Source organism: Orbicella franksi, chromosome 8 (assembly GCF_964199315.1).
Source record: "Orbicella franksi chromosome 8, jaOrbFran1.1, whole genome shotgun sequence".
Classification (NCBI taxonomy): Eukaryota; Metazoa; Cnidaria; class Anthozoa; order Scleractinia; family Merulinidae; genus Orbicella; species Orbicella franksi.
The window spans coordinates 394224-466312 of NC_138152.1; the positions used below are offsets into that span (position 1 = coordinate 394224).

Genomic DNA, 72089 nt, shown 5'->3' on the forward strand with positions numbered 1-72089 from the left:
TTCATGCATTGTAAGTGATGTTTATAAGTTAGTAAAAGTATTAGAAAAAAACTGCTGAATCCTACAATCCTGTTCATCAGTTTTTGGGACACTTGAGAAAATGCTAAATGGTGACACATTACTTTGAAGTGAGAAGTCATTATTGAATTTTTGGAGCCTTTTTCTCCCCAAAGCAATGCTAGAATAGTGAATCTACTTTAGCTGGATCAACATCAACATTGTGTTGGGGATGAGGGGAAAAAGGTGAACAGAAGGACACATGTAGGTATCTTCACAGAGTGGGTTGTTCAACAAAAGTGCGAAAGATTATTTCAAAAGTAAACATTTTGGCGGTATATTCTTTCATACTTTTATCAATATGCAGTGTACTTACAAACAAATCGGATTAATAGGTCCCGCAAAGTCCAATTAAAAGTTTGGTCAGAAATATTTTAGGTTAGGATACCCTTCCCAGTTTTACATAAGCATGTTCTACATTAGAAGGTCGAAAAATCAGCGCCTGCTTGCAATTTATTACTTTATAGGCCCATCATATTCAACTGAGGTAAATGCAACTCTGTATTTTTGTCACTGCCATAATTGGGAGCACAACATCACACATGCTGTTATTTCGTGAGGAGAGTGTGCCTATCCCTCTCAGATACGCGGTAAGTAACAGGAAATCGTTTTTATTAGTCAATTTTGTGTCAGGCTAAGATGTGTATTAGTGTCTTAATTCACAGATGAACAAAAAGATTTGTGCGAAGGTTAGATCCATTGGGAGGAGTGTAAAAGTGTCCTTGATTTATTTGAGAATAATAAACCCCAGGGAGGGATGGAATTTCGATTGAATTTTACAAAAGGTGTTGGCTCATGATTGAAGAATCTTTCATTAACTGTATTAATGAATGTTTCCAAAAAGGTGAGTCAGTGGGTTCTCAGAAGCAGTAACTCTTATTGAAAAAAGGCAGATTGTCTCTTTCTAGAAATTGGTGGCCAATTTAATTGTTAAATGTAGATATTAAAATGTCTCAAGTTATCGTCACTAAAATTAAGAATGTTTTACCCACTATTGTTCATCACAATCAAACTGGGTTTGTCAATGATTGCTACATTGACGAGACAGTAAGATCTGTTTTTGATCTAATGGATTTTACACTTTAAAAAATCATTTCTGGGCTACTGATTCTTCATTGACTTGCACAAGGCCTTTCATAGCCTGGAATGGAACTTTCTCTTCTCCTGCCTAAGAGTTTTAAATTTTGGCCCAGAGTTTATCGGCTGAGTAAAAATTTGCTATAAGAATATTCAAAGTTCCGTTATAAATAACGGTTTTGCGTCGGAATTTTTGTCCTTGGAATGTGGGGTCAAGTAAGGGGACCCATTATCTCCCTATCTCTTTGTACTAGCAGTGGAAGTTATGGCAATAATGTGCGGCAGAATACGAGTATTAGAGGCATCTCTATTGATGGACGAGAATCCAAACTGCTCCTGTGTGCAGACGATACAACAGCAACCCTTGCTGACCTAAGCTCAGCCTGAGCTTTTTTCGACATGTTCAATACTTTCAAACTGGTTTCAGGTTTAGCAATTAACTGCAGTAAAACAGAAAGTATGCGGATCGGATCTTGTAGAAATAACAACTCTAAACCCTTCGGTATTAAATGGTCTCACGAACCTATCAAGGCTTAAGGTGCATACTATTCATACAATCAAGTTCTTCTTCAAGGGAAAAACTTCATTGAGAATTTGGACAAGATTAAAAAAATTCCTGAACCTGTGCTCCTGTAGAGACGTATCACTTTACAGCAAGGTGACTGTCATCAAATCTCTAGTTATACCAAAATTCATTTACATATGCTCTCTCATCCCCGTTGCAGATGAATTTGTTTAAGAGTTATTTTGACTAGTTTACAAATTTCTGTAAAATGGAACAGGTAAGGCAACTCATCTTTCGTCAATTAACGATTACACTAAAGGTGCTTCATAAATGATTGACCTAGATTGCATGATTAAAGCTTTGTGCTTAGCCTGGCTACAAAGGATATGATTATAATGTTACAGAAGATTCTTGGAAATGGTATCTCTCTCTCACCTTTTCACAAAGTTTGGAGGTCTTTCCTGTTTAACTGTAATTACGGTGTTAATGACCTCTAAGTTCCTTCACTATTCTATTCTCAACTTTTCAAATAATGGTCAGAGTTTTGTGAAGACTTTGCTTCTCCAAAAGACTAGAATACAAAGACTACTTATTCTTTTGCATAATATATATATGTATACAGGATACAAGGTAAGTGGTCTCTCGAGCCAACAGTGCATCTCTGCCCCCCAGGAGGTTCACAAATGGATTTACAGGCCAAGACTTGGTCAAATGAAATTAATTAATGAAGGTATGTAAGCTATCACTTTAGGTCCGTCAATGGTTCAACTCCTGAAGGTTAACTATTTTGTAAAAAGAAACATTTTAAAACAAAATTTAGTCCTGAGTAAATTTTAAGAGATGCCCCACAAACTTTGTAAAGGACATGTTAAGACAACATTTGGTACGTCCATATCAGCATGTTAAGCAAGTGTCAAATTTCAAGCCTCATGGCTACCGCTGAACGCCCTGTGGCTGAATTTCGAAGTTTTGCAAATTTTAAGAAGGGAAAAGAAAATCGACCCTTTTTGATGTCTTTTCCAAAAAAAGTTCTCCAAATGGGCTCTTATGGCCGAATAAGAAAAAAATTCATCATTTTGCTTCTGTCGGCCAATTCTCAATATTTTCAGATTTACGCTCTTAAACTTTTAAGGACAACATCGATGAGATTTTAATAGCTGTGTATTCCTAATGTTTTTTGTTAATTTGTTTTCAGCTTCTGGTAATCAGATAATGCGAATTAGGTTTTAGCATTTTCTATTTTATCTTTTCACTATTTAACTTTTATCTTGACTTTTTTGTTAGAGGACCTCCTGGAAACCAATTTTAAGTGATGGGAGCATATTCTTAAAAGATTTTTAAGTATTACTATACCACTATTAACTTGAAAAAACTGGGAATATAATGCCTTCATTTAGTTATCTTTTGCTCTGCCAAGTGTTCCATTAGTCGATGAGCAGTAAAAATAACAGCAATAATGGCAAAAATAATAACAATAGTCATTTCTGTGCTTTGTGTATCCATGACTTAAAACCAGTGCTCGCCCCTGCCCAAAATCCCTGTTAGATGCCCTTTTCCACTTTCCCATCTTCTCGCTATCTCCACCTAAGATAACACTTGGAAAAGATTACTTTCAATTGTTTGAGCTACATACTTCCTTTTCTTCCTGCTTGCCCTTTCTGTGCAGCTTCACACGTCTAATCTGAAGTTAATAGATTCCATTAGATTGTTGTTTTACTTATTCAGTCCCATATTACTTGGACCTTAAAACTTTTTAGCTAACTTAAACTAAAACAATGTTTCATAAAGAAATTCATAGTAACCCCATTGTCTTAAATAGAGATCAGAATTTTGAGGTCAACAAAATATATCAACATGACGTTGTAATGGAAAGTTCATGAGGTGAAAGATGTTTGCGCAGTGCTGCAATATTGTAAAATATCCCACCTTGTGACTTATTGTTCAGTTGATTCACAGGCCTTTTAGGAGCGTGTATAAAACAAATCAAAGTAGCTGAGAGCCACTGAAATAATTATTGGAAAATAAATTATGAAAGGGTGTTTTTGGCACTTGAGCCTGCTGTACGTAGGTATATAATTAATACTTTTACCATTTGGTGTCTAATGTACAAGTAGCGCAGTGTGATAGGCGCTTACTCGCCAAGCGAGAGACCAGTGAATTCTGGTGGTTCCATATGATTATTTTATTCCTTTTCTTCTTCACTTTTGTTTTTTTTCTGTCAAGAAACCATTTACTGAAAGGTAGTGTATGTTTTTCCGTTTCTTGTGTAAAAAAAATCATCCGGAGCCTTTAATCATTGATTTCTATTGATTGCTTTCGAACTCACAATATCACGTAGGTTTGTGATGGAAAAACCACAAAGACTTTCCTTGAATTGAATTGCCAAGGAAGAACCATACCTATTTTCCTTACTATGAAAAAATTGTTACACCTTCCACCTGCATCTCTCAAAAATAACTAAACATGCTGCAAGCAGCTGCAAAACGGCCTTAGACTGCTGATGTTCGAAACCCGGGAAGACTACTATATAAAAGGTCAGGGATGCTCATTGTCTCGGGTACAAATCAAGGATTCTGGTCTCCCTTAGGGTGTTAATGACAAAACGCCACCATTTTTAGCTGTCAAAGTATCCTTCAGGGTGCATTCGAAAGTATAATAATGAAAGAAACGCTCTCATTTAATTGCTGTTTTCAGGCTTGATTTTGGGGAGGCCACTTTGCAAGCCTGCAAGTCCAAGCCTCGAGCAGCGAGCCGCAAGTCTCTTTGCAAGCCTCAAAAGACTCTTGCCAAAAAATCCAAAAACGGGCATAATGTCACATGGTATTTATTACGTGCAGGGTGCTCCATTATGCCAATACGCGAGGAGAATGGAATGACATTTTCCGATCAAATCGGGCCAACCAAGAGGAATCAGACTCTTTACCATTTTTTATTCCTTTTCCAAAATCCCTACATAAGTGAAGAGAAGTGGGACAGTGAACTGGTTTGTCAAAAACGCAATGGCAAATTTCAGTGGGACCAGTCTGACCGAAACAAGTGGACCACCTCCAGAGGTGATCCCAAATATTACGGTCAGGAGAAACCAAAATGGACTTTTCCATTTGACTTCTGATTAAATTTTCAGGAATGCTTGGCATAATGGAAAACACCCGTGGTCTTCATGTGTTGGTGTACTGTAGCATGCAAGTGAGGTGATGGAAAGTTTTTCTCTCTTTTCTTTTATTTCTACCAGTTAAGCAGATATTGTAAGAAGGACGTTTTTCCCATCTTGCTTTTTGGTAGCTGCCAGCAAGGTAAATGGAAGTATTGTGACAGCGTGACATTTCATAAGTTGACAGCTAGGATCACGAGATTTGTAAACATTGTAATCGGAGACACGAGTGATTGTGAAATAGGTTTCTATTGAGAGAACACAGAAAATAAGACATGTTGTAACACTGGGAGAGAATTAAACAAGGAATTGTTGAGTACAAGTGAGTTGTGAGTGTGTGAGTTAAGGTGTACCCCACAAGTTTGGTACAGAGGTAAACTTTTGCTTAATCTTTAATTAGTTTGCAAGGAGTTGTGATTTTTTTCAGCATAGTAAACTGTACTGACTTTCACTGGGCTGAGTAAATGGGTTTTATCCCCAAACTTTTGAATTGCTTGAAATAAGCAGTCGTCCAGTTCTTCGATTTTCTAGGAGTACCATTAAAAAAAACAATGAGGAGCCTGGTTTCCCAAGAGACAAAACAATGGACAACTGAGAGCCAAAAAAGTAGTACATTATGCATCTTTCATGGAGGTGCTTCTTGATACATCATCTTGATAATTACCTAAACTTCACCACACTTGAATGTTTCCCTGTTTATATTTGGATATTAGTCAATTTTAAATAATCAACATTTTGATACAAAACTTTGCAAGGGAAACTGAAAATCTAATTCATGTCTGAAACTATGAACTGACCTTCAAAATCTGCTTCGATACAGACAGAAAACTACTTGTGTGGAGTTTCACGCATCAAAGAAAATCGAAAACTTTTTGTTTCTTCTGTCAAGTGTAGCATATAGTGAGTAAAACATTAATGTTAAATTAAAAAATCAAAAACAAAAAAATGCAGTTGCTCCCAAAAATAGGCTTGCGGCTTGCAACTTCCGGCTTGCGGCTTGTGTCTCTGGCTCACAGACTCGCACATTAAGAGTCGCTGACTCAAAATATCGAGAATCGCTGGCCAGATTCGAAAAATCGAAAACCCTGAAACTTTGCCTCAAGAACGCTTTCAGGGAACTATCTTTGAAAATATTATTCCGATTTTCTAAGAATTTAATGTCTTCAAGAAATTCACAAAAAACGAAAATACACCTTTTTACCTCATTAAATATGCAAAAAATATCGGGAAAATTGACAAAGTTCTCGGTATTCGCAATGAAACAATTTAAAATTCTAGAACACATGATAAACTTAGCATAAGAGCTTCATCTTTCTTCTATCCAACAATAGGAAGTTTTAATTTTTTCAAGTATTTCGAAGGGTTCTCTCGACTGTCAAAGAATTGCCTTTTCAAGCTCCTATGGAAACAGAAAAAGTTGCATATTTTTATGAGCTTAAAACGAAATTAATATTGAGATAAACCTTTGGCCTTCTTCTATCGATATTTGAAATAAAAAATCTGGGCAGTCTGAATGCACGCTAGCAAACGCAAAAGATTTTTAAGGCAGGTGATAACTTATTTGCATAATTTACGAAAACAAAATGTCTATTTATAGAATGACTACTCGGCATATTTCTAACAGTGGTACTCCAGGTACGTTTCGATGGACTAATTCTGGGACTAATTTGTCATTTGTATTGTTTTCTTCGATTAGTTAACCTTAGTAGTTCCAAATAATAAAGAAATAAGGAAAATTTATGGTCAAGTGACACTCAAACCGCATTTTGAGTCGTCAATATAATTAACACCAGTAAACATGTACGCTTACGTGTTCAACAATCATTTCAATTTCAAGATTCTTCCAGAAAGTGTTACCTCGTTGTTTTATAGTTGAAATCCAACTTCAAAAGCTATTCACAGCTTATACAGGCTTGATTTCCATGGCTCTCTCGAGCTCGGTCTACAGTATAAGATACTGGCACAGATAAAACACAAAAATAGCCATTGAACTTGTAAACAATGTCACGCAACTTAAACTGTAGTTCAATTTCCAAGCGACAAAAGCAGCTAAGTGGGATTATTGATCACAACAGCATTTATTGTTTGGTTTTACAGAAGCTCCATTTTACATTGCCACCAAAACACTACTCTTTTTTAAAGAACAACACAATCATTCCTTTCAATAACTCTGATGATACTGAGGCACGTGCATGTAAGGCGTCATTCCCGCAAGCATTTTAATTAAAGCACGGGACTTCATTGTTTATAGCTTCCTGTGTTATAATGGCGTTTTGCAGTTTTGCGTCTCTTGTTGGTGGAACGTGTGGTCCAAGTCCAGAAAACCCAAATGTAGTTCACTTTGTTGATTCAAAAAATTGTGATCGTGATGTGAAAGCACAATTAAAATTTTGTAACATTTTGACGGAAGTTGAAAGCATCAATAGCGAAAGAAAACTTTTACTAGCCCGTGCAGGTAAGTAGAAGTGTGGCATTTCTTTTTAATGAAGGAGCAACAGTGGTTTCTTGTATCATGAAATTGATACATGCAAACTCACCAATCTGTATATCTAGGGATATTCATCGCCCAAGAAGGCCAGCAGCACATGACCGTCTGTCCAAAGCACAGGGATGCCTATGGTATTCGCTGGTGAACCGGGAAGACAAAATGCTGCGTCCCAACAGAAGTTGCGGGCCATAAGACAACGTCTTATAGAGGAGATCGCAGGATGGACAGCAAACAGACCGGCCTGTTTGTTCCAGCTGGATCACGTTAGTAAAACCTATTCATGTCCATTTCTTTAATTTTCTGTTAATCTTAGTTTCTATCAAGATTAAAATCAAGACAAATACTTAAATGTATTTTAAAAGACTAGTCTCCTTTCGAAATAATCGCAGACTAATCGAGTGTTTATGCGCTGGAAAGACCAACACCAACCCATATATTTCTAGTCCATAATGTGCTATGCGTGACACATGACGTGTGAATTGGGAAGCAGGAAGCGTGGAAAAAGCTAGCGAACCGGCGAACGTTTTGTTATTGGGAAAAGCTGGGAAGGGGAACAGAGAAGAGATAAAAATGATTTATAAATGAATCCATGAATAGCACATGTATTTTTGTAATGGATGCTATGTGTTATGCTCACATTCCGGCTGAATTTAGTAAGAGTGGTGCATTGGGACAGGGAAGAGTAGGCTCTCTGTTGATATCTCAAATAAACATAGGATGTATTGGTGTTTTATGTATGTTTGGCCTATATTGAAACAAATAGACTAAATCACTATTTATTACATGTAATAAATATGCCCAAATATTTAATTTGAATTTCTATTTATTCCATTCAGCCATCTGCAAGAGATGTAGAGAACATATTGGAAAAACAATAGCTTCACGAGAAAAATCATCTGAGTCAAGCGCCTCTCCCCTGGTTAATCAACAGTATCCTGCCTCACAGGTGTTGGTAGAACCACCCACAGAGGTAGTAGAATTACTCACAGAACCCGCAGAATTGCCACTGGTATGGTAGTGTTATGTTAGCCTATGTTTATGGACGTTTTGTAAATCATTCTTTCTATTTGAACACTGTATTCAATCGGCATATGTACTTTTTCAATAGGAAAAAGAGGAAAGTAGTACCGAGGTTATAGCTGACCATGTGAAACGCCTTTCGATTGACGAGAGCTACGTCTTGGCTTCCTCCAAAACGACAAGCACGGCCTCCTTGCTTGGTGGAGAAGTGGTTCTTGGCAGTGGCAGTATGCCACTGAGACTACTTAATGCTTTCCTTGAAGAGGGGAGTGTCAAAACAATTAACCAGCCACAACTGGAGTGGAATAAGTGCGCTGACAGAACAAAGAGAAGATACGTTCAACACACCGCAGATATTCTTGTGGCAGTCTTAAAGGTTGTGTCACCAGAAAATGCAGGATACCTTTGGTCGGCTCTTCAGGCATCAAAGGCTGTAAATGACGAGCTTGGCATGGAGGGAATATTACATCCATCCCAGCGTATGTACCTTGAAGCAATAGCAGAAACGTACAAGAATGCCAGCAGCTGGGACACGCGGTGGCAAATTCTATCTGTTATGACTGGTACTGCAAGTTTGGCTTCTATCCGAGAGTACATTCCTAGTCTATCGCAGTACAGGTATACAGAGGCAAACCTACACTGCCTTCAACACAGTATAGGAACACCGTGCCAAACAACCTGCAGTGAGGCTTCAAGTAGACGAGACGCAGCTTGACCATTTTCTGCAATTCATTGCAAGTCAACATATTGTCCAAGACTTATCTTTTGGCAAGAAGTGTCTACGCTTATAAAACAGCAACGTGCTGGAAGTGCCAAATGTCATTCGAGCTCTTATACCGGAACGAACAACCTCCCAATACAAGCAGTATTGTCAAGAGGTCGGCTTGTAGCACAACGGTCAGAAAGAGCCTCCAAAGCCTGGATTACATTGCAGCTGATGGCGCTTCAGCTTTTGATGATCTGGCCAATTTGTTACAGCAATATTTGCACTTGGTTACCGTTGCGACTTTAGAAAGGTGGCAGAGGACTCTGAAGAATGGAAAACTCTACCTAAAGGGAGACTTCAAGGTAAATAAAGCTTTAAGTGATCAAAAGGTATAGCATAGCACTGTGCCCTTGTTAACAAAATGACGGCTGCTTCTTAGTGTTTTCGAAGTGTCTGTGAAGAGGATTTAGATAAAGTTTTGACAGTCCCCGATTATGGCTCCTGTCATAATCTAATTGTTTAATAGTAAATTCGTTCTTTATAATTGTTTCGATCATTTTCACATTTATTACTTATTTTAATTTACTTTGCTGGTCACTGATGTAATGTTAGAGGTTAATTTCTAAAATAAATAAAAATACATTTCTTTACAGGTGCATGTAACTGATGAATCTTCCATACCTGATCACTGTATGGTATACGCACTGAGTGACCCTCATGACAGCTCGTTTAGAGGGAAATGCCACCACATCCATGAGGAGAATTGCTTAGGATGTGACGACCTGACTTCTGAAATCTATGAATTTGTTGAGCAGGCTTCCTTTCTATTGAAAGATGACAGGGACGAGGCCGTATACCTTACACAGCACAGCAAAGATATGATTCAAGCGTGGAGGGCACCCCAGCTCCACACAGTGCGACAAGATCAATCCAGATTAGAAATCCTTTAAAAGCTGAACACCGAATCAGTCTTTACACCTTTTGCTGTTCATTTACAGAAAATATCCATTCATTTGAGTCCAAATTTGTTTCATTATGGTCAATATACGCTCATTAACACCAATATGACCTTCATTTGCACGTAAGGAATGTTCAAGAATAGCACTTGCATACATATTAACATTCAAAATCATCAAACGATAAACAATATCTTCCTTTGACATTCATTGGCTGTAAATGTACTTTTATTTTTGTCGAAATAAAATTCATTGTCACGAAACAACAATCATTTACACTTTTCGACATTTCTTTTTCAACAAAAGACTTTCAATAACACAATTTGCATGTGCAGTCACAATCAATTGCATTATTATACAACCATATCCATGAAGGTGACAATCTTAAGTGAGGCGAGACAAGCTGTGATATGTGATTGCCCAGACTTTTTTTTCGTATTATTATAGTAGAAACGATACACTTCTGCACAGTAGTAGTCTTGACTCTACATCGGACATACCAAGATGTATTTGAAGTCCGTAAAGTTACGCAATTTTTGCCATTTTGCTAAGTGCCTGATATAGCAATAATTCAACAGTTGAAGGAACCCTTCAAAATGCGTGAAAAAATTAAGACTTCCTATTGTTAGATAGAAGAAAGGTGAAGCTCTTATGCTAAGTTTATCGCGTGTTCTAGAATTGTAAATTGTTTCAATGCGAATACCGAGAACTTTGTCAATTTTCTCGATGTTTTTGAATATTTAATGAGGTAAGAAGGTGTTTTTTCGTTTTTCCGAATTTCTTGAAGACGTTAAATTCTTAGAAAATCGAAATAAGATTTTCGAAAATAGTTCCCTGAAAGTGTTCTTGAGGCAAAGTTTCAGGGTTTTCGATTTTTTGAACTTAGCCAGTGATTCTCGATATTAAGAGTCAGTGGCTCTTAATTACACTACTTGATTTCTGCTGATCTCTTGAGTACACAAGTCAGGTCTACACGTTTGCAAGGGATCCTTTCTCAAACAGTTGCTAGTAATCAAACCTCTTCCATTTTAAGTGGTATCTTTTAGGGGTATAATAAAACTCAAACAAGGTCCACATTAGTCTCCCTTAGGAGTTAAATTCAAATTTTTTGACAAGCATCCCTTGCCTTTTCATATGGGAGCTCCACCCGGGTTTGCAAATGTCCAATGGGAAGTGAAGGAGTGAAGGAGTGATGGAGTGAAATCGTTCCACCACTACAACTTGGAAAATAACAATATTTTCCAAGTTAAAAAGTACAAATCAGGAGTGAGATACTGAACATAAACTGATCAAAAATATTGCACCTCTGATATGATAATGATATCTCATATTATATTTTCTCAACTGTGAATGAGGCAAGTGAACAGAATAATCAAACTCATAAACTGGGAGATATTACTATGAGGTACCACTATTCTTTCGGAGACTTAAATTAAGGGAGAATCCTATGAGAAACAGTATAATTATTATTATTGAAAGGAAAATAAGCTACGCAAAAAAGGGTAAAATCTGTATTATACATGAATAATCATTACTTTTAGCTCTCACCTCTTCACTGGGCGATGCAGTAGCTAAAAAAAAGAATAAATGGAAAACCCTATCACAATTTATTCTTTACAAAGAATATCCTTTTTAGAAGAGACAGAATAACAATAATACTTTCACTGTAACTTAATGTAACCAGAATGCTATAACCAGAGAACTAAACAGTTTTCATATCAGGATTTGAAAGCCTATCACGCTCATTTGAAATGTTTCTTACAGTTTAAGTGGTATGTGTGCCTGAGAAATAGCTTACGCAGTAGTGAAATTAAAACCTGAAAAAAAGATTCAGGCCTGACAGGGATTTGAACCCATGACCTTAGAGACACTGGTGCAAAGATCATGGCTTTGAATCCCGTTAGGGCCTGATTTTTTTTTCAGGGTTTAATTTTCACAACTGCTTAAGTTGTGTGTATAATATGATGATCAATCATATCCTCATATCTTTCTCTGGAGTTCAAATATATGGTCTTTCCTATATTCACTTGTACCAACAGATGTATGTTTGTATGTATGTAACATTGGGGAACATTTAAAGAGACATGAGGTCAAGGTAATTAGAACAAGAACACTGTCTTTAACTTGCATAGAATGCTGTCTAAAGGTGAAAGTAGAACATTTTGAGACTAATATTAATGTGGCTCCCTATAGTTTTTTGACCGTGCGTGAACTGATTTTGAGAAACACGTTCTCAAAACTCTACACGAGATCACGCAGTAAAATGTGGACAAACATGGTGTCCACATTTTCAAAATTTGTTTGTCACAAAAGTTGTGTGAATCTCCTTTAGTTTCAAAATGTTTTTCAACCAAATAGTAGACCATGCCCTTCTGTACTTGATTTAAAGAAGAAAAGTACGAGGTATGTAGGAGTTTCAACCAAAAAAACTGATTTGGTCGATCATCATGATCATCGCACTGGGCAAAACAAATATATTACCACACGTATTTGCAGTCCTTGGTGTTGCTTGTGGAGCAGACACAAATTGCCAAGATATGAGGGAAGAGGATTCCGCTAAATCTGGAATGAGCCAGGATGTTACTCCCCGACAAGCTAATTATAAGTGGTGTAAAGAGCTTGTGGAGCACGAATATGCACTTTGGAAATATGAAACAACAACAAAAAAAACAAGGTCGAATTTTAGCAGCCATCATTGCTCATTTAAAAGATGCTACCTGTCAATAGGGTAAGAATTCCTTCTTCTAAATTTTCCTCTCTAAAAATGTGTCATAATATTGCAAAAAGTAGCTTTAGGTAGGACATATGAGCTAAACATGATTCTTCTCCCACTTGCATGAGCAAAAATTAATGATACCAGTGGGTCATTGATACGTACGTGTGCGTGGTCATCTCGAAATTTTATGACATGCAAAGAAGCCAAGAAAAGCAAAGCTTCTTTTTCTCATGTTTCCTTTGGTGAAATTTTGCAAATGTTTGTGTACTTCATGATATAAATGTAGATGCCTACTTCACAATATCATTTTTTGACAAAATTTTATCTAGAGATTTCTCTTTTTTAATCAAAAATAGGAAGATTAAGGATTTTTACGAACCTACCAGATAAACTTTTCATTTTTTCAAATTAAACTATTGTCCCAAATCGTTTTCACAAGACTGCTGAGTTTAAAGATATTTTACCAAGGCTAATCCTAGAAAGAGAAGCAAATAGGTGGAAAATAGCACAAAAATGGTTATCCTTACGATTGGTTGTTGCCATGGCAACAGTCTGCAATACACTCATATCAATGAAAAAGAAACCGGAAGTGTGTTGCTAATCTTCACTGCAAATGCCAGGGGCTTAAACCCAAACGTGAAACAAGTAGTTCATTTTCAGCTCTTTATCCTTCTTCAGGTGAAGATACTGTTAATACTGTAGGGAGCCCACCTTAATATTATATTAATATTAACTCTCACAGTGCCTCTCTGCTCCCAGGTGTACAAATGGGTGCCGGCAAATTTAATGCTGGGGGTAACCCTGCAATGGACTGGCATCCCATCCTGGGGGGAATAGAAATAATTATTCCCAGTCGCTTCATGCTAAGAAAACCGGGATAAGCTCTGGCCTGGTGGGCCACTTGGCCCGTATGCAGATTTAACCGTTTTTTACAATAATAAAAATACTCAATTTATAGAGCACTAGTTCTATCACTATCCAATACCGCTTTACAATTGTCCTCCTAAGGGTGGACGAATTGTGACATTTTTAAATATTGCTACTAAGCTAGGCAATGCTAAACAGTTAGGCAAATGAACATGACAGACATTTGATGAATGAAGTTCACATGTGTTTCACTTTTTATTTCTTTCCTTTGTAGCTCTAAAAATCAGACAAAAGATTTGTTCCCAGTTTCTCCCAGGTTCAGCTCATTTCATTAAGCTGTCTACATCTTATATTGCTGATTAAGTATGGTCACTTTTTGCCCAAGAACTTAATGAATTATCCCTACACAATAAGAATTAGTTATATTCCAGGTACAACTATCATAAAATGTACAGCCAGCCATGCAGGTCATTAGAAGATAAAAGTTTCTGATCACAACTTTTTAGAGAACTCAACTTAAATGTTTGTCAATAGCTTGTTTAATATTTAATAGAAATTTAGACCACAAGTGCAAGACAGCATTAACGAGGTTAGCCGCAAAACACACTACCAAAAGCGATTATGCGTTAAAATCATAAAATTTTAACTCTTAGGCGCAAAAAAAAGATAAAGTGTATTAAAAAGCTGGCACCAAAATTAAAGGCTCAAGATCTCTTGTCAGGAGACTGACATGTATGAAGCATATTTATAAGGAATGATGCAGGCTTCAAGTGAATGGGAGTGAAATTAAATTTCTTCTAATGCAGACTATATATAAAAGCAAACTTATCAAAGCTGATGTATTTGAACTGTGGAGATATATGTCAAGACATGATTAATCATTGCAGTTATATACACAGCTTAACAGCTCCACAGCTGCTTTTGTTGTGTATATAACTGCGATGATTAATCAGGTGTTCAAAAATATTCTATGTTAAATAATTTTATCAGAATTACACTAGTTTAGAAACTCACCGCCTTCCACTTCATCCACCTCTTTGTCCACTCCAACCTCATCTACAAGATAGATAACTCCATGTAAGTACAAACGAAAAAGGAAGAACCCTGTCTTTAATTTGTATTGTAAGGAACACCTTTTACAGGTGCTCAAGCAAACTTATGAAAGATCAGCCTCACAGCTGCTTTTGTTGTGTATATAACTGCGATGATTAATCAGGTGTTCAAAAATATTGTATGTTAAATATCAGGATTACACTAGTTTAGAAACTCACAGCATTCCTCTTTAACCACCTCTTTGTCCACTCCAACCTCATCTACAAGATAGATAACTCCATGTAAGTACAAATGAAAAAGGAAGAACCCTGTCTTTAATTTGTATTGTAAGGAACACCTTTTACAGGTGTACAGCAAACTTATGAAAGATCAGCCTCACAGCTGCTTTTGTTGTGTATATAACTGCGACGATTAATCAGGTGTTCAAAAATATTCTATGTTAAATATCAGGATTACGCTGGTTTAGAAACTCACAGCATTCCCCTTCAAACACCTCTTTGTCCACTCCAATCTCATCTACAAGGTAGATAACTCCATATAAGTACAAACGAAAAAGGAAGAACCCTGTCTTTAATTTGTATTGTAAGGAACACCTCTTACAGGTGCACAAGCAAACTTATGAAAGATCAGCCTCAAAGCTGCTTTTGTTGTGTATATAACTGCGATGATTAATCAGGTTTTCAAAAATATTGTATGTTAAATATCAGGATTACGCTAGTTTAGAAACTCACAGCATTCCTCTTTAACCACCTCTTTGTCCACTCCAACCTCATCTACAAGATAGATAACTCCATGTAAGTACAAACGAAAAAGGAAGAATCCTGTCTTATTTGTATTGTAAGGAACACCTTTTACCAGTGTAAGCAGCACAATGTTTGAGTTTTATTACAGATGAGTATAATTTCCAGAGGTAAATTCAATAATGAAATATTCCGACTGGTAGAAAAGCTTGGCTTATTACACTTCCATTATATTCATCGTGCTAGGTAGTGAACATGACATATCTAAACATTGCTACTAAGCTATGCCATTTTTAACACCTAGGGAAGTCATCATGGCTGACAAATGATAAATAAGGTTCCCATATGGTTTCTTTTTACAAGTATTTCTTTATTTTGTAGCTTTGAAAATTAGACTGAAAGAATAATATCGTGCCAAGTTAGTCCCAGGCTCAGTGAACATTGCTGAACATTCAAAAAGGCAAAGTCAAGGTAAATATTTACGTGCGTTTGCCTCGCCTTTGGGCAAAAATAGTTAAGTAGTAATACTTCAGTTACATGATCCTCAGGCTGGTAATGATAGTGTCAAAATATCTACAAAAATACTTTTCTTGCCCAAGTAGCTGTGATTTCCCTACCGATTTTGTTTCAGATAGCATTGATATATTCTAGCCCTCAGAGTCAGCCCAGATCAGCTATTATTTGGAGCAAAGTCAATTTCAACTTTTCTGTTTCTTTAGTGGTAAATATTGCATATGCAATGGCTGGATAAAAAATCACAGATCAACACAACGCTGGAAACTATGGTGATTTGAAAATAACAGGAACATCACATATGTAATGAATGACATTCCCTTCATTTGATTATCGCAGAATGTATTCCTTCTTGTTATTAAATAGCCTGTTTTGCATTGACTACAAGTATTTTTTTGCTTACTCGCCGTTGCAGTCATTTATCAAAAGCAAGCAGATTTCTTAAAGCGCTACTGTGACCAAAAATCAATTCTACTTTTTCTTTGTATTTCAAAACTATGTAGCTGAACCACTAATTGACTGAAGTTTTAAGCCTTCATTTCAAAAAGACACCTGTTTATTTTGACTGAAATTTTCCTAATTAATGGTCTGCCATTACTAACTTTAAAATCTTGAGAGAGCTGGATCAAGGATAAGATGACATCAAAGACTCACTAGTTTAAAAATGCAATATGTGTGCACGTGCCTAAATTAATATGCAGCACAGGAGTTTTGAACTTTCAGACTTTTAAACTTGTGTTTTGCATGTACAAGAAGCTGCGTTTACACCCTACAATTTTAAGCTAGTGAGTCTTTGACGTCATCTTATCCTCGATCCAACCCTCTGAGGTCCAATTGGTCAGTCTTGAATGTGAATATAGATACATACATACGTTTATTCCACATCCCCAAGGGGCTTTTCAGTGAAATATGTAACAAAACAACAATAAAATACAATAAAATTAATTCTATGTGAATAAAATTTTAAATGCACTTAAAAATTCAAATCAATAGAAGCGAAAGAATTAGAAGATTTAAAGTATTCCATACTAGATAAATTCAGTTACCTATCCATTAAGTCTTTTCCTCATCAAGGTCTTAAAATGAGCTAACGATTGACTTAAATTAATATTTTGAGGCAGAGCGTTCCAGAGAGATACCATACGATAGTAAAAACTTCTTTTGGCCAGTTGTGGTTTTAAATAACGGAATATTTAACAGCTCTGAGTTTCTAGTTTTGCGTGTTGCTGTTGACGAACACTTAATAAACTGATCAGATAGATACCCCAGAGCAAGACCATTCATGCATTTAAATGCCCTAATTGCATTGCGATGATACATATGTTGTTTCACGGGGAGCCAGTTGAGTGGGAGAATGGGAGTAACATGATCGTATTCCTTTGACCCACTTCTACAGGCAAAATTCTGAACAACTTGGAGTTTTGCAATGTTAGATTGAGAAGTATTGCTCCAGACTGCAGAGCAATAAAAATGTTTACTGAAAACTATTGTGTTGATAATAAATTAAAGTGCAGTTGTCAAAACAATGTTTAACACAGTTTATCCGGCCTAGTCGCGACATACAAGAAGCAACAGTTGCAGTGACATGATCGTCAAAAGTTAAACTTGTATCCAATATGACACCAAGGTCTCTGGCAGCCTCCACTGGAGCAAGCTGTTTTCCAAGGAACAAAAGCTTGAAGTTGCGAGTCTTAGTGACTCCAAGTTTACTACCACAAACTAGGAACTTTGTCTTGTCAGGGTTTAACAGTAACTGGTTATCAAAACACCAGTTACGTATTCTTATAAGGTCTTGATTTATTTCTGCTACTATGCATGATTGGTCTTGAAGCCGGAAAGACAGCAAGAGCGTAGTGTCATCCACGTAGCACTGGACAGAACAATGTTGCGGAACTAACGGCAAATCATTCATGTAAATACTAAAGAGTAGTGGTCCTAATATACTCCCCTGAGGCACTCCACTGGCCACTTGCAGGTGTTCCCATGGAGCTGTTCCAATCGTGACAACCTGATAGCAAGCGGTTAGATAACTACGAAACCACTGCAAAGCTAAAGGCAAGGCACCGACTTCTTGCAGCTTAACAAGAAGCAAGTTGTGATCTATACTGTCAAAGGCGTTGCTCATGTCAAGCAGAATTACTGCCGTCAAGTGCTTTTCATCAATCGCACTTAATATCATTTCGGTGGTCTGAATCACAGAGATTTCGGCGGAGTGTTTCTCTTTGTTACCACTTTGTTTGGTAGATAAGTGGCCTTTAGAAGTTAGGTATTCCATAAGCTGATTGTGAGCCCCCCTCTCTCGCACACTAAAAGGCTTGAAGAGGATAGTAAATCTATTTACTCATGAAAGTCAAGCCAATCACGAACCTCTACTAAATCAGGGTCCAGCAAAAGTTTATCCAGGGAGACACTTATTGCCTGCCAGGCCAAAGAGGCTGCTCTAAAAGAGAAACTCAAGTTCTCACCAGTCATCGCAGAACAAGAAAGTAAGTTAGAGCAGTTAAGGATACAAAAAGGAACTTGAAGAAATCGCAGCCCAAGAAGCTGTATACAAAAAGGCGATCGACGAAGAGAATCAACTAGATGACGAACAACCACCTTTGCTGCCCACTACTCTGCACGATCCTATTGGTGCCTTTCTGAACTACCACGAGGAAGCTGGGTTGACCTCCACCCCAGAGGCCTGCATCTTAACATCTTCTACCCAAGTAACGCCAGCAACAAACAATGTATCGGTCACATCTTTGTCACCTCCTTCAATTCACATGCTACACCCTCAACCAGAGCCTCCAACCTCACACAGCGCACCGCCCCAAGCACCACTGGTACCGTCAGTTCAAGAACCCAGGAGAACCTTGTGTCCATTTTCACCTGTTTACACTACCACCAGCTTCAGCATTGGAGGTCAGCGCCCCCCGATTATTCCAGCAATCTCCACTGCACAGTCAGAGTACCATCCTTCTACACCAAGGGGCTTCTGTGGAAACCCTCCAGCCTTCTTTCTGCCACCTGTAACCCCGTTTCTTCCAGTATCACAAAGCTACACAGCCCAACTTACGGATACCCTTGCCAAGATTACCCAGTTACAGCGACTACCACAGGCGACACCTGATGTTCTTGAAGGCAACGACTCGGACAACACTAAATTCTTCTTATGGGAAAATGCATTTGAAAGTCTAGTTGATTCTGCACCAGTTACAGCTAGACAGAAGTTACATCTCTTGTACCAATACTTGGGCGGTAAAGCCAAAAAGGTTGTGGAACAATTACAATACTAGTACAAGACCCCGAAAGTGCATACCAGGAAGCACGCAAAATCCTCAAAGAACATTTTGGTAACCCTGCCATTATCAGCACAGACTTTGAAAAGAAGCTAACAACTTGGCCTAAGGTCGGACCAAACAATGCAACTGGTCTAAAAGAGTTCAGTGATTTCTTGCAACAAGTGAAAATCGCAAGCAAGCATATTGAAAGTCTCAAAGTTCTCAGTTACCCTTCACAAATTCAAGTTCTAGTTGAAAAGCTACCTGGGTGGTTTAAAGCAAAGTGGTCAGATAAAGTGTTAAAGCTTCAGAAAAAGAAAGGAAAAGTTGCCTTCCCATCCTTTGAAGAGTTTGCTGAAGAAGTATGCTACCATGCAGAAAGGACAAACATCCCTCAAATTCTGCAAAGTCCAGGAACAACTGGCTCCACAACCCCTGACCGAGGCAAGCCTGCAGGTCGCCAATTTCGTCATAGCCGAAATTCAAATGTTGCTTTGACATTCGCATCACCTTCAGGCAATGACAGTGAACTAAACCTTGTTGACAAAGAATTGCAAGTGGCTGCAATCCAAGCTCAGCAACCAAACCTGAGAACCACTCTACCAAGCAACTTACCAACCCCTCAGCAACCATGCCACACCACCCCACCTGACTCTGGTACATACTGCTTCTATCACAAGATGAAGTCCCATGCAATAAATGACTGTGAGCAGTTCCAAAGGCTTAGCTATGAAGAGCGCAAAGACTTCTTGATGAAGAACAGGATCTGTCTCAAGTGTGTCAGCTCTAACAAGCATATCTCCAAAGACTGCAACAGAGAGAAGCTACAGTGCAAGATCTGCCAACAAAAACACGCCACTATACTTCATGATCTGACCCGACATGAAAAGAAAGACATTAGCCAAGCTAATTCTGTCTGTTCTCAAGTTTGTGGACAAAACCAGCCAGCACGCTCTTGTGCACGAATAGTTCTTCTTGAAGTCTTCCACCAAGACAATCCCTCAGTGAAGGTACCCACCTATGCAGTACTGGATGACCAGTCGACAGATGTTTTCGTTACAGATACCCTTCTCGAACTGCTAGGAGTTAAGGGCCAAGTTGTAAACCTTGAAATAAACACGATTACAGGAGTAAACAGTGTCTGCACTCAGAAAGTGAATGGATTACACTTCCGGGACATTGACAATCTACACAAGCCTATTAAGGTTCCATTTGCTTACTCTCAAGATAAAATTCCAGCCAGTCAAGAAGACATTGCAACACCAGAAGTAGCCAGGTCTTGGAAGCATTTAGAAGTGGCTCATCGCATAGATTACCATCCTGGTACAGATATTGGAATATTAATTGGTCGTAACATTCCATCTCCCTTCCAGCCATTGAGTATCATCTATGGCAGAGAAGATGAGCCTTGGGCTGAAGAATATAAGTTCGGTTGGACAATCATCGGTCCTGTGTGTCTACACAAGAGAGAACATAGTGTGAACTGTGCGACAGTTAATCGCATTACGATACAGCGAGAAATCCCTCAGAACCACTTCAATGTGCCGACAAGCAACAGTTCCAAAGAAGATTCTGTGATCTCCTTTACCACAAGGCACTACATTAAAGATGTTACCTCGCCCCAGCAAGTCAGAGAAATGATGCAATTAGACTACAGTGAACTTCACCACACCCAAAACATCCCTGGCACCGAAAAGAGCGAGTCTGTAGAAGACTGGCGTTTCTGTAACATTCTCACTATCAGCATCCACAAGAATCAAACGGGAAATTGGGAAATGCCCTTAACATTCAAGACAGATGATGAGACTTTGCCAAACAATCGTGAACAATGTCTGAAAAGGCTACTTGGCATCAAGAGGAAAATCCTTAAAAATGGCAAGACACTAAAACATTACACTGAGTTCATGCAGAAGATCTTTGACAAGAACCGTGCCAGTCTCGTCCCACCAGAGGAACTGGAGACCAATGCCGGGAAAGTCTAGTACCTCCCACATTTTGACATCTACCACCCCAAGAAACCAGATCAAATTCGAATAGTCTTCAATTACAGTGCTGTCTTTCAAGATCAGTTGCTCAACAGACATCTCTTACAAGGACCAGACATGATAAATGGTCTCGTTGGTGTACTCTCAAGGTTTCAAAAAGAAGAAACAGAAGTAACATGTGACATTGAACAGAGTTTCACAGTTTTCATGTTAACCCAGAAGACAGAAACGTTCTGAGATTTCTATGGTTTAAAGACAATGATCTGAATGGCCAAATTTGTGAATATCGGATGAATTCCCATCTCTTCGGAGCCGTCTCTTCGCCAGGCGTCGCCAATTTTGGTCTAAGAGCCACAGCTGAAGCCAGTCGAGAGCAATTTGGCCAGGCAGCTGCAGACTTTCTTCAACGAGACTTCTACGTTGATGATGGATTAAAGTCTTTTGTTACACCTGAAAGTGCTATCAGTATCATCAGGAACACGAAAGCACGAAATGTGTGCAGCCGCTAACTTACGCTTACACAAATTAACCGAAGAGGCAAAGTCCATGAATTGAGATGCGATCAAGGATCAAACTTCATAGGAGCGAAAAATGAGCTCAACGTTGCCCTGAAAGAAGTAAACATCGATTCTGTTAAGAACTTCCTCCTAACCCAAGATTGCAACCTCATCGAGTTCAAGATGAATGTGCCATGCACATCCCATATGGGAGGCATGTGGGAGCAACTTATTTGTACTGTGCGCTCAGTCCTGGCCGGTCTCCTAGCTGACCACACCCAACAGCTTGATGACAAGACCCTTCGAACTCTGTTTACTGAAACAGAAAACATCGTGAACAGCCGCCCGCTCACTGTGGACAATTTATCAGATCCAGAGGCACCTGAGCCAATCACCCCAAATCATCTGCTTACTCTCAAGGCAAAAGTAGTATTGCCCCCTCCGGGCAATTTCGCGTGACCGGATCTCTACTCAAGACGGAGATGGAGAAGGTTTCAATACCTGTCAGATCAGTTTTGGTGCCGCTGACAACGAGAATACTGCTTGCTACAACAGAAATGCCAGAAATGGAATGATGTCATTCCTAACAGCCAAGTTGGTGATATTGTCCTTATTTGCGATGATTCCTCCCCTAGAAACCAGTGGCCACTTGCCAAAGTGACGGAGGTCTATCCCAGTGAAGATGGGCTTGTACGCAAGGTCCTCCTCCTCATCACCAAGTCTGGAACAAAGAAGTTCTTTGAAAGACCTATCCACAAGTTGGTCCTGATTTACCATCCAAATGAGGATGAAAGGGACGACTGATTCAGTGTGCTGATGAAGAAACCTTTATTACTGGAGTATGACCCCGTCGGGGAGCCTGAACTGTTCCATCATATAGGAATGATTGACATTGATAGAACTTATTCTTTTTGATATTTGTTATTGTAACTTCATACATTCTTACAATGTATGAGGGGAGCCATGTAACGCCTTCTCAGTCGTTCAGTGTTGTGTTACGCATCCCGTCATCCCCTGGTTCTAATATGGGACTTAAAAAACGGGGCTCCTTGTGCTAGGAGAACGTTTTCGCAATGTCCGTGTATTTTCAGTGTGTAATTGTAGCTTTGTTACCTGTTTACTCAAGCTTCACCCGAAGCCATTCCCAAGTACGTTCCATTACAGACTTTAACAATCTTATCCAGACATTGTGGTAAGGAAATCCTGTCATGCCTTACTTTGAACTTTAACATGTTCAAGTTGTAATAATTCGTCCCAACACCGTGGAAGATAAACCAGAGTAGAACTGTTAGATGTGTGGATCGTACCAATGATTCTTGTGCCCCGTTCTGCATAGAAAGGCGGCCGCTACATTCTTAATAATAACTTCCACCTGATGGCATTTAACAGGAGTAAAAGAAAATTGTTCAGATGTCGGGTGAATAATGGCAGACCGTGAAATCCTAAACTTGCACTCAAAGAAAACAGCTTTTGGATAAAATTCGAAGCTCAAGATTTTGCCAGTCAGATGTCAAACAAACACGCTTTAAAATCTGAAGGAAAAAGGGCAGTGAATTTTTTGATCATAGTACCACTTTAAGGTAGGAGTATAATATTCTGAATCTACAGGTGAAGGAAATACGCACATCATCAGCAGTTTTACTAGTGCTCAGTCTTTTAAAATCAGCGTAATGGCACACAAGGGTAGTCGTCATATAAATGCATTTTTAGGACGTCATATAAAAAAATACCCTTCAACAGCTCCTGCAAAGCAACAAAATACCCTCGCCGGGCCTCAACTCGAAAAACCCGATTTTCAGGTACTTTAATAGCACTTTCTATTCAAACCCTCTCGTGAGCAAATTTCATGTCTCCCGACCCTTGGCAAATCAAAAAAATCCTTCTGCCAGAAAACATTTCGCAGAGCCGGCTCATGATTAAAATATACTCTTGCCAGGTCTCTAGAAATCAAAAAATGCTTTGCTTTAGAAACAGCCTAAAATGGACTGTCCCAGGCCTCCACAAATCAAAAAATCATTCACCATTTGCAAAGCAGAGCTTTTGAAAGACACTTAAAGGAAAATCGACATTAATACATTTGTAGTAATGAATATGAAATGTGAAAATTATTTTTAAAAAATTTAACTATAATATAGTAATGATGAATAAATCAGAATTGAATAAATTATCACAAAAACAATTCATTGATCTATTATTAAAAGATCAACAAAAATAAAAAAAACCTATTCCAGCACCTCGTAAAACTGTTAAACAAATGGTATATGATTATGAGGAATATATAATTGCACCACCTCTTGAATTTAGAGATAATTACAAACCAATTCCAAAACCTACAACTATTAAATCTAAAAACCAATTCCTGCTCCAAGAACTAAAATCACACCTATTAAACAAGCTCTAAAAGACTCAGTTAAAACTTATGAGATTGATTTAAAAAACAAAAATGATCCATTAATTCAATTACAAAATACTAGACAGGCAATTGAACGCTATTTCAATAAATCTTACTTGGAAAATAATAAAAATTTTAAATTTTATGAATCTTTGAGAATAACTTTCATTAAAGAAGTTTCTAATAATGAAAAAAATGATAAAGATGTTGAAGTTGAAATTGATATTACTGGTGGAAAGCATTATGTAAAACTTAAAACAGCTTATTTCAATAGTCAAGCTCAAACTGTTACAAATGTTATTGATTCAAATAAACAATTCAAAATTGCTCAAGAACAGATTCTGAAAAAGATTGGTCAGTGATTACCTGAAGGATCAGGCTGGATAATCGATAAAATTAATCATCATTATTTGAATATTGTTAAATATAAGCCAATGAAGGGAAAATCATATATCCAACTTCCAAAAGAATTAAGACATCATATGAAAGGCCTTATAATCTTACAAAATAAAGATAATGAATGTTTCAGATGGTTTCATATCAGACATTTAAATCCACAAGATGTTGATCAACATTAATGTCTTTGGATATGAAAATAAACAAAAATTTCCAATTTATATTTCCAAAGAAAAGTTTAATGATCATTTGAATTTACTTTTAACAAGTAATGAAGAAAAACAACATTACATGCTAATCAAAGACTTCAACAGATTTATGTTTGATCAAACTAAACATCAACATAACATTTTTGCATGTATTGTCTTCAACATTTTTCCTCAGAAGATATTCTTAATGAACACAAAGAAAATTGTATAGTAATTAATGGTGAACAAGCCATTAAAATGCCACAAAAAGGTGAAAAAATGTTTAAAAATCATCATAGGCAATTAAAAGTACCGTCTGTTATATATGCTGATTTCAAAGCTATCACAGAAAAAGTGGATTCATGTAAACCAAATGATAGTGAATCCTATACTGAAGCATATCAAAAACACACAGATTGTAGTTACGGCTATGAAGTAGTATGTTGCTATAACAATAAATATACAAAACCAGTTCAATCTTATAGAGGTGAAAATGCAGTTCATAAATTTAAGGAGAAAATGATTGATGAAGTTAAATATTGTAGAAACATAATTAAATACAAATTCAATAAACCTCTTAAGATGACAGATGAAGATGAAAAGAATTTTAAACAAGCAAAAGAATGTCATATTTGCAACAAAAAATATAATAAGAGGTAACTCGAAAATTCAAAGAAAATTGGAACATAAACAGACAGGCTGATGGTTAAGCTTAATTAAAAGTAAAAGTGAGATACAACCTGTGTGGGAAGTAGCTGTATTGTAAGTAGCTTTGCATAGTTGGGTTTTCAGAATCCAAGCTTACTTGTTCCTTTGTTCAATTGTTCCTCTTTGAACTGAATAATGCAATTCACCTTTTTCCCTTTTGTTTACTTTTTGAAATGACTGGCAGTGAGACTTAAAAATTTTTATGAAATAAAACAATGTAAAAGAATATTGCGATAGATGTCCCCAAGAGAAATCCAGTGCTGGATCCAGACTTTCACCAATGCAGTTTATTTCATGTTTCATAGATAAGTTCAGATATTTCAGTGCTCATACACTGCTCTGACAGTGCTCATTCAACTGAATTCACCTTAAGACTGCAAAAAGTCCAGGCTAAACATGGCAAATATGTTGATGACAAAGAGTTTAGCCAAGCAAGGAAATGTCTGGAAGCTGGAAGCAAACGACTTAATAAAAAGCAAGGCTAGGGAAACCGGCGTCAACAAAACCAGGATCGGACCGGACTGGACCAGACCGGATCACCGACCGGATCAGGGACCGGATCAGGGACCAGATCACAGACCGGACCACGGACCGGACCATGGATCGGATTGCAGATCAGATCACAGACTGGATCACCGAAAAAAATATTTAAAAGAAATGAAAAAAATTCAAATTCAGATTCAAAATTTTGCTGAGCAAATTACGCTAGAGTGACTACTGTGAGCAGAACATTTTATTTAATTCAGGTGGGATATTCTTTTAAGTGATCTGCAATAATAATAGCAAAGGTAAACTGTCATAAAATGAGTCAACATGGTCATAATAAGACAAACGTTTAAGAGGCCCTGCGCCTAAGAAACGACCAATGATTTCCGGCTAAAAAATATAATCGGCTGATTTTTATCTCCCAAGCAGAGGTTACCGAATACTATTTAAAAATGAATTTCTTTTGTTTCAGTTTCGCTTTAAACCAAAAATATCGAGCCGCAAACTTTTTCCATCTGATAGCAGCAAAATCAGGCCGAAAATAAGCCCCCGCAAAAAACTGTTCAGAAATTACTATCGCAACGCAAAATAATGAGAAAACTACACAGTGTTGAAGAAAAAGGCCTTTTAATGCAATATCATTCGATAAACATCAAAAAACTGCCGAAGCGATTAAAAAATAAAGTTTCAAATAATGCATGCTAAATTAGATGGAGCGTTGGAGCTGATTTTAAAATAATTATTTCTCAAAAGTTCAACACTTTTGAAAGCAATCACAGTGATGAATCAGACATTGGAGGGATATACATCACGTTTCTGGAAAAACATTTTTCGGCCAAAGTATATTGACTTTGTACAAAGCGTTCAAAGTTACCGTGTTTACCGTTATCCTGCTACTTCGGCGAAACACTTCTCTTTCGCCAATACGGCCGTGGATAGCGTGGTAAACGCCACTTTAAACCTTGCTAGGCATTCAAAGACCATCCTAAGTAGAAGGACGTAGAATTAAAAGAGAAAGGAAGATGAACAATACACAGAAAAAGAAAATAAAAACCCGAAATTACCATCTGCTAACGAAAATAAACAACATTTTAGGAGTTACGTCACAATATTTAGAGTCATTTTTAGGGTCATAAAGAGTTGCCTTTAAATAGAATAAAACCTTGACATGATCGTGTTCTAGGGTAGAAAAATATTTAAGAGGCAAGAATAAATCAAAATGGAATGAGGATTGTTAAGGATGGCAAAGATTAGCAAGGACTGCAAATTGGAAAACTAGGCTAGTTTTTTCAAGATGCACAAACCGTGATGTTGCTCCTTTGAAGCAAACTGTAACGCCAACTATAACGCTCACACAGGACACAAAAATGTAGCCGAGAATCAGCTACTGATACTAACAACAATTTCAAAAACGAGAATGGGAGGTTCCACAAGCTTTGAGCCAGCTAATGTTGAAAGGATATAACTTGCACCTTCGCCGTTCGTACAAAATGGCTACATCTGCCTGTTCATTACAATTTAAATTCGCCATAAATTAGGCACTTATGTGGCTCTTTAAATGACCTCTTGTCATTCTCTGTAATTAACATGTCATTACTTGTGTCAAATTCGGGATTCTTGGCGGTAATGCATGCAGCACGTAGGTGGTAATGCGTGGGCCTGAAATGAACTTGTAGTTTCCCGTCCTTCACAAATGACTTATACTCATTAGTAGACTCAATTACATCATTTGGCAGATCAGGGATTTCGCCTAGGACTTGAATGGTCGAGTCACAACTGTAGCACTTAAAGGCCTCAGTGTCCTTTAGCCATTTAAGTTTATACTTGTGGGTTGCAGAACTCTTCGGCTCTTCTTTCAACGGGACCTGCATTCCATTATGTCACGCAGACTTTATTTTGGCTTGTCATGCAACATTTCTTATTTTCATTTAAGGACAGTGCCTACTTTTGTTAGTGCGCACACGTTCTGCGCATCACGCAAGGCGTGGTTTAAGTGTCACACACGTGCTGGGGTTGACATTGACGCAATCAACGAGGCTATCACGTTCACGACTAAAATGAAAGCAAAATTTTCCTACTGTGACCAAATCAAGTTTAATGAACCTGTACGTAAGCCAGGCACACCATAATAGCAGCATATCGCTAACCACTAACTGTTAACATCTTCCAGCTAAAAACCTACCTGTTATCTGTTGAAAATTATACTGAAATCCAACTGTAAACATGTACCTGCAGATGGCGTAGTGCGCGCACAAAACAAGTGCGAGATACGCAACTGTCTTCCTTACTGGGGAGGTGACAGGAAAAAATGTAATGGGTACCCTAAAAGTTTTCAAAAAAAGGTGAATAACTTTAAAAAATGCGTGGTTACCCTACATTTTATGTTATGAAATAGAAGTGGCAAGCCTATTCAACATGTGATTAGTTTCTGGTTGTGAGCAAAAGGTATTTAGGCTGTATTTTAGCTGAACCAGAGGAAAGCTGTCAGAGACCCTAAAAGTGCTGTTGCAACCATTAATTTTTTTTTGTTATTACAAATATACCAAAAATGGTTTTATATGTTACCATTTGCCATGTAGTTTAAAGATCATTTTAAATGTGTTTGCTTTTCTGAATGTAAAGGCGAATTCTAAGGAAATTTGAAAAAAACATCCTTTCGTTCTTTTTTCAGAAAAATGCTGATGTCAGCATTTTTGTTGAGATTCAAGGCTAATTATCTTGAAAAATGTGTGGCTACCCCAATGTTTCTTTGTGGATTCCAATAGCCCTTGCAAAGATCTACTTTTTCCGTGTGGTCCTAACCTGGCGCAAAAACCTTTGTATTTAGTAGGCACCGTCCTTAACGTATTTTAATTTTTCACGTTGATTTATCTATTATTATTTTATAAACGATTTGATTTTTTGGGGATGTTTTTTTTAATTTTCTTTTATGTGATCCGATCCATGAACCAATCCACGATCCGATCCGTGATCTGGTCCATGATCTGATCAGTGATCCGGTCCGGTCCGGTCTGATCCTGGTTTTGTGGACGCCGCTAGGGAAACATATCAAACACAGCTGAATCGTTGACTGATGACGAAGTAAACATTCTGTATGAAAAATATTTACACTAGGTTTTTAAAGTAGCAACAAAGTGCTTGTACTTAGACGGAATAAAAACATAACTTGACATTTGTTCTGCCGAATGAAGGGTGAAAATCTAGTTGAGGGTGAAAGTCTCGGTAAGTATAAAATAAACAAATTACAGCATGGAAAGTGCGTTGCACAGTATTTTTGCACTCCTTGTTTTTGTATCAGAAAACCGATTCATTCCTTTTCTGATACGTCCACAGGAAAAAAAACTTCTCTTAAAATTCCCTTGGATTTTCGATCTTCAAATACCATCTTTCCTCAAAATTCCCAGGTTGGCAGACAACTTGACGTCTCAGGAGCTCGTCGAGTTCCTCTTCACTAAAAGAAGACATATTTCAATGCTCCAAATACATGTGTTTCAGAGGTCTAACTCAATCATTACAAGTTTAATGCGACATGTATTTTGCAGTTGTGATTTACGAGCTGGGCTCTCGTAAAAATACATTGACATAGGACTGTCGTAAAGGTTTAATTAAATTTGATTCTCAGGATCTTTTACACATGTAGTGACACACGAGTAATTTCAGGTCAGACACTTGCAACCTGGACTTGCAACGATTTTTAATAAACTTGTTTTTGTCTGCACTTGTAAATACAATGGTCCGACTTGTAGATTACATGAATTGCGTAAAAAAATTGACCCCAGGTTTGATGTTATGCGTCTGTTATTTTTATCGTTCTTTGATGCAAATTTGTCCTTGTTTATAGAGTTACTGGTCTCCAGGAAAACAGTTAGTTGTCTTTTCCTCCAATCTAAATGTTTCCTTTGTTTTTGTCTTGTGGATCATTGACATTCCTGGCAAAACAAATCTGCTTCCTTCCGGACCAGTAATTAAGTTTAAAATGTTCACTGAGCCATGGGCAATAATTGTCATGTAGTAATGGCTCACAAAATGACAAGCATCCTCGACCTTTCCATAATTATGCAAGTTCTCCCAAGAAGAAAGTATATGTTAAACAACAGGGTTACACTAGTCTTTAAACTGACCCAAGAGATTACCTTGACTCGATACACTAAAGTTCAAACGTCGGCGAAGGCCAGGGTCTTCTGTGTTATCTACAAAATTGAAAAATCCATGTAAGTACAATTAAAGAAAAAAAGATCTCTTTCTTTAAGTTATGTGGAATGCTTTCCATGGGTGTAAGTAGCACATTGTGAGAGTAATATTACAAATGATTATAAGTTCCAGAGGTAAATTTGTTAATTGAATACTCTGATTGATCAAAAAGCTTAGTTTATTAAACCACAGCTGTACCTGTATAATCATCATGCTACATGTAGATGGTAAATATGACATTTTTAAACACTGCTACTAAGCTACGCCATGTTAAACATCTAGGCAAGTGAACATGACAGACATTTGATAAATGAGGTGCACATGTGTTTCCTGTTTAACTCTTCCTTTTTAACTTTGAACATACTTTTGCTATTAGTAGTAGGTTTGTTTGTCTCATCTTGAATGAAAATTTAGTATCATTGAACCTCCTGTCATGTTTCTTTCATTTGGTTTCCTTTATTTTGGACCTTTAGGTTTTAAAAGTGAACAGTATATCTGCACGCCGGATTTCTTCATATTTAATTTATGGCGACCTCCGTGGTTTGTTTGTTTAGTTTATTCGCTTGGTTTGAATAGATTTTGTTTTATTCTTATTCGGCTACTACAGAACACGGAAGAAAAGAACTAAGTGGGCAGTAATTTAAGACAGTTGAAGTATGATTGATCTCAACAGAACTGATTTGACCTGTTTTTGTCGTCTATCTTTCTTTCGCTGCACCATAATATTAATTTTGTTGCCCGTGAAGAAATTATCTGATTTCTTGTTTTTGAATTGGTTTTCGGATGCGCCTTTTTGCTTTTATTTTCCTGTGTTTGTATTCGGTTTCGCTTTGTCCTCCAAAGTCAATAAATAACTCGTTTTTGTGTGTTCAATTTTTTCAGCTTTTGTTGCACAGCAAAGGAAAAAAAATATAATTTCTTGTTTTCTTATCAGTTTTAATACATATGAAGTAGAGTTCTTTTTCTTAATATTTTTTTTAATATTTTGGCTGTTCATTTATTCAACTTCAAATACACAATGCCTTGAAACCTGATCTTGTGACTGCGGTTACTGTGTATATGGTTTGTTATTGTGCTTACACTCATTACATCACACTAATATTTTCATGCCAAAAATTATGCAAATTAAATTTGAATCCGAGCAAGCAGAACAAGTCAGCTTCTCACAACTTTGTCACTCATTTTATGTAAGTAGAAGTCGACTTGTGGCAAGTCTATCTGGAGGCATTCGTGCAGGATATTTTTGTCTACATAAACATTAACTTTGAATGGCTACCCACAGTCACAATCTGTTAATACTCACATGATGCAACTGCAAACACTCATCCACACTACGCCGGTGAAATTTGAAAAGGGTGTTTTCATTCTGAAAACCCATCAAATGTTTTCTGTCCACACCACGCCGGGGGAAATTGAAAACACAACAATTAGCAGTCATTTTGGATTTGTGCATGAGGAAAATCCCAGCAGGAAGATCACATGATTATCAAGACGTCATCGTTTTCAAAATGCTCTGTTTTTAAAATGTTTTCCGTCCACACTAAAACACAAAGCCAGCATTTTCAAATTTCTCCAGTTGGAAGAGCGTTTTCGTGTAAAGAGCACCCATTCTTGTGACAGATTATTGTGGACAGAAGGGCTAACTGTGGAAATATAGCTGCATTTTCAAATTTCTCTGGCGTAGTGTGGACGGGCCCTCAGGATAGTTGTTTATCAAGTATTACAAATAAAACTTGATAGTCAAAATTGCTAAAATGACGCACTGGCCGGTAAACACGGACCAAGTGTCAGATAAGATTGACACCTCTGGCGATATAACACATTGTTCTTGCTGTGGTGGTTTCCACTGGAATGCTAGCAACCTCATACCAAGAGTCTTTGTTCCCCTTGACCAGCGGTCGAGAAACAAGTGACTCTGGAAAGATCGGATTTGAAGTCCAAAAACATTGGACTTACAGTTGAATTGCACCTAGCTCACAAACACATGACTCAATCAAGTTGCTTGGGTTTTCTTTAACCTGTGAGGGTACCCTTATCGGCTCTAATGTTTCAAAAACAAGAGCCCAAAAATCTGGATGCTGCTGCAGGCTAATTTTTGTTCTGATCATTTTTATTGTTTTCAAAGCCAATGAAAATCAAGGCTATGATGGAACTGGAAATTCTTTGTTGTGGATTTTGTTCATTCTATATTCTTCAGTATCAGCATTCCTACTTTGGTTACATGAGCTGGAAGTCTGTTCCGCTGTTTTTGCTTAATTTTCTCTAATTTCTCTCTATAAGGAAAATAACCCTCCTTTCCTTGTTGCCTTATTGCAACTTGAAATAAAAATATTGCCCAGACTTTGCATTACATCAGAAACTTCCATTGCCTTGATTTTTCAATATTTACAATGCTAGACAGTAATTTTCACTTTTCACCCACATTTTCTGCCAACTATTTCTTGGTGAAACAGAAACAAAAATGGTAATGTTTAAAACAAATGACATTGTTCACTGTTTTCAAATGCAATAGCATGATCATTTCACTTGTAATGCCTCCTTATCCAAATGTCACTTAGTTTCTTTTGTGCACTATCAGTGAACACTGAACTACTGTTTGTACTCTAATGTGAAAATCAACCACATTTTCTCTAAACCAGATAACATTAAACATGATCCAAAAAATAATTTAATTCGTCTGTTCAATTCACAAGTTTGCTCACAGACCACTTTGATTAATTTCCTTATTTTGTAGCTTTTAAAATTAGACTGAGGCAATCTGTGCCCAGTTTGTCCCAGGCTCAGCCCATTTCATTAAGCTGTTTGCATTTTATACAGCCAATTAAGTATGGCCAGTTTTCACCTAAGAACTTAATGAACTATCCCTACACTACAACAATAAGCTATATTCCAGGCACATCTATCATAAAATGTACAGCCAGTCAAGCACTTCATTAGAAGATAAAAGTTCCTGATCACAACTTTAGAGAACTCAACTTAAATGTTTGTTGATAAGCTGTTTAATTTTTAGTAGAAATTTAGACCTTAATGAGGTTAACCGTTAGCCGCAAAACACGCTAACAAAAGCAGTTGTGCATTAAAATCATAACATTTTAACTCTTGGGCGCAAAAAAATATAAAGCATATTAAAAAGTAGCCGGCACCAAAATTAGAGTCTCAAGATCTCTTGTCAGGAAACTAACATGTATTAAGTGTATTTATAAGGAATGATGCAAGCTTTAAATGCATGGGGGTTGAAATTGAATTTCTTCTACTGCAGATTATAGTAAAATTATGACAAAAATGAATATATGCAAGCAAACTTATGAAAGATCAGCCTCAAAGCTGCTTTTGTTGTGTATATAACTGTGATGATTAATCAGGTGTTTAAAAATATTGTATGTTAAATATCAGGATTACGCTAGTTTAGAAACTCACAGCATTCCCCATCTTCCTCTTCTTTGTCCACTCCAACGTCATCTACAAGATTGATAACTCCATGTAAGTACAAACGAAAAAGGAAGAACTCTCTCTTGAATTTGTATTGTAAGGAACACCTTTTACAGGTGTAAGCAGCACAGTGTTTGAGTTTTATCACAAATGAGTATAATTTCCAGAGGTAAATTCAATAATTAAATATTCCGACTGGTAGAAAAGCTTGGTTTATTACACTTCCATTATAGTCATCGTGCTAGGCAGTGAACATGACATATCTAAACATTGCTACTAACCTATGCCATTTTTAACATCTAGGCAAGTCAACATGGCTGACAAATGATAAATGAAGTGCACAGATGGTTTCTTTTTTACAAGTATTTCTTTATTTTGTAGCTTTAAAAAATAACAAGACTGAAACAATAATATTGTGCCAAGTTAGTCCCAGGCTTAGCAAACATTGCTGAACATTTACAAAGGCAACATGAAGGTAAATATTAATACACATTTGCCTCGCTTTTGGACAAGAATGTTTAAGTAGTAATACTTTGATTATGTGATCCTCAGGCTGGTAATGATAGTATCAAAATATCTACAAAAATACATTTTTTGCCCAAGTAACTGTGATTTCCCTGCCAATTTTGTCTTAAATCATCCAAAATAACATTGATATATTTTAGCCCTCAGAGTTAGTCCACGTCTCAGCTATTATTTGGAGCAAAGTCAATTTCTAATCGTCTGTTCCTTTAGCGGTAAATATTGCATATGCAATGGCTGGATAAAAAAATCACAGATCAACCCCACACTAGAAACTATGGTGATTTGAAAATAACAAGAATATCACATACATAATAAATGACATTCCCTTCATTTGATTATTGCAGGATGTATTCGCCCTTGTTAATTGACAGCCTGTTTTGCATCGAGTACAAGCATTTTTTTCTTACTCATTGTTGCAGTCAGTTATCAAAAGCAAGCAGATTTATTAAGGTACAAGTATAATATTCTGAATCTGCTGGTGAAAGAAATGCACACATCATCAGCAGGTTCACTGGCGCTCAATCTATTAAGATCAGAGTAATGGCACACAACGGTCAATTTTAAAAAAGTTACACTTAAAGTTTTTATATGCATAATTTGAACTTGTAAATTTCGGCTTGTAAATACAAGGATTCAATAGCAGTTTTTTCCACACTGGAATTTACATGGGTATCCTAAGTCAGGATACAAATGTAAATTAAAATTTTACCCTTATAATTGCAAAATCCGCTTGAATGCACATGTATTTTTACAACTGCAACTTTTAATATCTCTGCCACCCTTTCAAAATCTGTATGCCTATTTAGAAGTCCAATGGGTGGATGAAAGCGTCTACAGAAAGATGAACCTTCTCTCAAAATTCTCTTAAATTCTCGATCTCAAAAAAACTGTCTTTCCTCAAAGTTCCCAGGTTGTTAGATAACTTGACGTCTCAGGAGCTCGTCAAGTTCCTCTTCACTAAAAGAAGACATGTTTTGACATTCCAAATATATGTGTTTCTTAATCTTTTCAATGCGAGGGCGAGACAGCTGCCATGTGAGTTTAGCACTCACAGCTTCTTTCAGCACATTATACTTTCAGCACATTATAATTCAGTCATAATAAGCTGGAACTTCTGGTTATCTGACAAAGGTTTGGAAAGAAGCCAATCGACCGCTTCACATTTTGCTATCGTAAGTGTGACAATCTCTTGATGCTTCTTAATCTTTGAATCAACCTTTTTACAAGAGATTATCAGCCCAGAAGAAAACAACGAGAAACTGCTGGCTAAGCTGCCTACTTAGGATCCTGGCTAGGATTTCTACCAGCGTCACTACAAATTCCAATTTGGTGTCCTTTAGGGACCAGGGACCGGTTTCTCAAAAGCCCCGGAAACTTTTTGGGCTCGTAAAGCCATAGCAAAATCTCGAGCCTCACGATTACAAAGGTATTTTATTCGCATATTCTTAATATGAAGAGAAGTTCCCTTCATACAAGAAGTTTCAGGCGTATACACTTCTCCGTTTTTAGATACAGATGGACTAAAAATGGCTTTATGGGCCCGAAAAGTTTCCGGGGCTTTCGAGAAACGGGCCCCAGATGTGTTTGCTCAACACGGTTACGTTTTATTTATTATCTCTAAATGAGGTCCTTTGCTTGCAGAATGTTGTGAATTGATTCACAGTGAGTCTCCTTTCCATTGATGCTTTCAACTGTGGCTTGGTAGATCACAATTTAGGCATTCAACACCTAATGGGCATGTGGATTTTGCCTTTGAAGTTTTTGTGATTCTAGTTATTATTGTAATACCAGTACTTATTATTGTAATAGACTTAATTATTAGTATCCAAATTTGTAAATTGCACTGTTTATTCAGTTTTCAACTGCCAGAGGTGTTAATGTTAAAGGTAAAAGGTAAAGTCTGTATACGAGCCAAGTGGCCCACCAGGCCAGAGGTTATCCCAGTTTCCATAGCATGAAGCAACTAGAGTATTTCTACTCCCCCCTGGATGGGATGCTAGCCCATTGCAAGGTTAGAGGTGTTAATAAAGTACTATTATTACCACTACTATTATTATACAATTACATGATCTATCTTGCGATCATGGATTATTCTCAAGGGTGGACTTGTTGTGGATGCTGATTTTGCTTTCTAAATTTGGCATGGACAATGTATCTTCCACAGGAGAAAAAGTGTCTTTTTTTCCAGTTTTTTTCTCCTGTTCACCTATGAGGGAAAAACAGCCGAAGGAAAGGATTTCACGATGGGAAACTAAAGTTTGTTCCCTAAATTTCAGGCTGGAAGATCTTAGAAAATCATTTAATGGAAGAGCTGCTGTCAGTACCTTCCCCAAGGTAAAGCTCCTCCTGAAAGACATTCTCTGCCTGTTCAACAGAAAAAGTTGTTTTTGTCCATGCCACTGGCACAGAATAGCAAGAAATGAATTATGGTACTGTACCTCTTGGACCTCTCAGCAGGAAAGTTTACACTGGTTGATTTGCAACGAACATCATACCATGTAAATTGTATGACTGTATGCATAAAATTAAAGTTTTGTGTGCAAACATCAAACAACTTTTAAAAAAACTTCTGCCTCGTCTCCTCCACATCAACCCACTAGCCTTTTCTGACAGCGATGTGTAATGTAGAAATCAAAAACAAATGTTTCTAGAACCTACCTTTTTCTTCCAGGATTTCCTGAAATGTTTGTCCCAGTTTACCATCCACTAATCTCCAGCAAATTTTATTCACTAAAGCATGACAAACTTCAATTTGCCGTTTGGAAAACACTGCCATCATTTCTTTGAAATGATGGCTATTTTCAGTCTTGGCCGCTGCTATGAGCATGAAGGTATCTATCTGGCAAACAAATTGGAAATTGCAACTAAGTACAGTAAAACCATTATATTATCATGATTGAAAAACGTTACTCTGGTTTAAAACAAATGTAAAAAATGTTAGCAAAAATTTTTTATCTGTAAAAGTCCCAACGTTTCAGCTAAAACTTTAGCCTTCATCAGGGGAAAGTGACGAGGAATTTGTAAAAAGGCACGTTCTTATACTGTGCTGATTTGCTGATTTGCGTAGAACGTGCCTTTTTACAAATTCCTTGTCACTTTCCCCTGATGAAGGCTGAAGTTTTAGCTGAAACATTGGGACTTTACAGATGAAAAATTGAGTGCGCGCACAGGGATTGCAAAAACAAACATGCCATCAATTGAGCGATCATTTTATTTACTCAACACCCGCACTATCTGTGCTATTTTTCTCTCTATTATTGAACGCAGTGCGGTATTGATGACTTTAGTCTTTTATTACAAAGATATGTTAGAAAAGGTAACGATGCAAAGAACCCAGCAATTCTCGGCTTTTTCTTTGTTACCGAAAGAACCCAGTTAAATGCAGCACATGCGCAGTTGCTCGAAAAATTGAGACCGATTGCTTTTGCAGAAACTTGCCAATTTCTGACGATCCAGTCGTTAGAATTTCAAGAAATTTGGCAAAAAAATAGTTCAGAAACCACGTGAATGATCTATAGCAAAAAATCTGAATTTTGACATAGGGAATTTTTAATAATACAGAACATGCAGTGAAAACTATTTACGACGATTACGAAAATCGCCTATGTCAAAATTTTATTAGACCAGTGTTGACAGAAGGGATTTAATGTCAATTCGTAGTGGGCAAATGATGAAAAAAATCTAACCACTGGATTTTTTTTAAATAAACAAAAACCATTTTTTAAGCCTTGTTTTTAACCAGCCCCGTTGCCATGGCAACAGCACACACCTAAGCCAAAATGCGCGAATAAACTTTTTTGTGATTAACCTTGACTCTTGCAAAAAATGGGCGCCAAAGCATAAATAGCTTAAAAGAAATGGTGAATTAGGCATAGGCTCTTGAAAACTGTGTTCGGCCACCTTAAACTGCAGCAAAAAGCTGATTTAGTAGACCAAATTACTACTGACATGCAATCAGTTCGATATATTTATATTCCTTGATATTAGCATTTATAGAGTATAGAGTAATAGACTGAAAGTGACAGAACTTTAAAAGCAACAGGTTTTTTGCAAAACAAGTTTCGAAAATAGGACAATATTAATGGCTAGAAAGTTCTTGTTTTGGATGAGGCACTGACATGGCTACCAATTATGGCTTGGCAGCTGGTGTGTTTCTTATTTACGCCACAGGCAATGTATGTTTTGAATTCCATTTGTTCAGTATGGTAAATTGTTCTATTGAGTCAAAAATTAAGATGTGGGATTGGAATATTGAGTACTTCTTACCATTGTGAGATGCTGGTGTGGCCAGTCAAAGTTAAGGCTAACCTGGCTGGATATGGGCCAAATTAGCTCCAATCTACTCAAAAAGGCAACGTGACAGCATGCCTTTCTTTCCACTAACATAGCATTTTATGACATTTTTGCTCGGGCATGCACAGAAATCAAAATTTTGGACGAGAAAGTGACCTACGTCTTTAGGCTTTTCGGTTTTTTTAATTTGTTTTTCACCTTTCCTTTCTCTCCTTTTCTTTCCTTTTAGCTGCAGTGATGGACCTTCTACTGGGCTTGTTTCCAGCTCAAAAAAGTTCGAGAAAGCCTCACTGAGACGGGCAATTTTTACCATGGAGTAGCCACATGTAGTTGCAGGAAATTTGGCACTGAGTTTTTCACTCAACTTTTTGAGCATTTTCATGCATATTTCAGGCTCCATTGAGCCATTCACTCTGATCTGGGTATCACTAGAAAGATCTTTTCCCCTTGCAGAAGTTGAGCATTGATGATGCCTATTTTGGTCAAAGGTGATGATGTCAGAAGAGGAACAAAGGCCAAGGCTCATAATGGCCGGTTATGAGCGGCACGGGTGTCAATGGGTTAATGATGTGGTACTTAATAAAGCGCCAGATACAAGGTTTTTCTGTGTCAGCCAAGTTAGAACTAAAAATTGAGTTAAAGCTGCTTAGACTGCCATTACAAATGCATTCTGTACAACAACATTTATAACAAAGTTTTGATGCTTCATCAGAGTATGGATGCACGGTAAGCTGAGTTTCAAATTTTTACTTCGAAAATTTTGACAAATTTGACCACAAACTTGAGCACAATTAAGTAAACGTCTCCTATGACTCAGACAAATGAAATGGCATCAAGTAAAATCAAGCTATTTGTCTGCAGTAAACATAGCTGCATGGAAACCAATGTTAGCAGTACTGAGTAGCCTTAATTAAAACAGTACAGGAATAACAAGTTTTGCTAGATTCCAACAAAATGGTAATCACATGGCAAAAATATACAAATTCTCAAGTTAGCGAATCCTTCCATAAAATTTGTTACGAAAGCAGAAATAATACAACAGATGCAAAACAATGACAGAAAACACCAATTGAGCTGTCTCTGTTTACAATGAGAAGCTTTAATTTTGTCAAAATGCTCCAACCACACTTACATAGAGTGTAGCAATGCTCGTTTGCTTACTAGAGATCTCCAGTCATCTCAGCAAAGTGAACCTCAACAATTACAACGTTCACCTGACGAGTAATTGGTTGAAAGCTTGCTCTGATAATCTCTTGTACATGGACTAAGATACACTATGACAAGCTACTGCTACAGCTACTTTGGCTATGGGGGACTAGGGTGACAAGGCCGTTTTCTCCGCAAAACTCCCAAACAGATTAAGACTTCACTGAACAGCAACGGGGTGTGTAGCTGCCGAGTGTCTTGGCAAAAATTGCTTTATTCAAGGACACCAGGGACTTTATTCTACTCTCACATGACATAGCCATGATTTATCACGAGGATTTCCTTATCCTGTATCCGTCTAACATCCCCAGAGCTTAGACTTGCCTACCAGCAGATTTTAGAACCGCCTGTAATTCCAACCACAAAACAATATAATACTGATTAAAACCTCAATTCCAGCATGGGCAGGGTGTTCGTAAAACGTGATAAGCCCAAAATCAAATGCAAAACTTTCAGTTAATTCTAATACAATCCATTTTGAACAATAGCATTTTAACCCATTGCATGCCTATATGATGTACCCAATACGTCATGATTTTTGTCCCTCTATATTATGTACTGCGTACATCAAATTGTTTAGAGATTTAGTCAAACTCCTGGCACACCGGAAACAAGTTTTATCGGCACCTGGATTTTTCGACAGACTTCGTTCCCATTGCTATGATGTCATATTGATATCAAATTATGTCAACCTTAGTGAAATTAACCACGTTGAAGAGACACTTTTATGACATTTCAGAAAATGTGTACATGTTCCTAGTTTAAGTGAAAAAGCTTATGGCACAAGAAGGTTTTTACTAGACACCAATTTTCAGTGAAACTGATGTGGCACACAGCGTACACAATGGCCAGGCACTTAAGGGGTTAATCCAAGAACAACCAAAGAATACTTTACAAGGCATGACTATTTAAGCTGAAAGGACAATTCTAAACGATTACGTAAAGTTATTAAAAAGTAATGAAAATAACTTGGAGAGGTATAAAGATAAACACAAAGATGTCGAAAACCAAGGTCTACAATGGGACCTGCTCAAAATGGAAATAAGAGGCTTCTCAGTTATGTATTCAAAATTAATTGCGAAGGCACGAGAAGAACAAATTGACCTTCAAAACAACGCCAATGAGTTGCGTCTAAAAGCAGAAAGAAACCCAGAAGATAAAAGAGTTCTTAACGAATTTACACCTCAAAAGCATACTGCAATACAAAACTAAAGGCGCAATCCTCAGAAGTAAAGTGAGGTGGTTTGAACACAGCAAACACGATACAAAGTATTTTCTTAATTTAGAACAAGAAACTTCTGCTAAAAGTGGGTGACAAAGTTGAAACTTAAAGACAACATGTACACCTACGACCAGTTTGAGACTTTACAAGAAGAAACAAGGTTTTATGTATCGCTTTACACGTCAAAGAACCTCAATACGGATAAATTCTCACAATCTCCTTTCCTTAATCCAAACGATGTAACACTGCTTTCGCAGGAGGACAAATTAACAGGTGAATACCTCATTTTCACGAACGAATGTTTGAATGCACCGAAAAAATTCTGAAACAATAAAACATCTGGTAATGTCGGCTTCACCTCTGTGTTTTATAAATTCTTCTGGCCAGAGTTGTGTGCACCGAAATGATTGCTAGTTTCAACCATGCTGTTCATTTAGGAACCCTGTCTATTAGTCAGAGACAAGGAATAACATCACTAATTTCTAAAAAAGATAAGGACACTTCATTATTGGAAAACCTGAGACCAATTTCACTACTAAACATTGATTACAAGATCCTCACAAACATAATTGCTAAAAGACTGGATAAGTTATTGCTGAAACTTATAAACCCCGATCAAACTGGATACCTAAAAGGCCACTATATCTATGAGAATGTGAGACTCATTCAGGGCGTCTTGTTTAATACAAAACACACAAATATCGCCGGAAATGCAATCTTTCTTGATTTTTGAAAGGCTTTTGACTCAATAGAATGGGAGTACTTAAAAGCTGCCTTGAAGGCTTTTAACTTTGGACCAAACCTCTTAAAATGGAATGATGTTTTACACAATGAAGCTTCTAGTTGTGTAATAAACAATGGCCACACATCCTTTTTCCTTCGTTTACAATGCGGTGTTGGGCAAGGCTGTCCTCTGTCTGGCTTGCTTTTTATAATTAGCATTAAACTTTTTACAAGAGCTCTCAAAAAAGGTCACCCAATTAAAGGAATTAATGTTGAAACAAAAAAATCAAAATTATGCAATATGCCGACGACACCATGGTCTTCTTTAGGGACGAAAAGTCAGTGGAGCAACTATTAAGACTACGAGACAAGTTCAGGTCAATGTCTGGGCTAGAAATCAACAATTCTAAGACACAAGCAATGTGGCTTGGATGCTGGAGAGACAGAACATGTAAACCCTTTAACTTCAAATGGCCGAAAGAATCCATCTGCGCTATTGGCATATATTTCTCCTGTAGCACTGAACATGCAGACAAACTAAAATTTGAGGGAAAGATTAAAATTCCAGAAAAAAACTCTCAATGGCTGGAAACAGAGAAAACTCACTCTACTGGCAAGGATAAACATTGTTAAGACTTCAGGTTTGTCTAAGCTCATTTACAGTGCGTCTGTTTTTACTATGCCCAAGCATTTTGTGAAAGAAATAAACAGGATATCATTCAATTTTATATGGAAAGGTAAATCAGCAAAAGTCAAAAGAAGTACCATTACTAGACCAAAAACAACATGGCGGACTTAAAATGCTAGACTTTGAGATTAGGGACAAAGCGCTCAAAGTCACTCGGACCGAGCGGTTGAAATCACACTCCAGTGCATCATGGAAAATAATTCCAGAGTTAATTGTAAAACAAAATGGCGGCCAAACTTTCCTAATTAAGTGTCAGTATGATATTAAGACGCTTTAATTCCCTTGACAATCTGCTAATTTTCTCACCATACCTTGCTAGGATACTGGCAGAAATTTAACTCCACAACAATGCTAGATATCGACAATGTACCAGATAAAATTATCTGGAACAACCGTAATTTAGTAATCAACAGAAAATCTATTCTTTATAGCTCTTCATTCAACAAAGGTATCATCAGCATCTGCAACATAATTAAGGAGAACCACCAATTCCTCCCTAGCCGAATTAAAACAAAAATTCAAGCTAAAGATCCCCTTAATCCTATAGTATGGGCTTATATCTGCCATTCCAAAGGAATGGAAGTCATCTTTAAAGAACTCTCCCTCCAACGACAATGACATCATAGAAACGACCATATGTTCTACCAAACCGCTGACTACCCGCGCCTCCTATTCCACTTTCCTAAGATGGTTACCTCTCATATTTGCGAAAAGAACATTTTTAAACACGGGTTCACGAAAGAAGATATTCAAAATGTGTATTTACTTCCTTTTACAAAAACTAGGGATACAAAGCTAATCACGTTCCAATACAAAGTAATTCATAACATCCTTCCTAATCAAGTCAGCATGTTCCGAGCAGGTATAGGTATAAATGACACTTGTCCTCTGTGTAACAGTGAAAAAAACCCCAAAATTTACATGTTTTACAGCTGCACGGAAACTACAATGTTCTGGGGTCGTTTCACTAATTGGTGGTATCAAACATTTAACCAAAACTTAATTCCAAATTAATGCATAATCTTGTACCGCTGGTACCAAAAATTACCCACGTTTTTCTTGAAAAGAAAACTTACAATAATTTCCAATCTACTTGGGCCACCTTATTGTAAAAATTTAGGTACTAAAAACCGTTAATACTTCTGTCACTGTGCGAGCTACGTTTCATACTTTCTTATGCCAGAAACTATTTTTTTTGTCTTTGTTTTTGTTTTATTTAATATTGCTAACTTTTAAAATTCATGTACGTAACATCAGGACATAACAACATTAATAACTTTCAAAACAATGCAGTTTAACAAAAGACTATCGCAGGTAGTTTAACGCTTATTACAGTTATGACCTACAACAAAATAGCAGGTGTTTGTCACGGTTATTAAACTGAACAGTAACCTGTAACTCAGAAATGCAAAATGAACTAAAACAAATATGTCTACATTGGATTTCTGTGTTTTTTGTCCGCGAAAGTAACTATGTAAAATGTACTAAATGATATTATTTTCTCTCCTCACACTAAAGCAGGAAAGCCGTACTAGAAAGCACATCTTGATGTCACCGGAAGTGATTCTGACTGCAGACAGTGAGTTTGAGAAACAAACTTTAAACTTGTGTGGGTCAACCTTCACAAGATCAACCTAGGCAGAATCACAATGTAAGCAAGATTATAAAATTCTGCCTTCTACCGAAACTAATGATACATTTGAAAAAAATCACTTATTTCGACTGGCTAAGAGCAGTGTACGTAACGCAGGGGCAAATTACAGCGAAGACTATCGGTGGTCTTCCAGGTATTTCAAAAGTGGTCAAATCTCACCTGAAACCTTTCCAAGATAGCTGAAAATAATTAGATGTTTTCCAAACATTTTGCAAGATCAACCAAACCCTTCCCAAGGCATATCAATATCACCCGATTATTTCAAACACTTTGACAATAATAAAGTGTATTATCGTTTGTCTCACGATGTAGTCACTTGAGATGTAGATCGCGACGTTTCGACTGCTTACTGTTATTCTTCTTCAGGCGATAAGGTCGACTGATTGCACAGTATCATTTATATCACAAAGCTCGGCTGTGATTGGTACATTTCGATCCTCCTATTGTTCCATTGTTCCGGCGAGTAGCTGTTCCCTCAGTGGTCCACTGTTGCACCATTCTCCTGTTGTTGTGTTTTTTGATCGTGGGCATCCATGCTTCAGGAATTTCAATTCGACTATCCCTGTTGATGTTATTAGGGTGAAGTCTTATGTGAATAGCTTCCTTGACCCAATAGGAGGATCGAAATGCACCAATCACAGCCGACCTTTGTGATATAAATGATACCGTGCAATCAGTCGACCTTATCGCCTGAAGAACACTAGCAGTAAGCAGTCAAAACGTCGTGATCTACATCTCAAGTGACTACATCGTGAGACAAACAATAATACACTTCATTATTGCATCTACCACAATGAATAACAACAACCTTTCCCTCGACACTTCCGACGATGTCCCAAACCTTCCTGAAGAATTGCAAAGATTTCTCAATATCATCTGAAGATTGCCAAGACTTGAAAACTTTGTTGGAAATTTTGCGGATATTTTCAGAAATTTACTAAGTGCCTAACCAACTGGTAAATATGTAGACAAATCAGATTACAGGATTTAGTGAGCTCCACTCGTTAACACACTGTGAGAAAATGAAATGTAAAAGTTGCAATACCTTTTTCAAAGTGACGTTTTCCAAGACATCAGTTAGTTGTCTTCGATAGTCTTCTGCAAGAGAATAAATCACTAGAATATTGACAAGAATACTGAGTTTCAAGACACAAAATTTGTTTTACGTACCGGTTAAAAATGTTATCAGCCTTCCGCTGATTTTTTGTAGCGACGATGGCCCTTCTTCCTGCCCGCCATCTCTAGGGATGTTTAAAGTAAAATTATTACCAACAGTTTTCCACACATATATCGTTAAACTAGTGTGAGGTCCACATTGGAGAAATTGGATTTTTTTGGCAGGTTTATGGAGCGATTGGCAGGCAAAAACCATAAACTTGTAAAAAAACAGACAAATATTCTCACCGCAAATCGAGCAAGCTAGCTCAATAAAGTATTAATTATACATCAACATTTAATTAAGCCAGTAAAATCAGAACTGCTCTTCGTGGCTCTTTGTAATCTGCTAACTGAATTGTTTTAGATTAATCTTTCTAATCTGACAAATTTAGTTTAAATTGATGCGTGTTGGTGATCCATTCTCAGTAAATAAACGCGCAGGCGAAAGACTATCTAATATTTTGCGTTTCTCATGTCACTTGTGAACATTTAACTGAATTTGTCTTCCAAACATACTTACTTTCTGCCCATACTTATTTTGGCGTGTTGCATTAAATTACAAGTTTAAGTGGGACTGAATTACAATTTTCTCGAATTTTGATCGGTGTTCATGCAAAATTGCCAGCAGATCCCACAAAAATGAAACTGTTAACCTAAAATCAATTGATTGAACTGTCTTTGGCTAGAATATCAGACGATTTGAAGCACTACCGGTCAGCTTTTTTCCTCACTGAATTTGCAATTTTTTTAATCTTGTATTAATTTGAACAGTGTGTCCACTTAATCGGGGCTCAGTTCTCTCAGAAAACACAACAAATTACAGTAATTACTATATCTTGGTTAGAAAGAAAGAATCAATCTATACATTGAGAGTTGAGAACGTTTCACAGCGATGTAAACGTCTGTGTAGCAAAAATCTTAAAAGTTTTTTTATTTTTCATTAAATATATAAAAAACTGATTGGTAACAAGAGTTTAACCCCAGAGTCAAGTCAAAAGAAGTGGCTAGAGGATTGTGACCTACCAATAAATGACAGCATAAATTGGACTGCTGCCTATCTTTTAGCTAAAAAATGCACAAAGAGCACTAAGCTGTTAGAGTTTCAGTTTAAATTCTTACATAGACGTGTACCAACCAATAACTTCTTTTAAAATAGGTCTACAGGGCGATGAAAATTGCAGTTTTTGTCACACCTCTGAGTCAATACTTCTTTTTTTTTGGTCATGCTGCCAAACATCTCACTTTTGGAATAAACTCACTGAATAGCTGAAAAACTTAAATTTACCTCCTAGAGATTATGCTTTAACATATATTACTGCTTTGGGTCTGAGACCAGATATCTCTCAATTTGTGCTTCTCATCCATTACTGCTTTCTCTCAGCATGATATCACACAAGGCTCGCTAAAACAAAAGATGATCATCCAAATCTTACGCATTTCATATGCACAGTAAAATCACAATATGAAATAGAAACAAAAAGTGGAGACACAAAGAAATGGACACCTCTTCCAAGATATATGAGGATTTTATTAACATTTTAGATTATATTTTCTATACCTATCAGTATCTATCTCCTACCCATATCCTACCCATTAGTCTACTTCCAATCTCTTGTCAGATGCATAACTCACTTTCCCTATAATGTATCACATGCCTTTGGTCTGTCTTTTTGTTTCTATAGTACAACCTCAAGCTGTAATGAGAACTATCTATTTTTCTTCTTTTTTCCTTTGCCCCTTGTCGTCACTTTATTTGTTAGTGTAAGTCGTTTAGATATTGTAATTCAAATAGTGTAAATAATTAGAGCAATACAATGTAAATAGAGCTAGTGTTGTAAGTAAGCATTGTTTCCCTTGTGGTATTGAGAATAAAAACAAAATCGGAAAAGTGTAAAATTTTGTATTATCACGAAGTGAAATCTGACCTTTTTTCCTTCAGTTACTTGCCTAGGCCTTCAAACTGGCAAAGTATGAGAGAAATCGATTTTTCGACAGTGGCAACAATTTCTTAGGTTTTTAGTGGCAATTACTCTTGAATTGTCACCAGTCCTCTGAACGTCTCTTTTCACCTCTTTGCATAATTGTTGCATCAGCTTCACGTAGTCCTCATTAAGGTTACTAACAGGATTCATCTTTGCTTGTGAAATACACCTCTGTGTTTCAATCACTGACAATCTTTTGTCATTCAGCTTCGTCTTCTATGTGCAAGTGTGACCAGGATGATACATCAAAACATGAGATTGGCACACTGCCCTTTCACAGTTCTTACAAAAGAACTTCAGCTCTTTCTCGTGCCGTTGCTTTGAACAAAACACAGCTCGCTTTAGCACATCCTCATAGTCCATGTCTGGAGAGTCTTTGAGCACCAGAACACTGTAATGTTACACTGTTCACTAGTGTTCCTTGTTCAATCGTGTGGCTGCTTCCTGTGTCAGGGATGTCAGATTTTCCATGTACTTCCGCTTATCAGCTATTGCTCGACACTTCAACTCTTTGTACATGTTTACCACCAGGTACATCTCTTGGAGAGAGGGAGAATGGGGAGACGCTAAAAAACACGTATGAGGCTCGTGCGCTTCACACGCAAGGATCGTGGTTACGGCACTTCGCGCCTTCCGAAAATGTCCAAAAACGACTGTTTTGCAGTCTATAAGTCATGTGACATTCACTCCTTTGGCTTCTGTTGCCTGTATCCTAAACACACCTTACTGCTTTCGCTGTGTGCAGTTACAATGTTCCCCCAGATCTTATTCACTTCTTCCTCATTGTTCTCCCTTTCATTTATTTCTACAAGAGCCTGGAATCTGTTGTGCACCTTCAGAGATGGCTTAGAAATAAGCATTTTAACTCAGCCTCATTCCCAGGTAGGGGCCTAATACGTTATTTTTTGACATGCGCGTGGTTCTGGGTGTAAATTTGGCATGGCTCCATATCAGAAAATGTTTACCTTATAGAGGTTAATAATCCTGGAATTTTCATGCTTTTATCAAAAAATGAACAATTCTGGTTAGTTTTGGACTACTGAAGGAAGCTCCACCATTTCCATTAATCAGCAAGTGATCGACTTGATTTTTATCTCTTCCTCCTGGTCTATGGATCTTTTGGTGTGGAAAAGGGTGCTCCCTGTCACCAGATCATTTGATGTGCAAAACTCCACAAGCCTTTCTCCATTTTCGTTGATGATACCACATCCATGACGTCCCATCACCCTGTCACTGCCTGAGTTATCAGCACCAACTTTGGCATTCAGGTCCCCCATGATGATGATAAGATCTTGCGATGGGACCTGTTCAATCTCTGCCTGGAGTCTAAGATAGAAGTTGTCTTTCAGATCATCTTCACTGTCATTAGTTGGAGCATAACACTGAACCAGGGTTAGATTCTTACACCTTCCCTTTAGCCTAACCTTTATGAAGCTACTATTCTAATTTATTATAATAGGCTTCCATTCCGGGAGTGATCTATTTGCTCCTTTTTTCAGGATAGTCTCCACGCCCTCATGATGTTGACCATCGTCTTACCAAGAATATAATACGGTCTCGCCTGAACACAGACTTGAGTCTCTGTTCCTGTCCACATACTTTTGCGTACACCTAACACATAAAACTTGCACCTTCTCATTTCTGCTATGTTCTGGGCAAACTTTCGAGTTTCATACACAGTACATACATTTCAAAATCCAAGACTGGTCTTGGCTTTTACTCCAACTTCATGCCAGCAGTTCCCTTCTGGCTTTCACCACTGGCAGTCACATGGTTCGAAGACCTTGGAAGGCCTGCATGCAGGTTGTTAGTTGTCTTTGTTGTTGTTTTCATAACTAGTAATTTTTCCAGGATGAGATTGTTAGCCTCAAACTCAGACATGGGACTATTTTTAGTCTGGACCCTACTCGTTGACCTTTTCAGTTTGGTAGACCATACCAGGGGTATGAACACCCCCGCCAGCATAGCTCTTGGAGTCATTGGCATGCACAAGCCACTCAGCCATGCCAAAGCAACAGTCCCAGAGAGTGGTCTTCCAAACATGAAGTTAAGATATTTTTACTTACGAAAAATCTGATATTTTGTGCAAAATGAATTGAAAAAAGCAACTCACAAAATTAATTTGTTCTTGATTTCTATGCGTGATTGAAATTTCTAGTTCATAATCTAATTGTTAAATTGATGTGCTTGATGTGTGAAATGTGACTGATCAATTGAACAAAAAATGATTAATAAGTAGTTTGAGATTAACTGAGCACATAAGTATGAAGAGACAAATATGCCTGGCAAGAAGACAGATAGACAAATGATGTATAAACAGATAGAAAAACAATACTCAGTTTACTTAACTTCCATCTTACATGCTTACCTGACGAGGGGAAATATTTAATGGCTCCTAACACAGCTGGAAAACCATTTCGAATCAAACCAGACCTGTTTCTGTTCTTATCTCAGTAAGGTCTTTCAGTTGCCAGAATTTCAGGAAAAATTATATTTTGGATGCAAAATTGAGTGGGTGGTTTTTATAGAGAAGGCCTCCTGGATTGATTTTCTGAGAGTGTCGAGAATCGGAAGACAGTCACGAAAAATTGATTTTTCTTTTAAAACGTACCCTTGGGTGAACTTATTCAAGGGAAAATAGTTTAAAGTTCCAACCATTTCTTTTACAGCCAAGAGTTAAGAAAGGTCAAAATATGCATATAATGGCGGTTTTCGCAGCTTAAAATGTTCAGAATTTCACGCTTCTTTACGAAAACAGTGGGGACGTAAAAAAAATCCAATGTAAACAAAACTTGGCACAAATATTATTTCATTCTTATACTTTAAAATCGTGTACTGCAGTTTTGATGGATTAAAACAGCCCAACTTCTATGTTCCAAGATGTTTTTCCTTTCTCTATTTACTGTTTACTTAAGTCTTTTACCATTCTATGTGAAACTTGAACAATTGAACGTCAACAAATGGCTAAAATGAATGAAATGAGTACCTAAGGAGAGACTGGGCACTAGTAGGTTGAATCACATTTTTCTCAAAATCTACCTGTAAGACCCACCTCAAAATTTCAGGAATAAGAAATTGGCTCTGACGTAACATTCATGCAAAGTAAAATAAAAATCTGCAAGACAGATTTCAGCTATTTTTGATTTCACATTTTCTTAGTTTGCGAAAAATCTGTGCTACAGATTTTTATTTTACTTTGCATGAACGTTCAAGCTTCACTTGGACTTGTAAAAGACTTAAGTAAACAGGCTGTTGTAATCCATCAAAACTGTAGTAAGCCACCTTAAATGATTGCATTGCTATGTTTGAGACAGTCCAGACATTAAAATTGTTTTATATTACTGCTCAGTTGTACTCGTTAGGAATGACCTGACGTGAATGTGATGTTTATTTCGGGTTTAATGCAAAACCCAGATAACCTGGACACTGGCACGACTTTTGGTGTCAGTATAACTGGATTCACTGTTTTACAGTCAATTCTAATTTACCACTTACATTTTGTTCATAAGATTCATGTGGTTTCCTTTCTTGTTGATTACTTCTCTCTACAAACAAATGGGAAATTTAATAATTAACCATCTCAGACAATGTTTTCTAAGCCATAACCAGTCATATTTAAGGGGTGTTATTTCACACCCCAAATAAAATTTGAATAAATTGTGCACTTATTTTGTGAATGCCCCCAAAAGGAACAATACCCTGAAAATGGTTTTCCTAGGACTTCAGATAATCAGCTCAGTATCCTTTAAGTATTGAGAAAGGGGCCCTCACTGGTGTATGAGAAGACATTTTGTTCTATTCCACAAGGGCCATCGTCGCATCCGCTAAGAGAAACAACTGGCTCATGAAACAAGGAGAATGTGCAGTTTTCATAACAAATTTACCTTCATTCAAAATCACCACACTCATTTACAAAAACACCTTAATTAACCTAAAGCAGTGTTCGGTGACCATTTGCCATTTTGGCTGTGGCCAAATTGAATTTCATGTAAAATACAAAAACACACATCCTCCCAGACAATGCGCATTAGTAAATGTGTGAACAATAATAAGGAAGATTCAAAAGTCAATAAAAAAAAATAAAAAAGTAAAAATAAAAATAAAAATCTTAATTGACCACTCTCCCAATGGGGCTTGTAAGGGCCAATGAAACTAAATGATGAAACAAATAATCCAAATGAACATAACATGGTTAAAAATTCCAACCGGCAGGAGGCAGGCCAGTTGGCTATTTACAAGCATGACTAAAGAGTTGAACTAGGGTCTGCCTAGAAACAACTCCAGCTAAGTAAATCATAGTATCTCCAGGAATGTCAAACCAATCTCACTAAGAGTAGCCCAAAGAAAACTCACTCTGATGTATAACCTAGCCAGTGAGGTCTACAGTGAGGGCCTACATCCATACCTCAACAGACTCACACCTGCGCTTTGGTACAATAATCTGTGCAAATTGCCATTCCAACAAGAAATTTTTTTCACTTGGTCTTTAGTTAAGCAAGACGAATTTAATAAAATTCAAAAATGGTTAATTATTGTGAGGGACTTTCAATCAGGATTTCCTACCCTTTCATTGGCAAAGACGGCAACGGTCTAAAGTGTTGTTGTTGTTGGTGTTGTTGTTGTTGTTGTTAGAGAGAGTTTTAAGCATGCATTACGCACGAGATTTGATTCATTTTCTGATCACAAGGTTAAGTTATTTTTATTCTAGTCTACTCTTGATCCTTTTTAGTGTAACTGAGAATTGGGTCATTCTTTTAAGTGTAGGTCTGTCAAGTTATGGATACACTTAGGAGTGAGCACTTGAACAACAGACTCATTAGATAAACGCACGGTAAGCATTTTGTTCTTGGCAGTACCAAGAGGGCATTGTGTAAATAGCCCATTGGTCAGCCTCCCACCAGTTGGGATTCTTAATAGTTTATTTCTATTTGCAATATTTGGTTATTTATTTACAGTGTCCTCAATTAGTACAACAGTGCTCAATACATTTGACACTTAAATAAAGTTATTATTATTATTAATTATTATATGTTATTGTTATTATTATTATTATTATTATTATTATTATTAGCATGAACTAATTCTTTTTGCTCACTCTTAATTTGCATGTTTTGCAACTGCTTGAATATGCCCAGGGTATCTGTTTGAAAGTTGGGCAATTGAATCCCATCATTTGGTTGAGTTGGCTAATCGAACATAATAATGGAGCTCATTTTGTCAATTGAACAGAACCGAATGTTTGAGTGCAACTGTAGTGATGTATTGTTACCTATTATTTGTTTGGTCACCCTCATTATTGATCTTGCTGCATAACTTGAAACTAAAGTAAAATGCACTTCACATAATTTAATGACAAAACTGAAGTGCATGAAAAGAACAAAAACTGCAGTGAAAACTCTGCCTAGCAATTGCAAATATTGGGGGAACACAAAAGGAGTAAAGAAATTCCAAAGCTAGATGTGAACTGTGTTGGCTATACTCGCGGACACATTGATCAACGCAATGATGAACACAAGCATTCAGACATTGGAAACACCTACGTGACACACTCAGATCAGATGAACAAAGATCTTCAGGAACAATTTATCATCCTTAAGAAATGTTGTGGCAAATTTGAAGGCTTAATTTATGAAATGCTCTTTATCCAAGAAAAGAAACATAACCTGAACTAAAGTAAAGCAAATCTATTTAGTATTTAATTAACACTCTCCACATTCCACCTTGTAGAGTTTTTAATTACATGTAATGAGTCCTTTACACATATTCTTAGTATATAAAGAACCAAGAATTTGAAAATTGGTAATAACCATTAAAAAAATGCATAAAAATAAATTAATACATCAAGATAATCATTGTGGCATGACATATTTTCCTTAGTTGTATTACAGCATTCTTTCCAGGGAACATTTAGTAAACCTTGCTGCTGGAATATGAATTTCTTGGATAGCTGTGGCATTGAGATGTCTGCCTCTGCATTTGAATCCATAATACTCACATACATAAATACATACATACTCACATACATACTCACATACATACTCACACACATACATACATACTCACACACATACTCACATACATACTCACATACATACTCACATACATACATACATACATACATACATACATACATACATACATACATACATACATTTATTTGATAAGTACGTTTAAAATAAGCAACTGTACAGCTGATGTGGACCTACTACTACTAAGTCTAAATAAGAGAAACAGAAATTTACAATACAATTGTCATAAAGCTAAAATAGTATATACAATAATGATAAAAAGAGTAATCAAATAATTTAAAAATACCTAAATTCAGGGTTCTTATTATAATTTACAGAGCATTCCTTTTGGAAACTGATGTCTCTGACATAGGTCTTAATCGTTTTTATCTTCCTTTTAAAAGAAAGAGGGTTTTCAAGCTATTTGACAGAGTCAGGTAAAGAGTTCCAGGCAATTACAGCTCTGTGTTTAAATGAACGACGGCCCTGTTCAGTTCTTGGCCTGGATACAACAACATTTAACAATTTCCTAAGACTATAAGAAGAAGCGTTCTTCTTATAGTCTTAGGTCATGATCTGTAGATCATGTCATTCTGGGTGAGAAAGTTAAGGCCCTGGGAGTGTCAGATGATATGTGGATATGGCTGATGGATTATTTAGCAAATAGAAGCCAATTGACACAAATAGATGGTGCATTTTCGGAATCTAAACCTGTAAAAATTGGGATCCCTCAGTGTTCCCTGTTGGGACCTTGGCTCTGTATTACTTATGTAAATGATCTTCCTTACAGCATTAGAAGTGGCGAAGTTTGCATGTATGCTGACGACACTACCATTTATACCATTGGTAATACTACTGATGAGGTTGCTATAGTCCTCCAGGTGATATTAGATCAGCTACAAACCTGGTGCCAAAAGAATAGATTAATTATTCATGAAGGGAAATGTGATGCATTACTCTTGGATAGAAAACCCTTTATTGGCCCTCTGAAGGATTTAGCCTGGGGACACAAAACCATTGGATACAGATCTTTTTCTGTATGTCTTGGTATAGCCATTGATGTAAGACTCTCCTGGGCCTATCATGTAAAATCTGTCTCTACCTCATACAGCTCTAAAGTTAAAATGTTAAGACGCATAAGCTTTTTACCAAAAGCCACACTAGAAACAATTTATTACAAAACAGTCATCCCAAGCGTCTTATATGGTATGGCTGTGTGGGGCTCTTGCCCAGACTATTTGATGAAAGATCTAGAACTAATCCACCTCAGAGCAGCAAGACTTATCCACAAACTACCAAGAGACATGGAAGACAAAACAGCACGTATAAATGCAAATTGGATGCCATTAAAATATTTTTATTGTTCTTGTATTCTAAATATAACACATAATAATGCATAATAGATATTAATTGAATAGTGGAGATAGGTCTGCTGGAACTGCATAGAATTCTCCATCCATTAGAAACCCTACAAAATAAAAAGGAAGTGTTTGTAATTTTGAAGAACAGGAGACATGATGTGAGGGAGAAGAGACAGTAAGTCTTAAAAGGGGGCAGGTAGTTTGGTCAGAAATTGAGAATTGTGCCAAGAATCTTTTCATGAATTGAATGAATTCTCTTTCCCAAGAACTTTTACACTAGAAGGTCTAAGTTGTGCCTACACATGTGATATAATTTGGTGTCTCGGGTATTTAACTCAAGCCACGACATAGTAAGATTGTATATAGTACATTGCTGGGGTATCTACATCTACATTGCACCCTTGACATTACAGGACATTAGCAACTTACTAACCACTGCCATTCCAAGGTTGACCATGGTGTTTCTAAGCTCATCACGTAGCTCTTGTGATCTGCTGTCAGTCACACTGACAGCTTCACATTTTCAAAAGCATCTGCCTTGATCCACCATCTGCCATTCTTGTTGCTCTCCCTGATTTTCCTTGAAGCAGCAACCTGGTTTGAAAATGAAAGTATATAGCAGGTGTTGTGACAGACATAAATGTCATACTTTAAACAAACACCTACACAAAAATGTACAGGTACAGGTTTTAATATTCAGTTACATTTCCATGCACAGGTAGCCTTATTCACCACAGATATTTGAGGGTACAATAAACACAGGATATAAGATATGATATGTTATACACTTAAGGTAGCTCAATAATTCTGACCATCCTTTGTCCGACATTTTTCCACAGCTAGCGTCCTAATGCTAAGGAAGAACTTCAATATACATGTAAAACATTATCTTATCATTGTATAAGATAAGAAATCTGACATAACAATCAAATGCCATGGCAATGCTAATAGGGCTTAAAAATCCCCTAAGTTTGATATTTTCTGGCTTATAACTAAAAAAATTACACAGTTTCCGTTTTTGACTATTTTCTGTTCAATTAATTGATATTATGAACACAAAAATGGTGAACATACCATTTATAGCCACACAAGACTAGTGAAAATATCACCTGGCTCTTAAACGTATGTAGAAATTTAAAAAAAAAAACTTGGCAGAAATTATGCTTGCTACACACCTGAACATTACTGACTCTTGTTAAAGCTGCAGCCTGGATGTATTGCTGAATCGTCCTAACAGAATGACCAGCAACATATACTTTTGCCTTCATGGGGTCGACATGTTTGGACTGTCTTGGCTGGAGTTGCATACCATGCATTTTTTATTTCAGTTGGGCAGTCACCTGCAGCAATTTGCTCTTTATGTTGCCCACTCTGCCGTGCCCAGAGAAATCTTAATTTTTTACTCAAACTACACGCACTTTTGTCACCGCTACTTGCATTAGGATTTACTGTTTTATTTACATTCTGCAGTTTGTGCCTGGAAACAACAAGGGTGTCATAAGCATTAGAAAAAAAACATTGTGTTCTTTGTAATAAACAAAGCATAAATTAAACAACTCATTTTCAATCTTACAGGGAAAGTATCACGGTTCAACGTACACGTAAGCTGTGATTTGGCCCCACCCAGTTCCATTGTTTGTAAACAAATTAGATACGAGTACATAACTCATCCATCTGGAATAAATAGCTATGAAGAATAACAAATTTGATGTTCAATTCTAAATTCGCCCTTTTTCTGTCTAAATCCGTTTATATCTTCCATAAAATTTAGACACCAGTCATTCTGCTAGCCTTCGTATAGCCATCATTACGCTTTCACAAAATTGTAGGCTGTGATTTCTGAAATACATCTTGTTAATACAAAAGCAAAAATGTACTTCATGTATGGAGTCGAAACATATGAAAGGATTTTTCATGGGAGATCTTACCTATATCATCAGGTTTTTGCGACTGACCATAAAATGTTCAAAGGCAAATTTCCCACAAGAGTCATTGGCACGCTTCCGATTGTTTTATAAACAATGAAATTGAATGTTAAATGTTGTAGCTTGCGTACACTGTATGTGCCAAGCCCTGAAACCTCCCCCCCCCCCCACCCCTCCTTAAACTTTCTGGCAGGAAGTACTAGTTAAAGTGCCACTATGATCAAACTCTCGATACCCAATTTTTTTCATTTTTGTACACAATAGGTCTTACCTAGATATCTTGGAAAATTCTGATCTATTACGGACATTAGAACTCATGTTTTTTGGACCTTTATTTCCGAGAATTTACAGTCACCATTAATTTTCCTTATTTTAAGTCTTGGTCGAGAATTGGAGAAAATGACGTCATTTTCTCAAAAATACCACACGGGTTGAAATAATCAAAATTAGTACAGCAATTTGCATAAAGAAAAACAAAGACTTTGGCTCCTATATTCGTGCAATTTTCCACATTAATTGTTATTATAATTTCAACCCATGTGGTATTTTTGAGAAAAGGCAATTCCCTTCTAAACTGGTTTCTCAAATCAACAACATTGTCAACCAACAACATGTCTAGTATCATTTTTAATGTCACCTCAACTGTGATGCGAGTTATGTGGATTACACGCACAAAGCTTTAAACAGACAGACATAAACAGAAGTCATTTTCTAGATAAAAACACCACCACGACAAGCAGGGCGAAGTCCCGAAAGACCTACTGAGGTATTTTAAGTGTTCGTAAAAAGTGCAGAAATAATTAAGTTCTATTGCTTAGTGCACAAGATGCTATTCACCAGGGAATTAAAACTAACTCTGTACGTGCAAAGCAAGTCAATTCATGCAGAAGTATTTGTTTAATTTTGCCTAACACTCTTTATGTAAATTTAATTTTACACCTGTATTCCTTATTTTCAATACCTTGACAATGGTGTCATGTAGACTCCAAAAAGTCGGGCCTTTTTCAGTTTTTGCTTGTTCGTGCAAGTCAACAGTTCAAATTTGAATAACTTAAAATAGTTCAAGAAAATCAATGAACCAGTTTCTTACCTTTTCGCGTTTAAAATCAAATAAGGACTTCCGTGATTTCAGATCCTCTGGTCTACGTCGATTGAGTTTCTCCCCAGGTTTCTCGGGAGTTGACCTGCCTGCTTTCACTGACCTCTTCATCTCAGATGGCTTCTACTGCGCAAACCATGAGGAGTAGATCCGAGTAGACCCCATTAATTTAAAAGACGAAGGGTTTAACTCTTTCCACATCCACAAAAAACAGTTCAAAATGATCAGAATAACGATTTTGATGTGATTAAAAAGGTGTGAAAATTGAAAATACAACAGCATGGAGGCCGATCCGCTAGCGTCCACTCTGAGTGTTTATAGAAAGTGTGAGCAAATCAGGAGCAGAAAATCAAATCAGCGCCTACATAACTATCTTCCATTTCCGATTTTTCAATATAATGACAAGACATTGCCAAAATGGATATTTTCTGAGACGTCTCTGTTTTGAAATCAGGCAAATACACTCTTAATGCTCTCAAATTGTTTAAATGGAGCTCATCAACTGGCAAGCTCTTGTGACGCACAGCACCGTCTTGGTCATCCTTATCGTTAACCTGTAGTGCTGGCATTTTCTGTGTGTGTTGTGCTTGCAAGTCACTAGTATTAGCTAGCGATATCGATATCATAGATTCCTAAAGTAATGGCCTCATTTCTTTCGGATTTAGTAATCAAGTAAGTAAGTAAGATCCTGTATTTAACTCATTTGCGCCTCATCAAAAAGGTCATATAAATTACTCATTAATATCTCAGAAAATATTTCCAAGAGAACAATCTACTATGTCTCATTAAAAAGAGCATAAAAATAATTTCTAGTACAAAGAATTTTCCTTTGTGGAAGCTAGTAGAATCTTTTAAACAATTTGAATGAATTAAATTTCGTAAAAAAAAAGGAAAAAATTGTTGGAAAAGCAAACAAAAAACTGCATTTGAACTCCTCAAATTTGATGTAGAAATAAATTGTTTTCCTTAATTTATCAGCAAACACATCCTGAAGACAGCGGAGAAAGCCATCGAAACTGAAATCTTGTAGGATTATTTTTTGGGGGCGTAAACAAAAGCGTCGCGTTTCCGTTGCTATGGCGACAGTCAGTAGGATATTTACTCGGGTCCTTACAAAAAGTGTGTTTATTCAACGAAACGAAGCTTTCTTCCAAAGTTGCTAAGCTTTACGAGCCCAAAAACGATTCAAGACACATAATTCAAGAATCAGTCGAGATTCTAAACGGAGAAACGGCGATCCGAAGCGAATTTAGTCGCGTTTCAACAACAGTTACATCCATAGGAGACCACCATGGATTTAAAAACTTCATTATCTTTCTACAGTTATTGACAAAATTTCTTTCAACCAATCAGCAATAATTTACACTAAAGATTTAACAAATTATAAATATTTTTAGGAATTCTAATTTAACTTGTAATCATATTTTAGAATTTTACACGTTTTTGTAATTATTAGGTTTATTAGGTTTCTTACTTTTTATTTTGTAACTCTTAATTAACCGCAGGTCCACATCAGCTTATGCTGCCTATATACCGACCTGCGTAAACAAATAAATGATGTATGTATGTATGTATGTACATGCGTGGAATTGCAAAAGACGGAGGTCACGTAGGTTCGTTTACCTTACATTTTCGCTTCTGATTTCGAGCTCATCGTTAAGAAAAACATTCTTATTTACTTTAAATACCTTCAGGATTATTTTGTGCCTCCAAAATCTTCAGGATCTTTGCAAATCGTTGAAATCATAGACATCGCTCACAAGTTCAAGAAAAGGCGACCATTTTGACTTGAAATGGTGTGATCGCGCAATGTCGTCATTTAGGCCACATTGAAGCATCCCACGTGTAACTGGCCAGTTTTCTCATCACGTTGGAGCACAAGCGCGCGCGAAGCCGCGAGACGAGAAAGCTGAATTTTTTTTGTTTAGGATAGATCGTTACTGGTTTTGTTGTACCGTTTTGTGGTCGAGGACTAGACAATTTTAATATTGTCTAAACTGTTTATAAGTTGAGTTTTCCACTTGACCGCAGGACACCTACCTGTCTAAGTGCATTTTAACTTCATCATTTCTGAAATGTTTGGACCTTCTCGAAAAGAACAATTAGACCGTTTCAATTGATTCTAAATTGTTTGCAACGTTTGTATTTTTGGCGGTGACGGCGGCCCGTAGTTAAAGGTGAGCCTGCTCGCAGGCTAAAGTTTTATGTCCCAACATTTCAGGGGAAACGAAAATAACCCGATTTTTTTAGAAAAAAATTTAGTCATCACCCTTCAAGTGTTCAAATATAAAGAGCGTGACGCGACGGGAATGATATTTAAACACAATGAGATCGAAGCAAATAGGTGTACGGAGAACCAATTACTACCAAGAATTTTGTTATAGGTACGATTAAGGCATTAATGGTGGAGTTGATGAGGTGTAGAGGGTACTTAAAAAAACACAGACTTCAAGCGCTCACACTCATCCGAAAAACATATCCAAGACGAGGATAAATGGTACGCACGATCAAACATAGTTTTTAATAAGCTTGGTTTGTACCGGTTATCGACACCACTCTCGTAACGAAGAAGTAAATCGGAATTTAACGTAAACCCTAGTTGCTCTCGTTTATCTATTTCTTGATAATGGTGTCAAGTTTCGATCCGTCTGTTGTTAGTCAAATTGGTCGGTTTTTGGTCCGTCTATTGTTGGTCAATTAAATTAAGTCGGTCTGTTAGAAGTCCTTCTGTCGGTTTCGTTTCCGTCGTGGATAAGTCGTTTGTAAGGCGCCGGTAGTTGTTGACATCTGTCAAGAGGCGTTTGTTCTAGGCCCGGGGGGGGGGGGCACTGCCATATATGGACTATATAGGTATGTGACGGGTATGGTTTTCAAGCAGTTTACTCTAGGATAGGGTATATAAATCAGAGCGTTTGGGTCTAGAATAGGGTATCGTTTTTCACAAAACTGACTGGTTGGTTGAAGAATTCATCTAGAGTAAGGAAACCAGAAATTGCCAATCAAAAATATGAAAAAATTAAATCGGCAAGTTTAAATTTACGCAAATCAGCCTCAACAGTATCAATAAATGGGGGGATTTGGAGAGTTTACTCTAGTATAGGTTAGCAATATTCAGCTGAACTAGCTCTGGTATGGGCTAAGGGTTCCAGGGTCACAGCGGCACATCCCCACGGGGTTCTAGGTTAATGTACTAACTTTCCACAGTCATTCCACAAGGGACCCGGTGTCTGACATTTGCAGACTGCAGACTACAGACCGCAGACCGCAGACTGCAGACGGCAGACTACAGACTGCAGACTCCATACAGTGGAACTCAGACCGTAGATTACAAGACGTTGACTGAGGACCGCTGGCCGCAAATCTTGAAGACCACAGAGCTTAATCCGACACAAATCCTTGTCGTATTGAAATTGACTCTTTGGTAACGTATCCACGGTGAATGCTGATAGACCACAGAGAGTAATATAGTACCAGACATCCATATCGAAGTGAACGCGTGTCTTCCATTATTATGTCCATTTCATTTTTTGTCGAGTGAAAAAGATGCTACTGTAAGCTAAACGGCTCATGATCATTCCTCAGTATGCCTTCCTTGGTCATCTTCGAGTAAACTTGAGAGTTACACTCTCACCACATACTCACATCGTCTTCCAAAGAGTCATATAAATTTCAATACGACAAGGATTTATGTCGGATTAAGTTCTGCGGTCTTCAAGATTTGCGACCAGCGGTCCTAAGTCAACGTGTTGTAATCTACCGTCTGAGGTCTACTGTATACAGTCTGTAATCTGTAGTCTGCAGTCTGCAAATGACAGACACCGTTTTACGACCACCTAATGGTTGGCCATAACAGCACGTCATCTTCTGTGTGTAAACATTACGATAAAGACTACGCGGGTACGGTCCCTGAAGACCTCCTTAGTTGCTTCAAAGTGGTGAAAAAATGCAGGAATAAACTTGACTGTTTTATTAACGAATGCTGTACATCAAACAATTGACACCACGCTCATGGACACGAGTGTGTTATTGGAAAAAACACCGCTCGTAAAATTCATACGAAATTACTTCAGGGACTCGAGTGGCGTATTTTCCATGTATGGTATTGTATTGTATTGGCCGCGGCCGCACTGGAGAGTTAACCGGGTTATTTCTAATTAATTAATTACGGTTAACCGGGTTACCGAAAAATCGTGATGCGGCCGCTAGTTTCGGCTGTTCATGGAACTTAAACCGGGTTTACAGTTACCATGGAAATTAATTGATGAACAATAGATTTCTTAACCGGGTTAGGCTAATTTTAAACCACCTTTTTCCGTGCTTTAACCCAGGTTAGTGGTCTCTTATCAGCAGTCTGATCAGCGCTGCACGGAAGCGAGTGTTTCTTTTTTCCATAAATGGCGACAGAATACGACAAAGGGCGTGAAAAGAGTCGGAGCTCATTCGAAAGTGGATATACCCAGACTCGAGGACGATTCGACGGCGATGGAGAACACTCTGAGGTCTACTTAACAATTAGACCCGTGGCCCTTGAGGGCGAAGGGTCTAATTGTTTTAGTATCACCCAACTAGTCGGGCAGAAAAGGCAATAATAAAGTTAGCAAATGCAAGTTGAAGAAATATTTATTTGGGAATAAAACAAAAGAAAGCGTCACCCTCGATTGCGCCAATTTCGCTACTCGAGGACTATTACTAATAGTCCTCCGGTAGCGTAGCCAATCAAAATGCAGGATTTGCATTAGTCCACTAGTTGGGTGGTACTAAACGAAATTAACATCATGTTTGAAAGAACTGCCTTAGAAATTTGCGTAGTGCGCATTAGAAGGAAGAGGGACTGCCTTAGCCGTGAGTGGAGAAAAAGGAAACGAAAACAAAGAAAAAGAATCGAGAATATAACAACAGACTGAACAGGGTCCTCGAAGTCTGTGCGACCGCTCATAAAATATAACCCCGTTATTTTATTATAACCAACCTTTAACCGAGTTAAGTTGTTTAGAATTTTTAACCAGGTTTCTAAAAAATAAACCCAGTTAACTCTCTTAATGCGGCCGCAGCCATTGTATTGTATTGTGCTGTGTTGTGTTGTGTTGTGCTGTGCCTGTGCCTGTGCCTGTGCCTGTGCCTGTGCCTGTGCCTGTGCCTGTGCCTGTGCCTGTGCCTGTGCCTGTGCCTGTGCCTGTGCCTGTGCCTGTGCCTGTGCCTGTGCCTGTGCCTGCGCCGTATTGTTCGAATCCAGGATGGCGCTCGCTTGATAAAAATGCTTTCGCCCAGTAAAATCATTACAGCCTAACTTTTCTGAGGTGAAATTTTGAATGGTGTAGACGCAGTAGTAAGCCTCGGTAAATATCGGCAAATCAAAAGTAAGCCAACCCAGGTTTGTCGACAGTTAAACGCTTTATCAGGCATAGTTTATGGTTTAACTCAGTAACCGAAGGTAACTAAAGAAAAGCAGACATTGTCCCGGTATATATTGTTGGCGGCAAGTGTTTACGCGTTTAGTGAGTAAATGAAGAACAGAAAAAAAGATAACCTGCGATCAGGCGTTTCATTTTTTTCGGTGAACGATAAAAAAAGAGTCCCTGATCGCAGGTTATGAAATAGACGAGATTCAGGTCTCAATTTAACTGGCACAAAGAGCATAATTTACCAATGTTTAAGCCAAGAAATCCTGGGCGTAAGTGCGTTTCCTTTTCATCAGCAGCTCGGTAGCTAGGGAGGAGTACATGCTGTTGCTGTTGCAAGAAGCTAATGTTCCGTTGGTTGCAAGCAAACGTAATAAAATTATAATAGAGGTTTATGAAGACCTCCGCGGTAAATACTGTTTCTTATGATAAACAAAGTGTTCTGGGCCTGGGATAGCGAGATATCAGAATCTCTCCCCACAATATTCATCTGCTAAGCTTTAGAATTTAGAAGAGTTTGGTCGATCGTCATCACAACCTTCGTGCAATGTTTGCTAATCTGCAAATCGAACTTTCAACGATCTCAGCTCAGGATTGGACTATTTCATCAGCAAATTCACAAAATATTGTACAGTCCTAATATGTTTCTGTAAGGCATTACAACACTTGCTTTCCTTGAAAAGCTCAAACCGTCGGTTATATCCTGCTCACTTTAGTTAATAGGTTTTGTGTAAACAGCTTCTCTAATATCTGCGGTTAAGTTACAAAACCTCGGTTAGCAGTACCCGTGGTAAACCTCTCTCGTGAAAATATTGCAAGAACTTTGATGCCCTGTTCTATTTGCATTGAAAATGGAATAGATCACTCACCCATTTGCGTAGAAAACTGTCTACTTCGGGATTCATGATGACTGAAGTCTCTGTCCTCTCGTCTTGCTGCGGAAGAAATGAAACTAGTGACAGCCTGTCGCGAGACTATTCGTAAAGGCGAACTGGCTGGGGAGTTTTACTTCACTGTAACTGGCTGAGAGCAGAGGTGATGGAATGTTTACTATGGGCTGATATTAACGGTCTCGCTTCGTAGAAATATTTAAGCTTGGTATGAACAGGTTAACTCTATAGGCACGTTGTGCATGGCAGTATTTTAGGGGTTGCATGTGAAAAGTTTGTTCATTGTGTGGAAAGAAAAACTGGTATAGAAAACTGAAGAAAACTGACGTAGCCGATCACGAGACTATTCGAAAAGGCAAACTGGCTGGGGAGTGTTACTTCACTGTAATTGACTAGGAGCAGAGGTCATGGAATGTTTACCATAGGCTGTTAATTAACGTCGTTGTTTCGTAGAAATATTCAAGTTTTGTATGAACAGGTTAACCGTATTGACATGTTGTACATGGCAGTATTTTAGGGGTTGCATGTGAAAAACGTGTTCATTGTGTAGGGACAAGGACAAAACGTACAAAACGTACTATGCACAAAGAACTAAAACAACATCGACGTCTCTGGAAAAACTTTTTTTATCTTCAGTACCAAGTCTGCAATTTAAGTATCTCGTTCTCGTATTTGTTTGGATTTGCATACTTACTTCAATCAAAAATACGTGTACTGCTTAGTTTAAAATCGTGTTATTTAAGCAATAGCGTGTTTCTGTCGAGGAACTATCGGCTGATAGTTGCCCCCGCGGAAATTTGATGTTCCGTTAAAACAAATATTTGCCTGAGAAGCGAAGCTTTGAGGGCAAATGTGATAGTTTTAAGAACACCAAATTCCGAGAGGCGACTATCAGACCGATACTTCCGAGACAAAAACTCTCTGTTGTCTTTATTGTTCACCACTAAACGTTCTTCCGGTATTTTGAAATTCGTAAGAAAGAACATATCAGGAATGTCAAAACACGTGCTAATGGATCAAACATTGCGAAACATGCGCGTACATTCGACCGTTGCATAGATTTTGATAATTCTACTGTCATCGACAAAGGCTCTTTTCGCATAAGAAAAACTTTGGAGGCTTGGCACACCTGCTACCAAGCATGATGACAATAATTCTGAGCCGATTGCAAACCAGTATGGTATTCTTTTTAAACAATAGTCCCTAATTCACACAGTTTTTCTACGCTTTTGTTCTTCTTATTGTTTTTATCTCGCCTTTTCTTGCATAGATTTTATTATTTTGCATTCCATTTTTAATCCGTCGAAGGCTGTAGATTGACAACTGAAAGCCCATGTTCTTTTTTGAAATCTTTTAGCCAGCAAACGTTTTTATCGTAATTTCAATTAATTCATGTTGTCGAATTACTCTAATGAAGTCATTGAGACAAGAAACTGCTCTTAATTTGTCAGGCAAAGCATTCCAGAACTTAGCTGCTGTATAAGTAAAGGAATTCAAGCCATAAGTGGAAGTGCAAGGTTTAGGAGGGAACGTTTAGGAAGGGTGAGGATATCAGTTCCTCTCATAAAATAGTCTACCGAAAATACTCGGATGGATAGTACCCGTCCGTGAAAATTTTTCTGTAAACAAGCGGGCTTATTAAAAATAAACAATTGAATTTGTATTGAGTGGGTTTATGTCTGTTTTCTTTTTCAAATTTTACATTTGGTTTTCAAGACTTTCATCTAAAAGAGTTGAAAACGATTTAATATGATTTTTGAACTGGCGCGCGGAAGAAAATTTGGTGGAGTCAGGAGCCATAATCGGGGACGGAGACCATTCTCGTCCCCAGAGCCTCCGTTTCTTTTGGTCACGTGGTTGGAGAAACGGCATTTTAAGACGAGTAGCACTGGGGACGAGAATGGGACGGCTCTTGGTGGAGCACCTGGAAACCAGCGAACAGCTAAGTGTGTACTTTTCCATGTTAAAAATAAAGTATGTCTATGGTGAACAATGAAGACAAAAGAGTGTTTATGTCTCGGAACTAGCGGTCTGATAGTTGCCCTTTGGAAATTCGATGTTCTTAAAACTAGCATATTTGTCCTGGAAGCTTCGCTTCTCGGGCAAACATTTTTTTTAAGAACATCAAATTTCTGAGGGGGCAATTATCAGCCAATAGTTCCTCGGCAGAAACACTCTATTGTTTAGATATTGTGCAATGTCCCAGCCAATCAGATTACAGCATTTGCATTGGTATACTGGTAGAATTCTACTAAAACTCGATAAAAACAAGGAGAACATGTTTTCTATTTCTTTTAGAAAATTTCGCGACGAAAAAAGAAAACAACCTGTTTCCTTTGATCATCAAAACGTAAAGTTCTCTTTACTCGCGCCATCGTTACTTTCACAGCTCGTGCAAGTTCTGCTTCTATCGAGACTAGTATAAATTTACTATAGCGCTCTATCACAAATGCACTTCTCTGATTGGCTACGCTACTCACTTTCTATTCTGTTTTCACCGGGTTGGGCTGCGCGAGAGGAGTCAGAGGTAATCTTACGCAAAATTGGTTCGTTCGCGTTCGTTCGTACAAGTTGGGTCAGGTACGCGTCATCCAGGGCGCGCTTTCGCTCTTCTCCTTCTCCCTCACATGTTTTTTGACAAATCTTTACAAAATCCTTCCCCAGCTCCCAGTTGTTATCGCTGAATCTCACCTAAACGCTTCAGGCCTTAATTTCGACATTTTGTTTCCATGCGAAGATCAGGCGACATCGGACACGTAAAAAAAAACTGTGAACCGTGGAGGGGTTTCAAAGAATTGTCTTGTCAATAAATAAAAAAGCATGTGTGAGAGAGGGAGGGGAGTGCGAGCGTTGGATGACGCGCGTTTGGGATTAGCTAACGGTACGATCACGTTGCGAAAAGCGATTTGAGAAAAAAAAACTTTGCAAAAGAAGCTAAAATTATCTGACTGTCTGAAAATTATTCCAAAACAAGCTCGGCCAAGTTGTAAAAAAAAATCGTACGAATTCGTTTTGGCTAATAGAGCTGTGAAATTTAGAGACCGGGCGAATATTTGTATTGCGTTCCAAATGTGGCTCACTTGTCTCCTTTTTCAATACAGCCCAAAATTATTGTCAGTAAAATACTGTAAATAAAACCCCTATTGACCAGTTACCTCTATTAAACGGCCGCGGCCACCATTTGGTCGTTCCGATAAGGGTTTCTTTGTTGTCTTTACCCTTATTAAGCAGCCACCCAAAATTTTAAAACTTTGTTTTGGACAGGGCTACGGTAGATAAGAGTCTGAAGGTGACGAGAGATAATTCGAACACACGTCTATCACGATTAACTCCATGTTCACTAAGAAATTTATAACCCGATAGTGAAAAAATATTCAAGGTACACCAACCTCTATTAAGCGGCCAAACCCTATTAGACAGCCAAGTCCACCGTATTATAGGTAAACCAAAAATAATTGCACAGCGCGAAAAGACCTAGGTACGAGTTTAGCGTCACAGTCCGCGGACCCCCACAACGAACCGGGTCCGCGGACTACCCTACGGACCGGTCCATGGACTACCCCTACGGACCCCCTCTACGGACCCCCTCTACGGACCACTCTAACATAGTGTAGAAATAATAAATAAAGATCGTTTTGGCAAATAAATAAAGACTTCGCTCCCCTCCCCACCCCCCTCCTTCCACCTTTTTGCTCCTTCCCATTTTTCGCGGGGCCCGAATGCGAAAAACTCCTTCGCGCAGCCCACGTTCGCCTCGTACGGAGGGAGCGTCTCGTTAAGTTAGGTACATGGGAATGACAAAGAGACACTTCACGTCATGTAACATAACAAAAGATTAACCGCTGACTACTTTTACGCGCGTTTCAAAGATGGCGCGAAATCTGCGAAACTGATGCAGAAGAACGCATTGAAATGGTTCGTTTATCGTTAATTTTCTCGGTCAGTCCCAGAGGAAAAACTTGAAAACCAGGGGCTTCAAAATCGAGGACAAGCGCGGGAAAGACTCAAGTGCGAGAGATCCTGGACAGGGCCGAGCGAAAAGCAAGGTAAGAATTTTTGAATGGATTCTAAACTACTACGAGTAAGAGTATAATTACGTTTTGATATGTAGAGTAAGCGTAAGTATCTTTTTCTTCTCACTTGGAAATTAATTGGAAAGGCCATTTTTGCATACACGCAGATGCCCAGTTAAAAGAATTTGGGAAGAAAGAAAACAAACAAGCAAACAAACAAACGTACAGAAACAACAAAACAACAACAAACCCCCTCAGATCAAAATTATGGAGTCCTTACTCCTCTCCGGACTTCCAAGACTTTTACACCCAACATCCCCCCACCTCCTTCCCAGCCCTGCTCTTGTCTACATGTCTATCTCTGCCAAGATGTTGTTTCGGAAAGTATGTGCACCTCTCCCTGCTGGTCTGAGAAGGGTTGTTGGGTTGACCTCCTTTACCTACTCAGGAGATAACTGTTGACTGTAAAACTGGGCATTTGAGACCAACCCCTGCTCTCTCTGAATTTCTTTTGACTCTATGGGATACGTAGGTATGGATCAGAGGGAGTTTATGAAAACCACAAAGGGCAATTGAATGCCACTGACCAAATGGTTAAAGAGAAAATACTACACAATGGCTGTGCACCTGTGTGTTATAATTCTCAGTACATTTTTTTGCTGTCTTGCACAAAACAACAAGTGAAATAACCAAAATTCTATGTTGTCTGGAGGACGTGAGCCACAACGGCTAATTTTTTTAAATTTCTATTTAAAATTTAACACTCTGTTCTATCTTAAGTTTCATTTTTTCAATTTGAAAGCAAGAAACAATCTAACTAACTTTAGAGTATCGCAAGATTTGCTGACCTGCCATATGTTAATTCATTTTTAAGTTGACATTGTCCTAGGTGTCCCTGCTGTGGCTACTTAAATTTCCTCAGTCCAAAGAAATCACATACTGTATAAATATTTTACACGGAATTTAAACTACATGTATCCATAGAAAAGCAATTTTGCTATTTTATTGGGGTAGGGTTTATCAAGCAGCGAAGATGATGAGATTACAAGGAAACAAAAGCCCAAAGAAAGCCAGAATGAGAAGGCAAGAAAATACATGTAATAGTTTAGTATAGTTGAATGCTGATTAATTTTGTCAAATCCATGATTTTCTTAAAAACCATTTGATAACTTGAACCAAAAGCTGTTTCCTTCCTTTAGTCAATACTGCAATATCTTATTCGTAAAGTAATATTCAACAAATCTTGTCAAGCATTTTCTAATTTCCTGGGACATTTAGTGTAATTTGTCAAAGATCAACATGCCCATTTCATGGTGTGTACAGTGTGCATCAATTTGCCAACCTTGACAGTCACTTGCAAAGTTTTCCTGAATTGTTCAATACATGAACTGCAGTTTATCAATTTATTACGCAGTGATCTCATGACTATCAAGTCTGTGTTGTTAATAGATATTTTTTCCTATCAGATTCTGATGAAGATCCTCTTCCACCTAAAGTAAGGTACTATGCAAGTTTACACAACAAATTTTTACATCAGTGTCTTTCTATGCACATGTTACTTGCTTTGTACATGTACAGTTTTTGGAGAGGATATTGTATAGGACATGTCTATCTTTCCTGTATGCATACTCTGTTTAGCTTAGGATTATTACAGGATTGATACACTGTAGCTTGATTAGGGTCAGCTGCAGTAACTGGTTCGCACACAATATTTAGGTTAAAGTTAACAGGGGTACATTCTGCATCGTAATCTGCTAAACAGACCTACAGTTCATATTCCCACAAGTGTCAATCAAGTTTATTTCCAAAGGACATTATACACAGTCACTCACTCAAAGGCAAAGAAATTTGCTTTTTCTTTATTTTTTAATTTGAAGTGCAATTTTATTTACAGGACAAACACTTACACTACTTACAATACTAATATTATACTTATATTTACATTTACACTGTACTTGCTACTTACACTTCTTATACTTACACTATTTATACATACACTACTTACAATGCAATATGCAATCACCTAATTAAATAATTAAATTACAGTTGGCTTACTTACAATTTTTTATTAAATTTTTACGATGCATTGCTTACAATGTAACATACATTACACACATTGACAACAACAAATTACACACACACATTACGTTTTTACAATACTACTTTCCATGTTATTAGCACTATTCATCAGTTTCCACTGCACTACAACTTTTTACGTATATATAAAGCTTATGTTACACGGTGCTATTAGGAATCAAAGATTTAACATTATTCTAAGTTGTTGATATATTTTCTTTATTTAAGATTATGAGTGAACTTTTTGTTATTTGATTTCATAACTTGAGATTCTAATTGGTATACATACATGTAGTGTAAGGCACGATTTTACAATACACTCTAAAGGATGAGTGAGTGCTATTTTTTCGGCATTCGTAGAATTTTTTTTAACTATAATTAAAATGTGATAGAGCAACAAGAAATCTTCTTCTCTATTCCAAATCCCAAAGAGTTTACCAATATTAGAAAGTCCGTCTAAAACTATATTTACATGTACATTCCTGCACCAACAAGTAAAGTCCAGCCAAAAATCATTAGTGAATGGACATGTGATCAGTAAATGCTCTAGGGACTCGCTCTCTGCACCACAGAATGTACATAATAGTGAAGTTGTCAAACCAATTTTGTGTAGAAAAGCATTCGTTGTTAAGTATCTATTGAGAATTGTTTACATTTAACCACAGACCACTAGTTTGGAACAAAAAGTTTATTGTCAGACTAAAAACTAAGATACAAGAGCTGATGACAATATAACTCCAACACCTTAAGGGTGGGAGGGAATTAGGGTAACGAAATTAGCTTGACCGCGATTACAAGAGATTATGATTGATTACATGTTACTTGTACAAAGATAATACAATGCTTATGACGTCATAACATTTAACAATTAACCATCCTCACGAGGTGACGATTGACACAATTTTATACTGAAACTCCCTCGATTTTGTTGTGTATTGGAAAGTCAAGAGACTTTGTAACATTACAGCTCTCAGTCATCTCCACTAATAATTTAGTAGCTGCAGGCCTGGAAAAAAGTGCTGTCTGCTTGTCCAGGACAAGTAGATTTTCTTGCTGGGCAAGTATCTTTTCATTCTCACTTGCCTGATGGGCAAAGGATCAGGCAACTTGGCTTTCAACTAAATAAAATAAAAGAAAATAACATAAAAGTAAATGGGACAAGCAAAATTCAAAGCTGCTTGTCCTTTGGACCAGTTTTTTTTAAGCCCTGAGCCAGTCATAATTCAGTGAAACCAATTGTCCTGATTTACCTGCAACAGAATTATTGATTTATTACCTACGGTAAACCATTAGAAGTACATATTAAAAGATTACTAGATCATTTGATGCGATTCTTGGAGACCTCTGACATTCAACTAACATTCCATCTCCATGAACAGTTTTTTCACCTTAGTCCTGGTATTTTTTGTTCATGAATTTGTGTTATTTCCTGTTGTAGAAAAGCCACAGTGAAAAAAGGAGAAAGTTCAAAATCAAGCAAGACCAGAAAGCCAATCACTATTGAGGACTCTGGTAAAAGCATCATTTTGTGTTCATTGTGTTGAACCATACTATTTGCAAATAAAAATTTAATGTAATTAAAAGTAATGCAGGGCAGAGTTACATGTAGATTGCATTGCAAATTCATGCCTTCAAATAAAGCATCCCAGTTCCAGTATTTTGATCATAAATATAATATTATAATCTGCTAGTCCTCAAAATCTTAACACAGCTTTATTGCACTCGATTTAACCTCACAATGTAGCAACGTTAATCAAATAATAATATTATGTGATCACATTTTTGTTTGGAGCTTGCGCACACTTCACACACATATAAGCTGTGCACAATTTGTTTAAGCTTAGGCTATATTTGCCTGTTGCCAAAATGGTGCATTAATTAATGTACATTATGCTTAATTAATTTTATTCTTTGCATGTGCAACTTATTCTCAAGCTGTTCTGTCTTGGAGAACATAGTTAAATTGGGGAGCAGTGCAATCAAATCCGTATACCAAAATATTTTTGTGTGGGATTCCCCACACTTTGTCAACGTCAGTGATATTTACTTATTTATTTATCTGTCCATGAGAGCAAAGTGTTTGTCACGTGGTTTCTACTTGGCGGTTCCACTAGCAAAAGGTTGAGTGTTTTTGTGCAGTGGCCATTAGATGTGTAATTACTCTTACCGGGTGTTGTTTTTTGGCAAATTTTGACTTGTTTTTGAGGTTCGGAGGGAGTCTTAAGCCTTAGGTCTTAGTGTTTTTCAGACACCTGCTGCCGTATTTATTTTTGACGTGCCATTTATTATAAGGTGGGTAAACATTTGCTTTTCCTATGTGTGTGAAATTCTTGGATGAATAAGGAACAATCAATCAATCATACAGCAATCATACAAAGTTCCAGTTCTCAGACAGAACTTTCTGCAATTACATATTTAAATTATGTCACATTGAAATTCCTTCAATCAGTTGAAAATCCCGATACAACAGTTTCTGTAGAAAA

The 72089-nt window shown here is 37.4% G+C and overlaps 2 protein-coding genes and 1 pseudogene across 16 annotated transcripts in view; 2 read left to right on the forward strand and 1 right to left on the reverse strand.

Annotated features, from left to right (window-relative positions):
• Window positions 1–11448: 11448 nt before the first annotated feature.
• On the reverse strand, window positions 11449–59068 carry LOC145496235 (uncharacterized). 9 transcript variants are annotated; one of them, XM_081475929.1, is made up of 12 exons: window positions 58917–59035; window positions 50331–50380; window positions 44866–44936; window positions 44741–44793; window positions 36568–36748; window positions 33373–33414; window positions 29898–29954; window positions 15328–15369; window positions 15071–15112; window positions 14815–14856; window positions 14558–14599; window positions 11449–11531 (listed from the first exon to the last, which is right to left on the reverse strand). In XM_081475929.1, exons 2-12 carry the CDS (start codon window positions 50348–50350, stop codon window positions 11449–11451), a joined length of 675 nt encoding a protein of 224 aa, XP_081332055.1. In that variant the 5' UTR covers window positions 50351–50380; window positions 58917–59035. The 9 variants fall into 9 exon arrangements, with proteins under 9 accessions (XP_081332055.1, XP_081332047.1, XP_081332048.1 ...); XM_081475921.1 differs by having other exon boundaries at window positions 44866–50380; window positions 58917–59039; XM_081475922.1 differs by lacking the exon at window positions 58917–59035 and having other exon boundaries at window positions 44866–46255; window positions 50331–50355.
• Window positions 16944–24057, forward strand: LOC145495298 (uncharacterized; annotated as a pseudogene).
• Window positions 59069–66331: 7263 nt separating the features above from the next.
• LOC145496211 (uncharacterized) overlaps window positions 66332–72089 on the forward strand; it is a 14605-nt gene continuing 8847 nt past the window's right edge. For 2 of the 7 annotated variants that reach the window (XM_081475881.1, XM_081475884.1), the window contains exons 1-4: window positions 66332–67563; window positions 68545–68613; window positions 68997–69030; window positions 71045–71118. Coding sequence is in view for 2 of the 7 variants with exons in the window: in XM_081475880.1 (XP_081332006.1) it covers window positions 69003–69025; window positions 71045–71118 (97 nt within the window). In the remaining 5 variants the exon portion in view is untranslated. The remainder of the gene's footprint in view (window positions 67564–68544; window positions 68614–68996; window positions 69031–71044; window positions 71119–72089) is intronic. The other 5 variants (XM_081475880.1, XM_081475887.1, XM_081475882.1 and 2 more) reach the window with 3 other exon arrangements.

What these genes read in the sequence shown, in the direction of transcription:
- LOC145496235 (XM_081475921.1), bottom strand. Translation starts at nt 45,067, where the DNA reads ATGGTTTTTGCCTGCCAATCGCTCCATAAACCTGCCAAAAAAATCCAA. An exon ending in GGTGTTTGAAGGGGAATGCT is followed by an intron (nt 14,857 to 15,070) that starts GTGAGTTTCTAA and finishes TCTATCTTGTAG; the next exon opens with ATGAGGTTGGAGTGGACAAA. An exon ending in GGTGGATGAAGTGGAAGGCG is followed by an intron (nt 11,532 to 14,557) that starts GTGAGTTTCTAA and finishes TCTTTTTTTTAG; the next exon opens with CTACTGCATCGCCCAGTGAA.